The sequence below is a fragment of the Diadema antillarum genome, unplaced genomic scaffold (assembly GCF_040938485.1).
Source record: "Diadema antillarum isolate AM-2024a unplaced genomic scaffold, OU_Dant_1.0 scf00000017, whole genome shotgun sequence".
Lineage (NCBI taxonomy): Eukaryota > Metazoa > Echinodermata > Echinoidea > Diadematoida > Diadematidae > Diadema > Diadema antillarum.
In genome coordinates, this window is record NW_027270906.1 from 1,737,099 (window position 1) to 1,799,600 (window position 62,502).

General features: G+C 36.6%; 1 protein-coding gene across 1 annotated transcript; it reads left to right on the forward strand.

Annotated features, from left to right (window-relative positions):
• Positions 1-16,476: 16,476 nt before the first annotated feature.
• On the forward strand, positions 16,477-53,338 carry LOC139727179 (lipopolysaccharide-induced tumor necrosis factor-alpha factor homolog). Its single transcript, XM_071638143.1, has 5 exons — positions 16,477-16,700; positions 21,602-21,689; positions 23,048-23,199; positions 46,797-47,014; positions 49,806-53,338. Exons 2-5 carry the CDS (start codon positions 21,629-21,631, stop codon positions 49,906-49,908), a joined length of 534 nt encoding a protein of 177 aa, XP_071494244.1. The 5' UTR covers positions 16,477-16,700; positions 21,602-21,628; the 3' UTR covers positions 49,909-53,338.
• Positions 53,339-62,502: the final 9,164 nt, after the last annotated feature.

A 62,502-nucleotide genomic window follows, 5' to 3' on the forward strand; every position in this document is an offset into this window, starting at 1 on the left:
AACTTCTTATATCAGGGCAACGCATAGTGTTTACTTCATCAACCTTGGAATACACCATAAACATACTGTCCTTGGAAGCACTTGAATCGTGGCATGCCAGCCTTCTGTGTGAATACATATATATCGTCGAATTCAAAGCGTCGTTTGATGTGCTTTATATTATCGGCTTCAATATTGACGTCCCAACGCTCTGCGTGGTAACCAACTATACGTCGCCAAATCCATCTGTGACGATGCATAAGGTAAATTTTGCGCTGACTGTTGGATCTTAGCACCCCGGTTTGCTCAACTACCCCAAGTTTCTCGTACGTTTAGTTGGGCCTATCTGTGCCCTGCACGAAAATGCTCGTTTTGACTTGCGTACCATGCTGTAAAACTAAAACACACACACACACACACACACACGCACGCACGCACACACACACACACACACACACACACGCAAAAACCAACACAACAACAAAAGTTTGTACAAAATGTATCTCATTGGGCTGGAGACAATAAAGTTGGCGACCTTGTGGCGACTGAGGTCTCCCTAGTCGCCGAGACGTCTCCGCGACGTTTCCTGGAATGTTTGTTTGTTTGTTGGTTTCATTTTCCATCTAAGAAGATGGCTGGATAGCCCATATTTAGCTGCAATAGCTGGTCTTCCGTGGGGTCCACTTGGATGTAAGGCGGCACCACTTCAACGGGTTAAAGGGTGTGTACAGTTCTGGTCGATGCGAGGATTTAGCTTTTAACGTTTTGCGAGATATTCAGAAACCACTCTATGAGATGTTAAAGAGCATGCAATTCTAAGGGGTATCAAACGTTTATTTGAAGAAAATGGGTTTTGAAATGGCTGAGATATCCAAAAACAAGGTGAAATGAGATCCTAATAAAAGGCGCGGCCTGTCGCCTTTTATTATTAGCACTTTTTTTTTTGGATATCTCAGCCATTTGAAAACCAATTTTCATCAAATAAACGTTGAATCCTTCTTAAAATAATATGCTCATATTTCATAAGAGGTTTCTCATTATCTCACTTAGGAATGTTCAAAACATGAATCCCCACCTCAACCAGTAATGTATAGTCCCTTTAAACGCCCTACTCATTTTGATGGATAAATTATTAAGTGAGATCTTTAACGTGCATGAGTTGTGGCTCTAACACACACACACGGGACCTCCCCATTAATTATGTCCGATCCGAGGGACAGAGTGTTTTGGCTGTTATAAGTGTAGCCCATGCAGTTATAGCTTCTTATCCTTGAATGGAACAATTGATAAAGCGATCAGAACAACTTCTTACATCACGGATTGTTTAAACAAAGAAGTAATGTGTGAACATTATAGTCAAACAGCGACTGGATATTCTGTGATCTTCAAAATGATTTATGTATAATAGCGACTCAATTGACATGTCTCTTTTTTTTTAATCACTATTATGTAGAACTCGTTTGTATGGCCTATACTTATATTTGTTTACGGTACTTTGTATATATCTCTGATTTCACCGTGTAATATTTATATAATATTGGATAAATATTGGACGAGCTATGCACAAATATTGGACGAGTCGAAGACGAGTCCAATATTTTGCTTAGCGAGTCCAATATTTCCTTGTATTAACCGAAAATAGGACATTCAATATCATCATTGTTATCCTACAGAGGATTTCAGCAAAGAATGTTTTCACTTAGGCCTACCCTTTCTTTTGTCTCCGAGTGCTGTATGGTCTCCTACTGAATTTGATCCTGACATGGAGTATGGTACATGTACACTCTTCAGTGCAAGTTAATCCACTTCAGTCTCTGATAAAACAGTGATTCATATATCCAAGGTAGCCGTCATGTTACTGTTAGACTGAGATCTAGCTAATTTAGACCAGAATTAGATGTATTTGTATCCGAGATCTGAGAAATATGTATTTGTTAATCGAGAATAGGACATCCAATATTATCATTATTATCCTATACAGAGGATTTTAGCAAAGAATATTTTCGCTTACCCTTTCTGTCTCCGAGTGCTGTATGGTCTCCTACTGTACTTGATCCTGACATGGGATATGCTACACTCTTCAGTGCAAGTTAATCTACTTCATTCCCTGATAAAACAGTGATCTATGTATCCATCATGGTAGCCGTCATGTTACTGTTAGGCCGAGATCTAGCTAATTTAGACCAGAATTAGATGTTCTTGTATCCGAGATGTGAGACACATTTCACGTCACATCTACCGTAGATCGTGAAAGCACTGTAGTCCTATGGCCTACTGTACTTAGTAACACATAACGTATTAAACATGCATGTAAATGCAAGCCGCGGCGGCCGGCTTCATGTATTTGTATATCGCGCGGGGACTATCTAGCAGTGCAGTAACGCTGAGCTGATCAATCGTCGCCTGCACAAAAAATGCAACTTGTTTTGATCAAACCTAAATTTAATTTCCTGGTATGAAAGTGATATTTTGAAAAATTGTATGCAAAACAATTTCAACTAATTGATATTTAAAATTTGTTAGTGTAAGCACAGAATTTTAGAAGAAACGATATTCTAGTTAATTCGTGATTGACCAATCACAGACGTTTTAGCTTCATATTTCAGGTCATCTCGTGTATATTTCAGCCAATCGTGGTGCAGTTTATAAAAACTTTGGTTAGTAGCCCTCTTGCCGTCCAATATTTTAGATATTATCCTCAGTTTATTCGTTATGCTATGTATATTGGATTTAAATATATTTATGATTATTATCCATACAGAGGATTTTTAGTGCCCAAATACAAGTGTTATTTTTTCGACGCACCTCATAACCTCCGACCCACTTAGAAAGTTTGTTGAATTCCACCAATATTTTTTGCCGAGGCGACCAATATTTAAAATATTGGACGGCAAGAGGGGGATTCCCCAAAGTTTTTATAAACTGCACCGTGATTGGTTGAGATATATACGAGATGACCTGAAATATGGAGTAAAAACGTCTGTGATTGGTCAATCACGAATTAACTAAAATATCGTTTCTTCTAAAATTCTGTGTTTATACAAACAAATTTCATATATCAATTAGTTGAAATTGTCTTTCATACAATTTTTCAAAATATCACTTTCGTAACAAGAAATTAAATTTAGGTTTGATGAAAACAAGTTGCATTTTTTTTTTTGTGCATGGCAGGCGACGATTGATCAGCTCTGCTCAGCGCTACTGCTAGATAGCCCGCGCGCGATATACAACGAATACATGTACGACTGTTAGTAGCCGGCCGCCGCTTGCATTTGCATGCGTGATATATGCATATTACAGTTACTGTACATGTACGTTATGTAAGTACAGTAGGACTACAGTACTAGTGGTAATAGCCTAATTCGATCTTTCACGATCTACGGTAGATGTGACGTGAATTGTTTCTCTGATCTCGGATACAAATACATCTAATTCTGGTCTAAATTAGCTAGATCTCAGTCTAACAGTAACATGACGGCTACCTTGGATATATGAATCACTGTTTTATCAGAGACTGAAGTGGATTAACTTGCACTGAAGAGTGTACATGTACCATACTCCATGTCAGGATCAAATTCAGTAGGAGACCATACAGCACTCGGAGACAAAAGAAAGGGTAGGCCTAAGTGGAAACATTCTTTGCTAAAATCCTCTGTAGGATAACAATGATGATATTGAATGTCCTATTTTCGGTTAATACAAGGAAATATTGGACTCGCTAAGCAAAATATTGGACTCGTCTTCGACTCGTCCAATATTTGTGCAAAGCTCGTCCAATATTTCCTTGTATTAATCTCAAGGCCATCCAATATGATATAAATATTATTCAGGGCCCTACATGGAAGACCACTACTGACTGGTTAGTGGACTACACCCCGACAAAAGATAAGAAATAGATAGATAGCAAAAATGAACTAAAATTGCCGTCAAGGCAGTCGAGGGAAGCGTCCTCTAGTGGGATACACCCTTTGAAAAGGAAATCAAGTCCAAATATAATTTAGTTTGATAAAAAAGTAGAACTTTTCGAGTTCAACGGTAAAAATTTGTCTGAAATGTTTGACTGAAACTTTGAATGAAATTTTAAAGTTTTGATAATTTCTCCAAAACAGATCTTGTTCAGTAAGAATATGCAAATGACTGAGCTAACCATGAAAATTTATACCCTCACAATTTTCCTTAGATTGTGTAAAAAAAAAAAGACCAAAAAAAAACCACGAAAATTCAATGTTTCTGTCATTGAAGTCTGAAACATGACGTTATTCCTGGTTGAATAACTTCAGAATAATGATCACTTAGATGATATGACATGTATGAGGATTTGAGCCTCGGGCATAATACTACAGCGCTTGAATGAAAAACTAGAAATTTCTACATTATATACAAACTATAATGACTGGCTAACTTTGCCAGTTGTATTTTCATATTGACTGTTCGAGAACTGTTCCCCCCCCCAAAAAAAATTAAATAAAAATATATATATATATATGTATATGATATATATATTGTTATAAAGATATAGCGAAACTTAGAAATGTCATGACTTCTTTATTTTTCATTCCATTTCGATCAAATTTATACCGTTGAACTCGCAATATTTTACTCTTTCTTATCAGACTAACTTATATTGTATTTTTGACTGGATGTCCCCTTTAAGGAGGGAAATGTCTGTCAGTTGCCTTTGCTATAATAGGCGTTTTCACATCAGCCCGATGTTTCGAAAAAGCGCGCTATTTTCTGACTTGGGAAATTAAAAAATATCTCGAGCTTGGATTTTTATCGGGCTGATGTGAAAACGCCTAGTGTGGTAAGCCCCCGTTCCACTATGCCGTTCTCGCTACGATTTGACAATTTTCTCAGGTCGGGAAGGATCGGGTAAAACCTGAGCCGATCTGGACACAGTACGATGTTAGAACGCTCTAAGTACGCTGCAGTTACGACTACCAAGTGCTTGCTACGCTCTTACTACGATGATCGGGAATTAGACATTGCGATCTCTGCCGCTGCCGGTACGCTTTAGAACGATGTAGCTACGCTGTTAGTGCGATGTTGCCGATGTTATCCGATCAATGCACGCTGTATCTACGCTCTGAACAATCTATACGATCTTATCACGCTGTTACCCCGTTCAGAGAGCTGAAAAGTGCCCGATGTGCCCCGATGTTCCCCAATTCGACTGTGGGTCAGCAGTCAGTCAACTTATTAGCATGCAGAACCGAAGAAATATACTGTGGACCTCGAAGATTCATTCTTCTTTTTTTACTTTTGATTTTCAAAGTTGTTGTTGCTTCGTTATTCTCACTACTCTTTCTTCATCAGCGAACCCGTGCTTCTGTGGCTCCAGTGCCCTGGTTATGACCCACCAGTTCCCTCTCCTCTCCCCTCCTCCTCCCCCCCCCCCCCCCCTTGTCCACCTCGGACTTACTACCTTCTTCACTACTATATCTTTCTATCCTCTCATCAATTTTTTCCTTACAAGAGAGCCGCCATGTGTTTGTTAATGTGCGTCCGTATGTGTGCATGTATGTGTGTATTACTCTGTCTGTCTTTTTTTTTTGCTACCGCTTAGGGAAATTTGTTGTTGTTTTTTGCAATTATATATTTTTCTCTATGAGGGGACTGCATTCTAATACTACAAGCTCTGCTTTTTAGCAGTCCCCTCCATTTCCTGTATCTCTTTTACAATGTTATTCTGTTCATCGCATTGTGGTACTGGTTTCATGACGTCTGTGTATATGAGCGTTTCTTTGTATTTTTTTAAAATTTGTTTGTTGGAAGTGAAATAAATCAACTTGAACTTGAACTTTAAGAGCCTCCTCAACTCACGGTTCTTTTGCAGCAATGCATTGTATAAACAAAGACGTGCTGATTTTTCAAAGGATTTTTCTTGATGTCCTTGCTTTTATAGGCCGTCTTCCTCCAGTTGTAGATGATTTCATATTCTTCAAAATTCTGCTATGTCCTCTTCCTCCTCTTCTTTTTCTTCATCTCTTCTTCTTCTTCGAAAATTACAGCTAAAATTACTTCCCGTTCTTGTGCCGATGTTACTACGCTCAGAAAGACCTTGTTACGCTCATCCCGCTGCGTTTACGCCGTCATTACGCTCTCCCCGCTGCGTTTACGCTGTCACTACGCTCTCCCCGCTTGCCGTACGATTAAAAATATGTCAATTTTGATCGGGGAGATCGGGAAGAAATTTTGAACCGGTTCAAAATTTCTTCCCGATCTGAAAAGCTGCCCGCTCTAACCCCGACCTCCACACACTGCTGCTACGATGCTTCCGATCCCCGTACGCTTTTTGCCGCTCTCTCCCGATCTGCTAGATCGGGACAGATCGGGGTCCAAATCGTGATAGTGGAACGGGGGCTTTAACCATGGTGTTGTTTTGCATATCAATGCGCAGTTCTTCGTTGATGCTCGTCATTCCGAAGGGTCGTTATGATGAATGAAAACTCATACACATATACACATCCATATGCACACAAGTCGTACACCTGGAGTTTGCTAATCCAAAAAGTAGAATATGGATTTTTTTTTATTCGGATTTTTTTTTTGTGTGTGCATAAAATGTAAATAGTATTCGTAGTAGTAGTAGTAGTTTATCGTTACTACTGGTTGTTATTCAAAAGGCCACATTTTATTGACAGCATTTTAATTTGTTGATTTGTGCGGGGTCTTTTGTCGTCGTCGTCGTCGTTGTTGTTGTTGTTTTCCTCGCTGTTGGTACATCTATGTGTAATAGTCTGGCTGCCAAAGTTAGATTGTGGGGTTTAATCCTGTTTTTATCATCTGTCTTTTTTTTTCTTTTGATGATTTTACAATATTTCGAGGGTGCTGAATCCGAATCTGGATGATGCAACTCTCGCATTCTTGAGGGTTTTTAAATATTTGAGGTACCCGTGGGCGCTGATATCTGGCATTCGTACATATTCCTTTATAAATGTTGAGAACTAAGGTGGGATGATGGTTCGAACGTAGTTTTTGAGGGTGTTGAATCCAAATCAGGATGATGCAGCGTTTGCACCCTTAAAGGTTTTGAGATATTCAAGATGGACGTCAATTATGGGTGGCAAAATTGCCACCTTAATCTGAAATTCCTTTGTGTGCACTTCCTCATAAATGATAAAATAATTTAAAAAAATTATTATTTTCTTAATTCTATTGCCATGGTCTTGAATCCGAATCTGGATGATTCAACTTTTTCATCCTTGAGGACTTTGAGATATTTAAATTGAAATATCTTAAATTTCCCATAACATACTTGTAAAAACACACACACACACACACACACACACACACACACTGTGTGCTCTAGAGTGATGAATGACATTGGACCCAGGGTGAAAAGAATTAATTTGCATTTTTACATTTTAGCTGAGCAAATTTGCAAACTAGCCAAAATGTATTAAAAAACAATCTCCCTGGGGGGTCGCCATGAGTGAACGTGCAGCACAGGCCCTCGCGCGATTGTAGACACACCCATCAAACGAAAAACCTCTTCTCTGCAAACCCTTGAAAAGTGTAAATGCAGTAGACAGAGTCATTTTTTGAAATGAATGCTCCGTTATACATTAGTTACTCCAAATCGCAAATCTCTAAACGCAGGAATGAGTAAACACTATCATAGGCCTACATACATGAAAGAATTTGCTCTCCTCTTTGTATCCCAGCTATTAACTGGACGTTTTCTGAACGTTCTTTAAACGTTCCAAGTCCGTTATTTGAACGTTTTGTCAAAACGTTTATACAGAACGTCTTTTTTGTGGAATTTTTTTGACGTATTTAAACCGTTTCAAATGGATGTTTAAAAAAGGGGTTCATATAAAGTTAAGATTGTGAATAACTGAACAATAACGTAAGTACAATTCTTAACAAAATTGAAAGTTTGAACACAGCATATACTTTGAATTTCAGTGTCTTTTATCGGTTTATCTATTTTTACTAGTTCTCAAATTTTAGAGTTCTGATGTCATTATTCATGAATATGGATGAATATTCACGATAAAGAAAACCAATGACACATGACGTATAGCCGACCAAATAAATCTTTTAAAGGTTTTTTAAAGACGAAATAAAAAGACCTAATAAAAAAACATTTTGTGGACGTTTAATGACGAAGACGAAGCAGACACAATAAAAACGTTTTGTGACGTTCATTGACGTTTTTAAAACGTTTTCCGAAAAAACAACAACATGCTGAGTTCAAAGTTTGACGTTATAATAATGTTCATTTTAAGAACGTCTATTTTGGACGAAGACGTACAGAACCTCTAAAAAAAGATGCTGAGGGAACGTTCTGAAAACGTTATGCATTTGCAGTGATGTTGTCGTGTCCTTTTTGTATATTATGATGTATAATAAAATATTATGAAAGAATTCATAGTACGTGTGTACTTACTATAGTGTTTGTCTTTTCCGGGTACACATCGCTCTATTTGCAGCATCTGTAGGTTGTAACACTGTTGGCATTGTCTGAACTGTGTTCCTTTGTATTTTGAAGTTGTTACCCTTGTATAATTATAATGTTGTTGTTACCTTCTGTACATGAATTGATTGTGGATTATAAAATGTACACAGCACGAGTTAAGTGATAAACGTTTTACAAGATTTGCTTTCCAATGGACTACTTTTTCCCCCAATGTTCATTTTTGTCAAATCTGCTATTCTGTATCATTTTAAGGAAATTGCATGATTATACTTTATTTTGTACTTCACGATTATATAATATGCATTCTTATAAAATCATAAAACGATGTATAATGTATAATGCATTTTCAATTTTGGTTACAGATGGATCGCAATAAATGCCAAACTAAACTGAACTGAACTGAAGTGAATGATGACTTGTACAAATACCCGCTGATGTTGCATTGAAGGAACCTCCTTTATGAGAAAAAAAAACAACAACGAAAAACTTTACAACTAGTACCATGACTAGTAAACGCACACATGATATTGAAACATCCCATTAAAAACTCAAAGACTGTCGAATGCTAATACGTCACGATTACGACGATATCTTCATTTCATAACAGACAAACAAAAAAAACATCAACAAACACGCATCCGGTTGGATGATGAAAATGTATCATCGCCCATTATGTACTGAGTTTGTTTGTATTGCAAAAAAAAAAAAGAAACGTTTAATTTGGCAGCATTAGAAACACAGGTACCTCTATATATCAAATATCAGGCGTATAATTTGATTCTGTAGTCAATGAGAGTATAGGGATGTCTGTTTTCATTCTTCGAGATATCCCCATTCCACAGCATTTCTTTTTCTTTTTTGCATTGGTCACCAGCAAAGTTATTTGCTTTTGCATGCATGGCCACCAACCGAAGTGTATCGGATTGCAATCTGATGAATCCAACTTGTGTTCGTCGACTATCAGGTCAGTGTCAGACATGTCATGCGATGATCCGATGAGGCAATATCGTCCGATGAGGATCACAACAATATTCAAATCATCATTATCTTTAATCATACAATTTTTCATCATGATTATGATAAAAAGCACCATTTACATGCTATAACACCAATCAATATCATATTCCCCGGAGAAATAATTCATTATTACAAAAATGTTGGGTTTATTACAATAAAAAAAAAATATATAAAAATTACAATCAGACTATTGTAAGACCAGTTTGCTTGAAACTAAAACAGGGATTCTGGCAGATAAAAAAAAAAATCTAAATTATGAGACCAATCAGAAATAACTTTAGACATATAATTCTCTAAATTTATTGATATGATTATATCCATGTCCCTCGTACTTCAAACCAGACGTCAGTGGTATAATTTTGTTGCATTTATATATAAGTTTCTTCTTTTGGGTGTTCATTTCATTTGTTTGTTTTTTCATCCATTACATTTAACAACAACAAAAATACATTTAAATCTGCGATATTGTGTGTGTGTGTGTGTGTGTGTGTGTGTTTTGGGTTTTGAACCGGGCGGTCATTATCATTATAACTGGGGCCCGTTGCATAATAGTCACAATCATGGTAACTTTGCCATCCAATGGTAACTTCCATGTAATTCTTGATTTGATTGGCTGTTGAGTATTGTTGCCATGGTAGTTACCATTGGATTGCAAAGTTACCATAATAGTAACTTTTATGCAACGGGCCCCAGATGACACGCAATGTCACTTGGAAATTACAATAGAGAGGGGAGGCAGTATTAGTACACGGTACAATGATTCTGGAGCAAGGAGAAAAGCACACATCGCTGAGGGGGCAATTAAATTTAGATTTTAGATTTTGGAGTACAGGTGTATAAGACATGGGGGGAGGAGTTGATGTGTAATATGTCTAAGGTTTTTCAAAGTATTGTTTCTCTGCTCAGGGACCACAATAAATTCCAAAAATCTATACATGGAGCTGTTGATTTATGTACTACAGGATGCGAAATTATGAAAATCGTCTGGAATGCCCCTTTAAACAAATTACACTTAACAAGGATGATGACAAAGGAGGCTCGCATATTTCAGAAATTAATGTAGCAGTGTAATTCCATTACAATACTGCTTGCTTGCAAGTTCACGTGTATATAATCTATGCATGCCTTCTTTTGTTCTGCTCCCTTGAGCATCAATTCGCATGCATTCTCAGATGGTGACCCTGCCATGTCATCATCCTTGTTCATTGCAATTTGTTATAAATTTTGAAGATATTCTTATTCTTCATCCAAATTGTCATAAATTCTGAAAACTCTGTCCTCAGTAAAAAAAAAAAAAAAAAACCTATTTATAGTTGTTCAAATGTAAAATCTGAAAATCATCCGGAGGTCTTCTTTAAGTGGTCCGCTTACATCAGCTGGACCCCATGGGAGAACCAGCTGAGCAATCGTATTATACTGCTGAGTATTATCCAGCCATCGTTCTTCTCATCAGATGGAATTAAATGCCGCAAACAGAGGCCATTATTGAGAATATCCTACACTATTAATAGTGCGAAGGCAATCTTTACTTAAAAAATTAACCCCCAAAACAACAACATAGAAACAAAGACACAATAAATCAGGCACCAAACATTATACATACACGACATTAAAGGCAAAAGTATTCGCGTAGTACACGTTAAGTTACCATTAAAAGAAGAAAAAAAAAACACAATCCAACCACTAAAGGATGATAACGCTGTTAGGGAGAAAGAATTGATCACTCAAGTTCTATATCTGGTCATGGTTTACTTGCAAAGGCTCAATCACCACAAACATAAGGATTCGGAAAACTACCAATATGATACGATTACCGTTGCCTTGGACTGTGTACAATGATCCTCCTTATACCCATACAGGCAGTGACGCAGATTGGGTCACGAGACATGATGTGATCGAACTGAGTTTTAGTTGAGTTCAGTTTATCTTATATGACAATAACTTATTTCAGCCATCCCTAGGCGCTTAGCGAATTAAAAATCACAAGAAAGAGTACATCTTATTGAAGTCAATATAACAATTATGCAAAACTGATATTTTAGACGCACAACCAATTGGAAAACAACAGAAATGTATATGTACGATAAAAAGATGATGAAAACAAAATTGGACCATGCGACAGAGACGCTAATACAAAACTCCTATAAAATATGATAAATTCGATGTTTTTAATATTGACACCATGCACCTCCCAAATAAACTTGATAATAGCTCTTTGGTAAGTATCATTGCTCTCAATCCTTCTTTTAAATCAGAACTGCACATTTTGCGATTTTCAACGATATAATTCTGTTAACCTGCTCCGATTAAGCACTCTTCGTCATCATTATTTTTTTGATATCTTTAACTTATAGGTTCGGAATTGTATTTTAATGTTTTGATTGTACGTTCTTCCTTACGTCTCTGGAAATAATGGATATTTGTCATAAACTTGAAAAGTAAAGAAGCGATGAAATATTATGAAATTGTACAGTTATGAGCAATCTATAATATCTTGAATTCTATATTCCATTCTATTCCAGTCCATACATCATTTAAACGAAACAAACGTTTGTACAGTGGCTGCATTAATTAGATAATATAGTGTAAGGACCAAGATGAATAGACACAAACATATCTATACGATATTCATTCATTTCGTTTTATTTCATTTCAAACTAAAAGTACAACATGACATTTGCATACAATGCAGCTCTTGTTTTCTTTACAACAACAACAAAAACATAGTTTTATAGGGAATGCATGTTATGCAAACTTTATAAACTAAATTGTATCAAGGAAGAGTTGTCGGAAATGGAGGGAACTGCATGCTGAAAAGGCTTTAGTTTGTAGCATGCAGTTCTCTACAGGATATTAAAGAGCAAATAAAAAAGGACATTACAGATCAAAAAAAAAGTCTTAAGAAGGGGTGTCATCAGGGGAAAATGCAATAAGCTTCATGAAATCAATGTCCACCAATCACACTTTGATCTTGTCATAAGAATTGCTGAAGAAAAAGTGTATGTATATAGGACTTTGCATACATTTTGCACGTGATGACAATGTTGCTTCTATATTGCAACGGCTTGTCCGATTCTCGCACACACATCTTAGATGATCATTTAATGTTCTTGCAGACTGCTTTGATCCAGGGAGAGCGCTAACGTATTATAGTGTATCAGTGGATCTAGCGATGACTGTATGAAAAGCTTTATTGAATCATAATAAATAGCGCGTGAGAATGACGTGCTGTGAGAAGCAAGTCAAAATCTGCTTATGAACAGAGAGTTGAAAACTTTCTGAGCTATATAGCGGCTAATAAAGCAGTGGTGTTGAACCCATCAATGACCCAAACTTACTCGCGAAGCCGTCTAAATGCACAATTTGTTAAAATTCATGATTAATGTCATGATAAAGCCAGAGTTTGAATTTGAAGTCTAAACGATTGCTTGTAGTTTAGATGACTGTCAATACCATGTCGCATGATGGCGTACTTCGAGTTCAACATGTCACCTTCGTGAGTACACTGTGTCTTACTATAGAGATGAGCTCACAGAACTGGCCTTCGTGAGGATTTCACTTTGTCAGACTGAAAATGCTCTGTCGTTGTTGCTCAGTGATATACCAGTTGTTGTTGTGGGTTTTTTTTTTTCGGGGGGGGGGGGGGGTGCATGTGTTGGGAACAGGGATAGTGCTTCTTCTTCGGACATGGAGAAATCCCCTACCCCCATATTGCAAGAATTTCGGAAAATAATCCTTGGAATTGCGACGGTTATTCATATCGATTTCTGTTTCTTTTTAATTATTCTTTGAAAGCACCAAAATGTAGTGTGTGTGTGTGTGTGTGTGTGTGTGGAGGAGGTGGAATGAAGGTCTACTTAATCAAATTACACAAACAAACATACAAACAAAAGCAATGGTGTCTAAACCATGAAACTTGAAACAGAAAGAAACAAACGAAACAGTAATCCAAAATGGACATCCAACTCAGTTTATGGTTGCTGCATAAAGTACGTCTCTAAAAAAGAATGATGACTACAAGGTAAATGAGAAATTCCTGAATTCATAAAATGATAATAATAATATTGATATGATCATTTCTACTTTCATGGTTTTATGATTTTGACCGAAAAAGGTATCATAACTAACGATGATTATAAACAAAGAACAACTATTTTTTTTTTGCAGTTTGTGTCTCCATATTCCCGAAAGGCCTAAATTGTTTAATAGCATTAGGCCTCCTATGATAATAATAATCATGATGATAATGATGATAATAATAATGATAATATTGATAATAATGATAATAATAATAATAATAATAATATTATTATTATTATTATTATCATTATTATTATTATCAGTATCATTATTATTACTATTATTATTGTTATTGTTATTATTATTATCATTATTATTATTATTATTATCATTATTATTATCATCATCATCATTATATCATTGTTATTTTTGGTCAAAGTGCCGGTTTGCGCGTGAGGAAAGTTACGAGTGGGAATCGAACCCACGTTCATGTTAAAACTAAGCATACATCCAAAGTATCCCAATGCGTAAAAATAGCACTGAAAATAGCACTGAAGTTATATTAATGCTAGCCCGACCAGACCATGTGCGAAGCTATTTAGGCCTATACAGCGACTGGGCTGTGCATAGTTATATAAATGCGACAACCTTGCAAGGTTTTACCAGGAAAGTTGAATGTCTTCTTCCTCTTCCCTGCTTTGCTGAGTAGTACATTGTGGGACGTCAATGTCAGTTTAAAACCAAATATACCCTTTATAGTGTATTATGAAAACTCAGTCAACATGATAATGCCTTTACAACGCGCTTGAACTCCACACTCGATACGATGATGATGGTGAATGAGGATGATGATGATGATGATGATGATAATGATGATAGTAATAATGATAATAACGGAGTCCGTTTACTCAATATAACTTGAGAAATGCTGGTAAAAGAGCCCAATTCTATAGATGAAAAGAAGTGTCCAAAAAATGTCGGGTTGCGCGTGAGGAAAGTTACGAGTGGGAATCGAACCCACGTTCACATAAGTGAGCTTAGGCCACAACTAAGCATACATCCATTGTATATCCGAAGTATCCACACTGCGTAGCCGACGGCAAGTGCTTACACTGTAAGCTATATCAATGTAACAAACCGCCAAGGTTTTATCAGGAAAGTGAAAATCTCTTCCTCTGCCCTGGTTTGCCTGTAGAAGTACATTATGGGACGTCAATATTAGGGCCTACCCTTTATTACGGAAAATCAGTCAATATTGATTATGATAATGCCTTTATATAACGCGCTTCCTTTTTCGATACTCGGATGATGACGCCAAGGGGATGATGATATTAAAATGATAATGATGATGATGATAATAATAATAATAATGATAATAATGAGATAGATACTAATTATAATGATGATAATAATGATAATAATAATGATAATAATAATAATAATAATAATAATAATAATTCTTATTATTATCATTGTTATTAATATCATTATTGTTATTACTATTATAACAATAATTTTGGCAGTGGTAATTAGGCTCCTATATTCATTTTTAATTTTCTTCTTAAATCATTATCATCATCATCATCATTATCATTTTCATCATTATGAGATTGTATCATTATAGAATCTAGTATTCATATCACATCATAATATCATTACACGTTGCTGTGGATATTTTTTTTTTACTGCTATTACAAATCTGTATCATCATTCGATTATATTTGGGATATGAATCTCATGTGAAAAGTTGCTAATCAGTAGAACTATCTTTCCCAGGCCAACACGAAAACTCAGCTTAGCAACTGAGTCCATTTACCAAACTGGAGAAATGCTGGTAAAAGAGCCCGCCGAGCTAAAACACAAAGAAGTGTCAAAATGTCGGGTGGCGCGTGAGGAAAGTTACGAGTGGGAATCGAACCCACGTTCACATAAGTGAGCTTAGACCCAAACTAAGCATACATCCATTGTATATCCGAAGTATCCACACTGCGTAGCCGACGGAAAGTACTTCCATTTAGATTATTTCAATGTAACAGCCACAAAGGTTTTACCATCTGCAGAAAATCTTATGTCTCTTCCTCTTCCCTGGTTTGCCCAGGATAGTACATAATTGTATTCGTCAATACTCATCAAAACCAATACCCTTTATTACGAAAACTCGATCAACAGGATTCATCTCTGGTTACATATTTACATACATTTCAGGTATAGTCAATCATGCAAAACGAGAGACATAGGACTACTATTGCAGAAAATATAGGAAGCTAATACTAGTACTAGTATTATTCATCTTGAATAACTTTTGCCTTCATATCAATCGAACACAAGACTGTCAGGAGTGTCAGTCATGTGTCACAATCTATGTCCATATTTTTCCATTACTGTGTTCTTAATATACTACATGTACTGGTAATTTTACACGGTACAAAGTACAAACGAAGAGTGACGTACGTCAACAATGACCCAAATTTCCTAGTTGCGTCAATACTCACTGCAGGCCTAACCGATGTTGATACAAAATGAGTGAAAGAAGGTGTGGCATGGATAAAGTTATTTATAATTCTGACGTAACGGCAATCCTTTGCCGTACACCAAGTCATAGTCACTAATAGTTTACTAGAGAGTGTGTTTCATATAGAGTATAAAACATATTAAATTACCCTAATTGATATTCTTGTAGTCATCATATATGTATTTTAATCAGAATATAGTAATATCTTTTGATAGAAATCGATACTTTTTTTTATATTAATAGAGTTACAAAAATTAAGGCCTTGACCAAAGACCAATTTATAGCTTTATTTCCAGACGTTACGTATTTGCGTTTCCAAATCAAACTGATGGATTACTAGTAGTAAAACGATTTGTCTATCATACATATCTTAAGTTGCCATTAAATGTAAGTGGGATCACTCATAAAATAATTTTTTTTTAAATTTTATTTTCTATTATGAATTCTAATAAAACATAGGTAAATAATTCATACACTTGAGCTAAGCAGAGACCACATTCGACAGATGCATGCTACACGTACTTTGTCAGTCACGCACTAGCAGAGAGAGACAGATACGTAGAAAAGATAAATAACAGATGGTCATTACGGGATTTGACTGTAACGCAAGAACGTCAGAGCAGCGATACACTAGCACTACCCCCTTGACTTCTAGCGTGCTTCGACACTTATTCGTGTGGGCCTATTAAAATCGTGAATAAGAATTGCGACAGAGCCAACGGTTCCTGACCATCAAGCTAATAAACGGTATGTCTGCTCGACTCTTCATTATATAAAAGTTATCAATTTTCTACGCATTTATAGACTGAAAAACCTATCGCTATCTGATCTTTCCACCTCCCAGGTCTGAGTGAGCTGTGCTGTGTTCACTGTGTTACACACACTGCACAGGCACTGTTGTGCTTTGGTATCGGTAGGTAGTAGGCCCCTATTATACCTGGGGCCGCGTATTTTGATGTATAGGTGAGGGCTTGAAAAAAAAAAAAAAAAAGTAAAACATAGTTCTGGTTGGAATGCAGAATTGTCAAATTTCGCTCCAAAATATACATGAATGCCTAAGAAAGGAGTGGAATAACGCTATAATAACAAGGTATTCGTTGGGTAACGATGAAAATGTGAAATATTAACCAAAAAGGTTTGCCGGAGTCGCGATCTCATCACTAAAACTAAAAGTAAATTTTAAAGTACTAAAAAGATGCGTCAGAACGGGGTCAGCACCAGGCTACTACTACTAGTAATGTAACCGCTAGTATGAAACTCAGACTCCGGGACAACTTGGCCTCACTTTGTTATGAATATATACAGATGATTGGGGGGGGGGGGGGGGGGGGGGGAGTAGTATAGTTTAGACGTTGTCCCTCTGGATTGTACAGTGTTGTACTGTGTGGTATGGGAGCCTTTGCCTTCTGGCTAGTCGCATGTTATGGGCCGGAGTTGATACAAGATTACAATGCGTGCATCAAAAATCTCTGTGGCGCGCATACAAAATGAATGTGCGCCTATGAATAAGATATGGCGATCACGAACTGTGTGTAAATTGTCTGAAATAGGGCGGAGTTGTCCCTGAGACCGAGTTAACCTGGATCCTTCTGGAATGAAAGTCGGTAGGCCCTATACAGACTTTTATTTTTGATCGAAAAAATATTCCAAAATGACTCATCATCCCGGCAAATCGCGTCAACCAGGAACAATTGTAAGTTTCTAGGTAAATTTCTAGATTCTTTTGGTAGTTATTGCCAGCAAATATGAAATGGTGCAAGATGGGTTCTCAAACCCTTACCAGAACTATGTTTTCACTTTAATTAACAAAAATCGGACAATCGATGCAAAAGTTATGAGTTTTTAAAGTTTGGTGTTGGAATCGCTGGATGAAGAGACTATTAAAATAGGCTACAGGTTATGATGTCATGTGTGGACAACAAAATAAAGAAAATATAAAGGGAATTTCACAAAAATTCACTTTTCTAGCATCATGTTGTGAAAGAGCACTTGACGAATCGCTTTCAGAAAGCAGGGGGAGTAATAGCTACTCTTAAAGGGACTGTACAGTACTGGTTGAGACCTAAGTTCAGGTTTCTAACATTTTTAGGTGAGATAATAAGAAATCTCATACGAAATATGAAAGAGCATGCAATTCTATGAGGAATTCAACGTTTATTTGATAAAAATTGGTTTTGAAATGGCTAAGATATGGGCAAGTCCAAGATAAGGTCCCCTCAGAATGCAAAATTTCATCTTTGCTCAATATTGACATGTTTGGTATCATTTTGAAGCTTATGAGTTGAAGTTTTGATTTCCATGGAGGAAAAAATGATATTATGTAATTTTATGCAAATTTCAAGGGCTTCATTTGCATAAATGTGAAACACAGCGTTACGTATGGGACATTTATAAAAATTCATATTAATTCAAAGGAAAGCAAATGATATTTTATTAATATGTGGACATAAGAAGTTCATCAAATAGTTTAACTTGGTTTAAAAATTTAGGGATTATGCAAATGATTATGCAAATTAGCTCGTGTCCTATCATGAGATGTCCCATACGTAACAAATTGAGGTCATTTTTTTAGGTTTTTTCTGAAATTGCTGAGGATATTTTAATGCCCTTTTGGAAAGTTCTAATTTATGGTTTAGAGAAATTAAATACCATAGAAAAAAGAAAAAAAAGTAAAAGAGATATTTTTTATTAGGCATTGAAATAATGTTACGTATGGGACAAATGCGTTACGTATGGGACATCCTCATACATATTGCATGTGAATGCATGTAGCTAGCTGGGAAGGTCTCTCAGTACACAAATGGTCAATCATCCTGAAGAAAGCATCCCAACATTGTAGCTACTTTTGGAGTTTTAGACACTTGAAACAATGCATGTACTTGACTGAACAATTTTCAGAAAGGGGTAGGGGAAAATGGCAAAATACACAATGAAAAATCAGCATTAAAGGGATGGTATAGTTTTTGTAGAAATGGGGATTCAGTTTTCAACATTTAATGAGATGATTGGAAACCAATTATGTATGAATTACTAAAGAGCATACACAATCCTAAGACTAGAGGAATTCAAAGTTTATGTGACGGAGATCCAATTTGAAATGGTTGTGATATATAACAAAAAATGTATAAAGTAAAATGATTCCTTTTTATTGCAAGTGATACACAAATTGTCCTTATTCAGTTTCAATAGTAGCCACGACAAAATTCATGGGTATACATACTGAGGTGTGACTCGAATCAATGACCTGACTGCTAGACAGACATCATCTACTCGATCACTGGGGTTCCACGCAGCAAGTATTGCTTATTTATTGAAATTCATATTTCTTGTGTCAAGTCATTTTTTATTGAAACTAAATGGCAAACTGCCCTTCATCAATGGAAGTAAACACTTTAAACTATTCAATTTTTCAGTAGTAACTATCCTGATAAAAATAGGGCATACATACTCAGGTTGGTCATGAAAAATATAGAATATGATTAAATATGATTATGATGGTAAATATGTGGGGAATATTTTTCCCTTGTCAATCTGAAACAGTATTTGAGTAATTTCAACTGATTCTACCTCAATGATTATGCAAAAATTTGTTTATGGGTATTTTGCAAAATTATTTTGCAAAATACCCATATAAACTTAGTTCTCCACACACTAAACGAAAGGGGGACAAAGGGCATGCATACTTGGGTTGGTCATAAAAATATAGAAATATGATTGACTATGATTATGATGGTGAATATTCAGGGAATAATGTTTCCTTGACAATCTGGATCAGTATTTGAGTAGTTTCAACTGATTTTACTACAATAATTATGCAAAATACCCATAAACATGGTTCTTCACACACTAAATGAATGGGGGACAAACTGTCCCATACGTAACTGTCCCATACGTAACACGTCATGTCTGTCTTTAATTAGAACCTGTAATTAGATCTTTTTGCCTAATGACATGAAGCTTACCTGTGATAATCTTGAGTGTTGTGACTTTCATCACAGTGAGTTACAAGTTTTAGAATGAAATACTTTCAGAGAGTTTTGAGGTTGAAAAAAATGTTCAAAAAAACAAAAGTTTTCTGGTCCCATACGTAACGGCACATATTTTCTCTTCTAGCATATAATTGTCAAGGTCATTTTTCTCAATTTTTTACATGTTTATACTTCTCCTAGATATCAATCACCATGAAGAAGTTCAATATGATCAAAGGCCATTAACACTATTTTTCAGGTCATAAAAGTCTCTGAATGTCCCATACGTAACGCGCGCATTATCTTGGACTTGCCCATATCCAAAAAGAGCGATTCTAATAAAGTGTGGGACCCACACTGGAACGATCGCTTTGTTTTACTTTGTTTTTGGATGTTTCAGCAATTCCAAACCCGATTTTCATCAAATAAACTTTGAAATGCTCTTAAAATGGTATGCTCTGTGCTATATCATAAGTGTTTTCTGGTATCTTGCAAAACTTTAAAAGCCCAAATTCTCATCTCAACCAAAACTGTACTATCCCTTTAACAAATGTCAGTGTCAAGTTGATGGAATATGTAATTTTCATGAAAAGTGGATTTTTGTGGAATTCTTATATTTTCTTAATATTGTTGTCCACACACGACATCATAACCTGTAGTAGTCTCCTCATCCAGCGGTTCCAACACCAAAATTTTAAAAATTCATAACTTTTGCATCGATTGTCTGATTTTTCTCAAACTTTCACTGATGTGTTCTACTAATGTTGCTGCTTTTACTCAATCCACATTTCTGTTTGTGATTTGGTTTCCTTTAATTGCACAGTGCAATGAAAAGATTGCTATGGCATTATGGCCTATAGTGTTATGCTCAAGGCAAGGTATTGATTATAATATACGGTGCGTACAATGTAGATCTGCTTGTGATGTAGATGTCTTTATGGCAGACTAGTATGAGCAATTTACTGTATAGTGGTGCAACTGTGGCTATAGGTTTAGGATGTAGGCAGTAGTCATCACAGTCCGGCAATCTTGTCATCAGCATGTGACCATAGAGATGGAGTGTGACTGTGAGCAGAAAGTCATGTGACCCCCCAAAACAAGCAACATGTGACCATGAAGATGGAGTGTGAGCAGAAAGTCATGTGACCCCCCCCCCAAAAAAAAAAAAAACAACAACAACAACAACAACAAACAAACAAGCAACTGACAATTTTTTTTTATTATCATTATTTTTTTTATAGTAGTAGTGGGCACTTTTTTTTCAAAATAAGATGGACATAGCTAAATCATTTATTCATATACATATATATGTTTATATTTATTTATTTATTTATTTATTTATTTATTTATTTATTTCAATTTATATTTCTGGTGATGCATTAGTTTTCTTTTTTTCACAGTTGTCTAGTAACTTTAACCAAAATGCAATTTCTCTTGTGTGAGAATGGCCCTAAAACTGAAACAGAAGTGGGTTTCTGAAGCTCAAAACCAAAGTAAGAATGAGATTTGCTTGGTTGATCTATTTGCCTATAGATAAAATAGGATGTTCAGTTGTATCTGTTACAACTTTAAGATTAACAGTGATATCTATTGGCAGTAATTAAAGGTATTTGTAGATATTGCATTCTCTGAGCTCTCTCGTGAAGTGTCTGAAATTGTTTTCATGTATCTACTGTCCAGACTGATTGCAAAGAAGTCCTGAGACCCATGATGGACGGCAGTAATCCACAGCAACCACCTCCCCCTTATCCTGGGGATGCTGACAAAGGTTAGTCGATCTTCAGCCACAACCAAGTATAGTAATATGTCCCCCAAAAATTACAATGTTACCCTCCGTAACGATAACTTTAAAAATAGTAAATCAATCCATATACAATTTCAGGGTATGAAACTGTAACTCATTACCCACATCTTACAGAAAACCTTATTCGATTTGCTTCAGTGGTTAAAGAGAAATGAGGAATTTTGTCAGAGCATGTCAGGAATATCTTTCCTCCAAGTTCTGTCTATTGTGTTTACACATTAATATGCAGTTCCAAGAGCATCCAAGTGCTAAACTTGGAAGAATCAGACTCATGACATGCTTTACAACTATCCACATTTCTCTGTGACCACTTAACCAAATTGAATGGGGTTTTCTGCAAAATAGAGCTAAGATGTTATATTTTAAGACCCTGAAGTAGCATTTAGACGGTTTAATCATATTGGGTGTTATCAATGCCAAAATCCTATTGTAATTTTTGGGGGGACATACAAAAAATAGTATCACCAAGCAGGAAGACAATGTGACCTCTTGCCAGTCGGGTTGAATTTACAGTACATTGTATCTTACAAGTGGTTTGAATGTCTGTGTGCATGTTGATGGCACTAGAGATTGCCTTTGATCAGTCCAATTACCTAAATTGCCATAACATGATTTGGAATGAGTTGTCATAGTAGAAATTTATCCTTTGATATGTTTTTTGGTCATAATGTTTTAATGGAGATAGCAGAATACCAAGTTCCTGTACGATCACATCTGATTATTCACCCGTTGAGAATGGTTTGATTTTGCTACAATACGCATTTCCCATAGACACCTGCCTGAGTATACTCTGGACTCTTCCTCAACGGGTTAAAAGTGTTATACATCAATTTTTGCAGTCTGAAACAGTATAAGTATTTTTTTTTTTATTGTTGCTTGACAAATTTATCACTTTCATGGATATCCACTGTTTCTGCAGATATACCTGTTGGGTGTGACAATAAAAAGAAAAACATCAGCATCAAGTCCAAGATTTCTCAACAAAATTGAGTGTGGGATTTTTTTTTTTTTCAATAGGATACCAGTGACTTTAATTACAGAAGTGGAGATGATTAAATGTGGATCTCCTGAACTGTGGGCCAGTATTTCTTCTTTAATTGTTTGTAGTTTATTGAATACATACTTTCGACAAGTGTTATCCATTAGTACCTTGGCATCTATTTTCTTGATGTTCAATATGTGTGTATCATGGTGTGCAGAGGTATTTCCATTTAAGTCTGATAGAGCACATAATTCGCAACCATGCACACTTTCAAGATATGTTATGTATTTTGTTTGTTTGTTTGTTTGTTTGTTTTTTGTCTTCTGGAAACATTAAACAGCATACCCACCTGGAGGGGTTCCTTACCCTGGCCAGGGTGCACCCTATCCGCCACAGGGCCAGGCCCCAGCCCCCTACCCAGTTGCCCAACCAGCTGGTTACCCCCCTCAGGGTACTGCAGCCTATGCCCAGCAGCCCGCCAGCTATCAGCAGGTGAGTGATATAACTTACAATTGGTATCCAGCTACTGCATGCAGTTGCAGTGTGGTTCATGTTTACTGAAAAATGTGTATATTCCAGTGTGAATTTATAAGAGAATATAGAGATATTTTTTTTCAAGGTGTCGTGTGATTTAATATAGTCATCTTAAAATTTGACCAGCTTGACAGATAAATGCTTTTATCGTCATCAGAATGGTCCTCATGTGTCTTACACATGGCAGTTCAGAGTTGTACAGAGAACTTACTAGACCTATGCAAAATTGTGGCTTTGGGCAAACTGGTCTTCTAGAAAAGGAAGTGTAACATCCTTTTGGTTCATATCCTAAAACGTCACTTCCTTCAGTCCTAATACTTTTCAATTAGATGCATATATGTAGGTTTTTTGTTTGTTAGGTTGTTTATTTTTTTGTTTTTGTTTTTGTTTTATGAAATGGAATGTTGAAGAGATGTTGAGATTGTAGTTTGCAGGGTTTGTGTACTGTCGGTAAGATCTTGTTCTTGCAAACATGAAATGGGAATGGTGGTTTTGAAAAATTTGTGCTTAGGTATTTCACTCAGCACCCACGTGAAGTGTTACTAGAATATCCACTTTTCAGTTTAAATTTCTTGCTTCAATAGTGTGATAGTCCTTCAAGGGATGTCATCATCATTTGAGCACAGTGACTACTTTGGGGTACTTCTTAAAGGTCTTTCGATGATCACATGATTAGGGTATTTGAACCAGCAGACATAACATTCTTCATACTCATCTTTAGTCTTTAAAAAAAAAAATCGTTGATTTATTGCCCTAGCTTATACCTGTTCTTTTTTTTTTTTTCTTTTTTGATAAGGAGAATTGTTCTGTGAAATGTTGTCCTGAAATATCTCGCAGAATAATTTGCCCATATGCATGCATCATAACCTTAATGCAACAGTACAATACTAGCCACTATCAGTAGTCCTCTAAGCAGTATGGTAACTTAGAGGAAAAGTTATTAAAGTGATGTCATTTCCATGATTGTATAGATTTGCTAAAAATTTGTATATGTAATATACATTTCTTCTTTTTTTCAGAGAAAAGTCTGTAATCCATCATTTATTTATTTTATTATTATTTTTTTTATTTATTTATTTATTTATTATTTTTTTTTTTTTGCATTGAGGCCATTCCATCCAAGTGCACTAGGTCATAATAAGGATTATTGATAATGTATGTTAGACATCTTAGCAATGAAATTATTACATTTTGTTACCTCACTTTAATAAGCGAACAATTTACTAAGGGCCAACCGTATGTGACACGCTGATGAAGTCAGTGGGATTTTGCAAGTAAAATAGCGGGCGATAACTTGGAGTACCTGGCAAATTTGTATCACAAAATTACTCCTGTGGAAACGACTTTTTAATAGATCGCACCAGCTTTGCGAGCAATTTGCCATTGGTTTTGTGCATGAAATGGATGGCGGAGAAGTGCAATGGCTGCACATATGAAGGGAAGTGAACAAGTTAAGTTTTGTATTTTGTTCCGCTGGACTTTTGCTTGAACTTCAATAATCAATTAGTCTTATTTGTTTTTCACCCTGTAAAATGCAATTTAAGATGTAATTACATTAATTGCCAGTATTTTCAAGTTGGCTCTAAATGTGTGAATTTGTTGGTAGTGATGATATGGACTGGCTAGTTTTAGGGGATACAACATCGACTGCCCTCGCAGGAACTGTATTGCCTGAGTCAAAAGACGAAGGCAATACAATCTTACTCCAGGCAGCAAATGGTGAATCCTTTGAAGAACAGTCCATATTATATCATTATCTCATGATGCCAACATGATAATAGTCAGGCAGTATATCGCAATAATCATGCAGCAAATGGTGAATCCTCTGAAGAACAGTCCATATTAATATCATTATCTCGTGATGCCAACATGATAACAGTCAGGCAGTATATCGCAATAATCATTGACAATATAACAATTAAAAGGAATTAATGTTATTAATGAATTTGTGCTCACATTTTCTGGGAATGTGGACTTCAAAATGTTTTTGAAAAATATAATCTTGAAGTAGACATTTTGCTCTCTGTTATTTATATAGCTGATACTTAAAATGTTTCCATCTTCCCTTGCTCCTGCTTGCAGCCACCCCACATTAATTCATGATAGATCCTTTGTAGTTTTGAATGATTTTTATGTATACACTTCAGTTTTTTGCTCTTTTGCAAGTTCCTCCTTTGATTTTGATCTCCCCCCCCCCCCCCATTCATTTTAAGTTGCTAGCAACCATGAAAACACAAATAGTCTCTGCCCATACTAATGCATTTATCAAAAGAGATAGGGTGCACACAATTTGTATGGTGGAAGGATTGAGAGACTACAATCATAGGTAGCAACAGCTTTGAAACCAGACTAGGCAGCCATTGGGTGGTGTTCGATATCGTGCAACAACAATGTACAATGTAGGTCTCCTACATCTGTGAATAGTATGCACCCTGCTGGCCTCCAAGCACTTTGTCATTAGGAATCAATGAGCAAACACACACAAAAAAACAACAACCATAAACCAAAAACCAGTATGATAGGTGTTTTGGATTCGAGTGAAACAGCTTGACTTTGATAAGTGAAACACACTGAATCTATAAAATGTATCTATTAAAGCAGATTTTGTCCAACCCCCCCCCCCCCAAAAAAAAAAGTAGACCATTGGTTTATAGTTGTTGTTTAGGGGGGATGTAAAGGGGTATTGAAAATTTTCATGGTGAATGGTTTATTGTTATAACAAAATCCTCTGGACCGGCAGTTTCCTTTTGTCACAATATCAGAATTTAGTTATAACGAATCAAATGAACAATTAAAAGAAAAAAAATAGAGCGGATAATGTTATACATAGCCTGGATTTTTACTTTCTTGAAACAGGAATTTTGTTATAACGGGATTGCAAGTGCTGTTGTTGCCCTGACCTAATTTTCAATGGGGAATTACACTACAGGTATGAGACCAATATGGACGGGATGGAAACTTGTGGATGATGAAAGCATTGTGTAAAAGGGGAAGGAGATTTGATATCACCTCACATCATTTGCCGGTAGTAGTGTTTGATGTCACGGAAATTATATAAAACCAAGGCATTAGTTTTACGTCTGAGGGGAGAGGGAATGTCAACATGCAAGAAATTTAATACTAGTTGATTCATTGGAAGTAGATGTCATTGGAATAACTAATACACACCTAGTACAGTTCATATTCAAAACATATGATTTTTACATAAATTTCTGGAAGTGATATATAAAATCTTTGCATTCTGGACATCTTACCATATTCTTCACTTGCAGAAAAGAAGGTAGCCATGTGAAAAATCTGTGACCATTTTCAAATGGACTGATAAAATGTTTACGACTGTTGACATACGAGCAAGAATAATCATCGTGACGATGAGTCCCAACCATGTGACTGCAGTTCTTCTTTATCTCAGTCACATTTATACGTATCTCACTTGTTTTTTTCTCTCGTCAAAACTAGTAATCAGAGATATGTTTGTGTAAATTCTATCAAACTGAAAATCTATTCTATTAGTGGCCATTTGTTCTAATTTGATGTGCAGCATCATACTGTAGATCTGCGAGTATCATCATAGTGTCATAAGTCTTGGATGTTGTCACAGGTACAATGTACGTAAAATCATTGACATTGCTCCCAATATGAATTTGCTTCAAAGTCTCTTTTTAAATAGGGTTTTTATAGCATGACAACATGGGACATCCTGTTTTGCCGTTATTTTGAATCAATCATGCTCATGATGATGAATGTCCATTTATTTGCTGTCACCCACAAAGTTTTTTTTTTCCCCCCTCTCGATCATGTTTTTGGTACTTGTGTGTTTGTGTGTGTTTTTAGTGCATGCACACTTTAATTTGCTGCTTCCATCATCAAGAGGAATTTTGTTTCATGTTTAGCTTGCCCATGTTTACCATGATTTAGAATCACATGAAATTTCTACTGATACATCTTTGTTTTTTTGCTTCAAATTGCTTCAATGTCTGAAAAAAAAAATGGGCTGATAGCCCTATCCAATGCAGGTAAGATTTTGTCACGTGGTTTGATGCTCTGTACACATCACACACATTTTAATGAGCATATTAACTCCAACATCATAGGTGGTTTTACTAGCAGTGCACTGTTAAAATGCACTCAGCAGCTCCTACATTAATTACATTTATCATTATGATTTTCTTGTAACTCATGTACTGTACGAGCTGAAATTTTCGCGAATTGCTACATGGAGGACATTATCGCGTGTTGTTAATTTCGCGGTTGCGAGGGTCTAACTGAACTTTGCTATATGCGCGTTGTTCTTTTCGCGGTTCAAAGGCGATTCGCGAAATTCGCGAAAATAAAACCATCGGGAAAATTTCAGCTCGTACAGTATCTGACAGGTTCTGTACCAAATGCTATAACAGTAATGCACATTATATGCAAAGGGGATATACATACATTTCATGTACTGGTACATGTACAGCATGTATCGATATTCCGGTAGCAATTTACAATGCATTTTTTCTTACAAATGTAAGTTTCACTGAAGTACCCATGTGAGAGACTTCTTTGTAGTACAGTTGTATATGATAGCAAATATCAGTCAGCTCGCTAAATTTGCAAGAAGCATTAGAAGCACTGTGATGTACATTATAGTGCCTCAGTGTATAGTAGACCTGCTTGCAGTGTGATGCAAACTCCTGGTACAAGTTCTTGTAATCCCTATTATCTTTAACAGTGGTGGCATGGATCCTACTTCCTACTCATGTCACATGTTAAGAGCAGGATCGAGGAGCTAATAACAGCAGGGCATATTTTTTACTACATATACCTGGTAAACACATCCTGTTCGTAGCCAGATGGATGATACGTATGGTAGCAGCAGTGCAGATGATGTAAAGTGCAGTTTGGATACTCTGCTATAAAGTTTAGGTGATTGAGCAATAAAAAGTTCTGGGTAGAAGAATATCTTAATGTTTTGACAGATGTGTTTGTTTCCACTTTCAAGAAAGTATGATGTATTAAATTGACTCTTTTATATTGCTATTATGTCACATGTCTGCATATCTGGTTTAAAAGTGTATCTTTTATTTATTTATTTTTATCTAAATTATTATTTTTTTATGGAGAAGGATTTTTATGTTATGGAAGGAGACTGTGACATGCTGTGTTATAGTGTTTGAGTGCTATATATTCTTATTATTTTTTTCTCATTGTGGTCTTAACATAACATCTTTGTTATGCCCTTAATACTTTCATCCTACCTGTACATTATGATCATGTTGACATTTGTTTTACTTTTGCATATAATTTTGATATGAATTGTACTTTTTGTTGTGTTTGTTTGTGTGTGTGTGTGCCAGATTAATACATAAAAATGTAGTTTACACAGTCAGTGTTTTAAAAATGTAGATCTTGATTTTTTTTTAGATATTGAGCATGTTCAATAGTACCTGCCATAATGGACTGTGGTGCTTGTGTCAACATGTGCTAGATGGCTGAGAATCTTGAAAGAGTATTTGGGGGGGGGGGGGGGAGGGGAGGGGTCATTGTTCATCGTATTGCATGTACACTTTGTTTCCTTGAGATTTATGTTGTTATACATTTATTATTTTATATGTCTCTAGTCCCATGCAAATTTAGACTGAATGCTACAGTAGTGTGGTGTTAAATCCAACCTGACGTGGCTGATGGCATAGAGTACCTTGCAATGTTTTTACACGTTCCTGCATGCAGCATCAAATTTGTTTTAGTTGGAACCCAACCTTAGGCGTACATGTACAACATGTATATGACCTTGAAATAATATCTTTGTGGTAGCACAACCCACTAATATGCATCAGTACAAGTTAGATCTTGTGAGCATGCAGAAAATACTGTTACCATGTTTGCACAGCATGCTAGAAAACGTTCAACAGTATTATAATATTTACTCATACCATACTGTTATTTTCATATCTTGTAATGAGTATCGTAATTGTCATCAGTATCCTGACATCACAGTTACTTATCTATCAATTAATACTTTTGATAGCCAATTATTATTCTCTACTACTACTACTACTACTACTACTACTACAATGTACTACAAAGTACACTTGTACTACTACTGCTACTACTACTAGTACTACTACTACTACTAAGTACTACTGCTGCTACTACTCCTACTACTAAGTACTACTCCTACTGCTACTACTACTACTACAATGTACTACTACTACTACTACTACTGCTGCTACGTACTACTACTACTACTACCACTACTACTATTACTACTACTACTACTACTACTACTACTTCTACTTCTACTACTACGGCCTGTTCTTACTACTTACTACTTCCACCACCATCACCACCAATACTACAACAACGACTACAATGACCAAGACTAATACCACTACTACTACCACTATATCTACTGCTGCTGCTACTACTGGAAAAAAAAAAGTGGTTTTCACTACCATGACCACTTCTAAAAATCAGCATAATGGTAATGGTAATGCTGCTGATTTTGTTGTTCTAAAGGATGAAGAATTTTTGAGCAAACATAGTGTAAAATCTTGCCACCAAGTATGTGTTAGAAGTTGTTCCCACGTACAGTGTAAAAGGTAACTTGTTATTAAAAATGTTTTCTGTAATAGTTTGAACAGTCCAGTGAAGAAAGATAGCAATTTTTAAAAGAATTTAAAAGAATACAAAACAGGCAACATGATTTCAGGATATCAATGTTCAGTCATTGTTGTTGTTGTTTTTTGTATAGGTGTGTGTGTGTGTTTGTGTTGTTGAAGTTGTTTTGTTTTTTTCCTTAAAAATGGATGTACGGAAATACTGTATCTTACCAATTAGCACACACCAAGATTCTGTACCACTGATGCAACCCCATGAAAATTTGTATGATATTGCAGACTTTACCATTGCAGCAAGAAGGCATCAGCCAACTGGCTGCAATCCTCTGAAGTTGTCGCTGTGGTAGCGTTAGAGCAACTTGCAGAATGATAGAATATCTCACACTTGCCTTATAAAATATAGAAAGAAGCTGCAGTATAAAATTAAATGCTATTTCTGAATACTGTAAAACATGAAATATTCGCGGCATGAAATTTTCGCGAATTGGAGCTGACAGCCTTTTTCGCGGCATGAAATTTTCGCGAATTGCCACTGGCGTTCAATGCATGTACATGTAGTGTAGACAAAAACTTTCGCGTGCATTTTAATTTCGCGAATTTTGGCGCTCGCGAAATTCGCGAAATTAAAATGCACGCGAAAATTTCTCGTTTTACAGTAATCCATGTAGTCACAAACACATTGTTAACAGACAAAAAGTGGATTTTTGTTGTTATTGTTGTTTTTTCTTAACCCTGCTATTGCTATCAGCAACACCACCGCATGAAAATATTGGTACACAAATGTAGGTCTGTGCAATTGCCGATGTTAATTTGATGAGAGTGGACTGGCTCAATTAGTGATGGTGAAACCAACCAATTTGGATGCTGCAGGCAGATTTACTGTTGTGCAAATTGATGTGCATCAGCATACCACAAAGCACATATTGAAGCGAGTCAGACATCTATTCTAATATACGGTGCCCTCTGTCTGTTTACTCGTGCTTTTTAGTGTTTGCACCTTGTCTGTGTAGACTTCATGAATACAGATCTACGTCAGACCTCTCAGGCACCTCACCATAATGATCCATGTTTGTTTTTTTGTTTTTATAGCATTTAATGTGCTGTGTGCACATTATGAAAACAAATCCCAAATCTGGGCAGTTTGTTATTGAGTCTGTATTCAATGGTGGCACAACATTTGCTCCTGCAACAATTGCTCTAATCTTATTTTCTCCAAGGACGTAGGGTAAGAGTTGTAATATTAAGGTTTGAGGTTTAGTTTGATGTGAGGATGAGGATGAGGATTAGGGTTAGGGTTATGTTTGTGGGTATAATTTATGTTGGCTTAGCATGCAGATACTGTAAAAGTGGATATTTTCGCGCGACTAATTTTTCGCGCTTGGCCGGGTGAGAAGAGTTTCGCTCGTTTTGAATTTGGCGGAATCAAGACATCAACTACTGGATCATATGGCATGCAAAAATATTCGCGTGCTTTTTTTTTTTCGCGTTAGGTTCTGGTTGCGCAAAATGTGTGAAAATTTCAACACCGCGAAAATTTCCACTTTTACAGTACTTCATGGGAGCAATTGTCGCAGGAGCAAATGTCACGGAACTGTATTTGATAGGCAAGTGCTTCATTCTTAAAAGGGGAACTACCCCCAAATGTACATGTGGGTTGAGTGAATACAGAGAAGTTTTATTTCGGAATTGACTTGAATTTAATACATTTGAAGAAATTTAGACATTCCCAAGCAGTTCAAAAAATATGAAATTTAGAAGTGTTGGTTTAATCCATGTACATCATCCGTTTGATGAAAAGGATGTAACGTAACAGTACGTATTGTCAACGATACTAAGGAAAGATAAAGAAAATTCAACAAGTTATCATTGAACAACATCCAGTGCACTGCTGTATGTGCTTAAAGCATATCTGTGCATGGGGTAATGAATGGCTGGTGTATATATATTGCAGGCTAATAGACAACGGCCTGTGAAGTCACAAGGATGGGTCTGAATAGGAGCTGCACACTAGATATCAACCCCTCCTGCTGACATAAAACAGGCGTCGATAATAACATTGTGGGTGAAACCATGGGCGAACTAATCAAAATCATTACAAAAGATGTGGACTTGTGCAATATGTGTTATATTCACATTACTCTTTGTACCGATTATTATCTTTGCTTGAATCTCAAGACCCAAGTGGGGAGAAAGGTCGTCTTCCATGCCATAATTTATCAGTGTAGATATGAGAATTATTTCAAGTTAGTGTAATTTCAGATCCAGTACCAACCCAGACTTGTTTGACTATTAACTACTTAATTAGCTGCCATTGGGGTGGGTGGCTATGGCTTAGCCCCAACTTTGAAGTCTGTGTGTTTACACACTAGCGATAAGATATAAAGAATTTATGTTACCTTTAGCCTTAGCAGTAAACTTGACAAAGTGACAGTTAAATGTAGGATCTTCTTTAGCCTTGACTTTAATACAGTGAATTTTTGCAGTTATGTTGCTGGTTAGATGTCTTTGACAGTTATGACGATAAATGACCAGAATTGTCACACTTGCATTGTAAGTCACAATATAGACAAGTTTACCTCATTCAAATTCAATTCATACATTTTCAAAGAAAGACATTTCCAGTCAACCAGGAAGGTAACACAAGGTATTTAGAGTACATTCTAAAGTATGGAAATACATTGAGTATTTTGGAGTTGATGGAATAGCTCATTACCAAATCCTTTCGAGGAGAAATATTAAAAAATTTTATTGCACATTGCATATTTATTGCATCTGCTCCTGTAGTGAAAATCAAGGGGACAAGAATTGCGTTTTTCATGCAGCGCTAAAATGTCCTGTATAATTATTGTTATACTATATTGTTGCTATATAATTGGTAGTCTTGCATTCCTTTCTCTGTATTGGCCCTTCTTGGCTTTACATTGTCTTTTTAGCAGTGTCTTATATATATTCTGCTTTTGGTTTTGGTCAGGGTTGTTACGATTTTACCAATATTTCTTGCTTTATGCTCATATTACACATAGGACTGCTAACCAGCTTACACATTCTCCATAGCATCAAAACACTGATTGCATTGTGAAACTCCCCTGATGCAATAAAGATATTCTGAGCTCATTAGACCTTGCCCTTTGAGCCATGTAGTTCTGATCAAGAAGCATGGTATGAACACTGAAAAGTCACACGAGTGTGGTAATACTGCTCTCCCTTTCTAGTGACAGATACTATTCATGTGAGAAAGTTCCCTCATGTGGTTACAATAGACTGGTTTATCAAACATATTCAAGTTTATGAAATGTTTCTTCCGTCCTGATGCAGCAAGAGCTATAGATTCTGTTAACCTGTACCTCAAAGACACTTTTCAATTTACTTTGAATCAGTTAGCATTTATCAGTTGTTGCTATGTCAGGCAAACCTTTGGCAACCTTTCAGGTTGTCAAGAAGATCCATTGTCAGACAGACATATGCATAAAATTTTAATTTGTGATCCATAGAGAGTTGGTATCTGTGAGTTATTAAAGTTTTTATTGCCAGCACTCCCCAATCCACACATTCAACAACCAACTTTTTGATGTTTGACATTTCTCTTTCCCATTATTTGTACACCAAAAAATTGTAGAATGCAAATGAAAGTTACCTAATTGAAAAAAGGACACCCACTCTTCAATATTATACTGTACTTTGCAATTCTGCACTTGTATGCAATTTAGTAACAGGTTAATGAGTACAAGAATGGGAAGTTTGTAGCAAGAGAAATCATATTCATACAACAGGGAAGGCCCTTTTTTACAATGTCGACATGGGGTTGCCCTTTTAAAGTCATTATACAGACATGGTATTCTAATGTATCGGTCCCCCTCTGATTTGAATACTTTTGAAGTTCTAAGATGCCAAGCTTATCATCTTGTAATTTTACTCAAAGTTTCATTTCGATGCATTTTGTTTCATTACATCTGACGAAAGAAAGAAAGGAAATTCACTTCTTGCAGAGCTATCAAATCTCACGCATTGTGAGAGAGACTCAAGCATTTAAGGTCTGTCTCACGATCTCACGCATGGCACCCATTTTTCTCACGCATCGGGAGTATAGCTTAAAGGATTAAAGTGAGAGTTGCAATTGAAGACATATTTCCCTTTTGTCAAGTTCAAGTTCAAGTTCAAGTTTATTTAACCAATTCATTAAACATTTGACATTTTCAAAATAAGTAAAAAATAGTCACTAAGTATGTACCAGCTTGCACCGTTAAATTGAAAAAGCTCCCTACCTTGGAAGGGCGGACACTCCCCTCCCACACTCTCCCCTATCTCAGTCGCTTCGCTCCCTCGCTCACGCACTTGCGCGCAGGCCGAGATGCTGAGTCATGAAAATCTCACTCATAAAATGTTTTTGAACTTGGCATCTATATCCTTGGTACACAGTAGGGATAGTCTGTGGTTCAAGTCTGATAAAGCCACTTGACATTCAACAGGCCTCTGTGTAGCCAGACTTAAAGGCCCAAATGGGTGAACGTGCATGTTAGGTTTAAATATCATGCATAGAAATCAGCATGCAGCACTCCAGGGGGGCATTTCATGAAGCGATTTGGTTGGATATTTTTCTGATAAACTGTTACAAGCTACTGAAATCCTTGTATCTGATTGGCTGAGAGCGAATTTGTCCGACAACTTTGTCAGACAAAATGCTTCATGAAATGCCCCCCCCCCCTTCAAGAGTCCAATTTTGCAGTGTGTCAATGCCTTCCAACTCTTCCTACCCAGACACAGGCGGCCACAGTGGTGGTCAGCGCCCAGCCTACGACAACAGTGACCACAGTGGTGTCCGCCTATGGTGACATGCCCGTCAACACCAAGTGTCCTAATTGTGGGTCCCAGGTGACCACCCAAGTGACCCATGAGCCTGGCATGGTGGCCTGGTTCCTCTGTCTCTTTATGTGTCTCTTTGGGTACGTCTCAAGAAACGTCCACTTTTCTGCTTCCTTCGGGCTTGTTGCTTAGCAATGGAGAACATCCGACATTGCTTTTGCCTTGTCTACTCAATGTAGTTTTCCATTCTTCACATTTTTTTTTTTTTTGTGGGTGTTTTATGTAATCATGGTAAAGCTTTTGCATTGTTACAAATGTGTACTATATGTCATCTTTCAGAAATGAAATGTGGTTTGCAATGCAATGAAACGCAATGTGAAAGGTAAAGAGAAATCGATGCCGCCATCTCTCATTTTTAATTGTAACTTTTGGTTCACAAAATCAAAACCATGCTGTTTCCTTGAAAAATCTCATGCCGAAATGAAAATTTCATCCATCATTGTTTCAGCAGCTTCTAGATGTATGGTGTAGATGAACTCCTCTTCACAGGATGATAGGTATCCACGAAGTCATTGTGATTGCAGATAGAGCGAGTCTGTAATGCAATGTGAAGGTCTATCCGTATCCAGTATACACTTGCATCGACGTCATTGTCTTGTGTGTGAGTACTGTGACACATACAAAAAAAAAACAGCTACATGTTAAACCACATGTTAGGAGAATGCTGTCAAGCAGAATGCACGTTATAATGATACTGGTGCTGCAGACAAAGGCCATATAAGGCAGTGTTTACATTCCGAACTTCTCCTTGACAACCGTCACTATTATGTTTTGCTTTGTTTTTGCCACAGTGCCTACTCTCTGAAAGATCATGTTTTCAACTGACAGTTAGTCATACTCTCATGTTATTCATTTAAATTATGGGACACCCTACTAGGACTACTGTCTATTCCTCACAAGTGTTTCATTCCTTATAAGCCTTGACAGCGATATTAACCAAAATCAGGCCAGAGCATGGGTGCACAAAAACGCCTCAAGAGGCCAGATACTTTTCCACATGAGTACATTCAAACTGACAGCTCTCTCTCTCTCTCTCTCTCTCTCTCAAAGAAAAAATTTACTCTTCAACGGCAAACAAGTAATGAAACATGGACAACTTTTATTATATTGAAGAGGAAAAAATAGTCTTTATTTACTTTAAGAAATCATTCAGCATTACTTTCAGAAAGCATTCAACAGAATTGTAACAAATGACAACATTGCTGTTTTTTCGACTACTGGATATTGTATCCCATACATTTATGTTGCTTCTGTGGGTGTTTGTGGCGACTGCGGGATGTCGTTTTCAAATATACAGATATACAGTATTTCCTTAAATGTCTCGTGGCACCATTATTTCATATGACTTTTAATAGATTTAATAGGTAATTAATCCCTCTGCCAACATTTCTTCCAATGCTTTATAATGCAGTGATGCAAGGCATCAATTGCTGGAGCCTGTCTGTCTGTCTGTCTGTTTGTCTGTTTGTCTGTCTGTCTGTCTCTCTGTCTCATTTCTTATTGCTTCCACTATGTCCCTTTTCTACTCATTGCCTGGTATGTCATCTTTTGAGTTCTATTCAAACAAAGAAATGGGAGCTTGATTGAAGCCACCCTCTGATATTGCTGGGGTGACAAGACCTTGTATCTCATGTTTTGGTGAAAATCACTTTTTTCGGGATTAATTGCCAGATAATCAGTAAGTGATGTCCAGTCCAAATCCTAGCTGTCTTTGTACCTCCAAAGCCACAATGACATACTGTATCAAAGGAAAGGCAATCCCATCTGTTACAGTGTTTTGGGTGCCATGTTTTTTGGCTCTTCTGAACATTTGACATTTTTGAGATATTATGTACGAGATCTTGTTGCCCTGACAGCGAATTATACAACAAGACTGTGATCAATTAACATACTATAGCCTACTGCCAGCCTGAAATGCGGCTGCTTAGGCGAGGGAGTGGGGAGAAGCCTGCTTGTTATAGAACGAGCAAAAGTGCTGTCTACAACTTGTCCAGAATATCAAGGCTCTTGGGGAAGCTTTGATGAAAAGTTTCCCTTTTTGCCTTTCATCTTGCTTCATATAGCATGGTTTGTCGAACTCATTCTTGTAGGAACCTCCAGGATTTTTTTTTTCCTTGCAAGGAGAGGCTACTGATTTTGCTACGTACAACACATTTCCCATAGACACCTGGCTGGTGGATTATTGAGGACTACCATAGCCAACCCATTTAATGGATAATAGTATTGTAGACATATTTTCTGTCAGGCTGTTCTTGCATAAAAACAATTCATGAAGTTAGGGAAGCAAAAACTGAAAGTGAGAAAGTGCCTTCAACTTGCCAGAGCACCATTTTCTTACGGCAAGAAGATGACAATAGTTAGGCAGTGATCAGAGAAATTTGTGTGATTGTAGTACATGGGCAGCTAAATATGCTCACTCACACCCACATAAAAAAAAAAAATCATCATTTAGGTTAATAAGTAAGGGTTTTGATTGTAAAATGCAGCATATGTGGCAGTGTGTACTCTCGTGATTAATTGGGCATTTGTGTACTTTTCTGTCTTCTGTTCATAATTATCTGCTAGTTATATTATTGCTTGTTTTAAGACAAGCTGTCTTTGTTTGCTTACTTTTTTTGTGGGGGTAAGGATGGGGATGGGGAGATTGGGGCCTACACCCCTTTCACATTAGTAGTTAGTTGGGAGGTTCACTTTCTTAATCATCAGTGAACCCTCCCACAAACACACACAAACACACAAAAAAACTTTCACAAAAGCAATTGAACTTCAGATTAAGTTCTCATGTTTGCTCTTCTTCAGTGGAGGCACATTGTATGGCACAAGCGTGAAATGGCCCACAAGACATTGTATTATGCTGACCTCTTTTATTATTTAGTTAGTTATTTATTTCTACCTGGGAGTGTACCCTCAATGCTTTTTACACTACAGCATCATCTGAGGGTTCACTGGGTTATCCAGGAGTAACCGGAAAGGTTCGAGGGTTACTAGGATTTCTTAAAAGTGACCTTGCATTTTACTTAGGATTTTACCTGCAATGCCTTTCATACTACAGCTTCACTCAATCAGGAGTTCCTTGGGGTAAAATTGCTAAGTGTGAAAAGGGTTTATGGCATATGGCTTCAAACCTGCTTCACCTCCAGTGCAAGATGTTTTTTTTTTTTTTTTATGTGATTACAAAGGAAGGGAAGCAACCCCCAGCCTTTGTCCACAAGACCGTTGCAACTTTGACCTTACCCCACAGACGGACCCCCTATTGGTCACCTCCCCACCCACTACCATGGTGACCGCTGTGGTGCAGACCTATGGCGACATGCCGGCCAAGCACCGTGTGTCCCAACTGTGGCAACCAGGTGACCACTCAAGTTAGCCACGATCCCGAGCACCATGGCCTGGATGTTCTGCCTGCTCATGTGTATCGTTGGGTAGGTGTCCTGCCACGCCCCTCTCAGATCCGGTACCATTCACCAACATCCTGTGCCCACCCCCCCCCCCCCCCCTCCCCCATCATTTTCGCTCGGCCACTCAAGATGCATTCATCTTCCAGCATTTCCATAATCCATTTATTTTCATATTTTGCTTCTCTTTGATTGAAACTATAACCAAACATACATGAGGAAAATGTATTTCTATAAAACTGAGAATATCTCAAGCTATGATGTAAGAGAATTTGGGCTAATTAGTTTAATAATACAATATGCAGTGAGTCAAATATGCTGCAAAGTCAAAGCTAAAATGTCGATGCCCTTACACAGAATGAAATATTCATGGATAATAATTTATAAGAGGCTGCTGTATGATGCATAATTCTGGGGTAAGTGTATGGTAGCAGCATGATTAAGTAGGAGGCCGCTATAGATAAGTGACCACTGAGGAAAGGTTGGCCACTCTCTTGACAGGAGGTAGCCTCTATTTGCAGTTTTTGACTGAAACTCTTTGACACACGCATCAAAGTATTGTGGTAGAGGGTGCAGGGGAAAAGACTAGAGAATGTGGGTTCAAGGTTCTGTCTGGTACACATGCAGCAACCTTGGGCAAGGTTGTGTGCACACTACAAGTACAACTGTACAATTGTGTCAACGTGGAATCCAGACCAAGACATTAACCCATTGAGGTCACGGTTTGATTTTGCTACAACGCCACATTTCCCATAGACACCTGCCCGAGTATACTCGCGACTCGTCCTCAACGGGTTAAAACTGATGCGTATGGGCTGATCCTCTTAGAGCGATAATTGAACGTCCCACTTGGAGATAATAGCTCATTGATAGCTGTCACTGATGAAGCTAGTCTGCATGCAGTAACTAGTCTCCTCCTACTCATTAATGTCATTCATTTTATCCATTATTATCAGTGCCATTTATAGTTATCACACTGTCTTTTTCATTATTTTGATAAACAGAAAAGTTCAACAGGGATGTTTGTGAGGACTCTTCATATTGAGAACTGATGGGAAGGCAGTTAATTGGACCTACATGTAGGCCTACTTATAGATCCCTTCATGATTGAAAGACTAAATTTTATTTTATTTTATTTTATTTTTTTTTTTTTTTATTTAGTTTTTTTTTTTTTTTTTTTGGGGGGGGGAGTATGTATAAAAGTATGCATACTTTTTCTATTCTCTAGATCTTGACCGATTGCATTCACTAGCATATATATACGTCCATGATGTATAGCATGTTCATGATAACGTTTTTGTGATACATCTGATCACCGAATTGTTCATGGTGTTGTTGCCATGTTGTGCTTCATCTGTGCCAGCTCATATGACTGTTAGTATAAGAATGTGTGTGATAAGCACGAAGCAGTCTAGATATCACCTTATTTCCAGGTATTTGTGGATTCATTATCCGGCATCGGAGTGTTTGCATGACCTCTGGGAAATCCCATGACTTTTACGAGCGCCCATTATAGGCCTGTCCATGTCACACACACACACACACCCGAAGTTAATGGTTTTCAAAAATTGATTTTTGCATTGCTTTGCAATATCCCTATAGTCTGTAGTGTGTGCGTAGACACACACACGCACACAGACACACAGACACACACACAAATCTACACACAAATCTCCAACTGCATATAATCCACTTCCTGATCCAAACATCAGTCCGTCCTGATTTAAATTCAAAGTCTGTGAAGTAATTTGCCCCGCACAGTGTGTGTGTGTGTGTGTGTGAACAACATGCGTTAAAAACTCTTTTTTTTTCTTTCTTTCTTTTTTTAAATCCAATGATGTAATTCACTAGGTCTGGCACTTCACATAATTTACAGTAGGTCCATACATTATGAATGTACAGAGTCATGATGTTCTCTGTTGTTCAGACACATGCAGTTCATAATCAGAAATCTAAAAATTTTCACCTAATGATTTTTGTTTCGTGACAGATAAATGTGAGTTTTGTTTTATGGGGTGTTTTTTTTTTTCAGCTCAAAAAATTGATAACTGGTGAAAATGAGACCTATATTCTCTTGTGGCATGTAACATTTGCAACCTGAGAGGTTAATGGGTGTGTACGAAGGAATCCATGCACATACATTTAATGCACATACTAGTATGAGGAAACGTGAATGTCATAATGCAGTGTGTGTGTGGAATAACGAGTGACCTCACGACCATTGTCATGCACTCATAAAGTTGTTGGTAGATGTGATCATATAGTCTTTAAAAGGAGTCTGTTTTATTCTTGCATTTACATTACCCAGGTAATAGCAGCAGTGTTTCGTTGACATGTTAGCACTCATTATATTTCTCCTTTTTTAGCATTCATTATTACAGGGAAAGGGAAACAAGATAGATGCCAATGCTGGCAGCTTTCTATTGATTGTCTGTCATCTCCAGCATATCACTGACACTTGAAGCGGCAATCCACCCCTAAGATAGATAAATATCAAAAGAAAGAGAAAAATATTCCCTATAGAACGATACAAAAATGACAAAATCAGGTAAGAAATAAGGAAGATATGACATTTTGAAATTTCATGGTTTTTTTTTTCAGAAAACTTTTTATTGACATAGGTGGTTAATACTGTTCAAACTGCCTCATTTGACTTACCTCCTAGCTCCTATGTGTGTGACTGTATGCTTTACTACTACGATATATTGGTAGAGTTACATCAGTATTGAATTAAGTCTAATCTGTCCCCCTCATGCCTCCCAGATCCCCTTGCTGTATAAGCTGTTATTTTCGCATACAAATATTTTCGCGAATGAGGAGTCCTCGGACATTTTCGCGAGATGTTGTTTTCCCGAATTGGAATCGCGGCTATTGTATGTGTAGGCCTACTATTACCCTAGCGCATGGCAACATTTTCGCGCGTTGTTAAATTTATGGTTCAACATTGATTCGCAAAATTCGTGAAAATTAAACCCTCACTAAAATAGCAGCTTACACCGTATTATGTACAGTATGCTGATCAGTCTGCAAGTGTGACTGGATGGAAATTACTTTGTGAGTGCAAAAAAAAAAGGGAAACAAAAGCAACAAGATGATCAATTAACCAGAATGTCCTAAAGTAATGGAGAAAAGCATAATAGTTGGGTTACCGCCATTTGTGTTTCTCTTTTGTCACTGGGCAGTGTTAGGTACAGTTAAGTGCCACTTGGCAGTGTGCTATTTTTAATTCTTTGTGAATTCATAGTGTTTCCTTTGTATCTCAGTGCTAGAGTAATTCATACTTGAATGCAAACCGAGAGTAAAGAGTCTCCCACCACTTTATGGGATATACCCATCTTTCTTCATGTCTATTTAAAGTCTAGTCTCGTCTTTATGAAATGTTACAGAGTGTGTCAAAACTCAGTGATTGCATGCCTATCAGAACCAGCTAAGTCTGCCTTAAAGGTCCTTTTTACATGTACCTTTGGGAGGAGTGATTAGAAAAATGTTCAAAATATCACATTTGATACATATGTGTACATGTAGGTCTATTGTATCATGAAACATCCTAACGTATAACATTTTTGCAATAAAGCCTAAAATATAAGGAAATATAAGTATCTTTCCCATCAAACCGTAACTGCAGAGCTTTTAATAGTCTGGAAGCATTTTCATTATAACAATTGTTCACATTTTGTGCATATGAACCATACTTAGCATCAATTATACGGACTCACATGTATTTTTACAGTGGTTGTTTTCTATCCCTAACTCACATTTTATAAATATTTAAAAGCACTAATACTGGGTTTTTGTTTCTTCTGCAAATGTTAAATCATGCCTTGTGTCTCACCATAGACAGTACATGTTATCCTGTTCTCTGCCATATATGGTATGCATGTTATAGCATGTGGATCAGCTAATCACAAGCCTAGGGCTTTCTCCTTCCTTGCTGCTTCCCACCAATTATTGTCTTTGCTTGACTGGTCACACTGCCACATTAATTTAAAATTGTATGATTTACGAACTTTGTGTACTTGTATTCCATCTTGTACTGTCTTCTTGTCTTTATTGTCTGTATCAATTTGTAATGCTAATAAAACTAAACTGGAAAAAATATGACAATTACCCATAGGGTTAACCCATCAAATTAAAAACATAATAACAACAACAACAAACAGCATATGAGTTTGGTGCTCTACCTTTTGATTATGAAATTTTGTGTTCATCATTAATATTTCACTAGATAGGGTAGGGGGGAAAATCTGACTGGAAATAGATAGGGTAGGGGGAAAAATCTGACTCCCACATTCAAACCCTTTTTGTTCAAAAGTGTTTGTTTGTTTGTTTTTTCAGTTGAAGAATTTTCTCATTCTATAACTCAACTTTATATTAGTATATTGGTCACACATTTTAGAAAATACTGCTATTGCTGAATTGGAAATTTTTGTGGTGTTGAAAGTTTCGCACATTTCGTGCAGCCAGAAACTATCACGAAAATAAAAGCAAGCGAATATTTTTGCTTGCCAAAAAACCAATAGTTGAAAGTTGTGTGTGCTTGCAATGCGTAATTAAAAGCACGTGCAACTCTTCCTATCCGGCCAAGCGCGAAATATTAGTAGCACAAAAATATCCACTTTTTTCCCATAGTTTTTAGCACATTGATTTAATGTGTGCAATTCAACCAGTTCTGCCTATTCAGCTCTTGCTTTATATGCAGTGAGATTTGACGCTGCCATTTTGATCATTAACTTCTGCCGCTAATATTGCCCTCCAGACTTGATGGGTTTCATGCATAGCACTCCTGGTACTACTAATGCAGTGGGTTGCCATGATATCTTATTTTATCAATCTTGTTGATCACACACTTCGCGACTGATTGCTAACTGTTGATTGTGCAAAATTGGGCTGACACTGTGACGTGGCAGTATAAAATAAATTTGATTTAAAGAGTGTGTTGTTGTTGTTCCATCCATTTGCAAGTGCCAATGTATAGCCCCCGTTCCACTATGCCGTTCTCGCTACGATTTGACAATTTTCTCAGGTCGGGAAGGATCGGGTAAAACCTGAGCCGATCTGGACATAGTACGATGTTAGAACGCTCTAAGTACGCTGCAGTTACGACTACCAAGTGCTTGCTACGCTCTTACTACGATGATCGGGAATTAGACATTGCGATCTCTGCCGCTGCCGGTACGCTTTAGAACGATGTAGCTACGCTGTTAGTGCGATGTTGCCGATGTTATCCGATCAATGCACGCTGTATCTACACTCTGAACGATCTATACGATCTTATCACGCTGTTACCCCGTTCAGAGAGCTGAAAAGTGCCCGATGTGCCCCGATGTACCCCGATTCGACTGTAGGTCAGCAGTCAGTCAACTTATTAGCATGCAGAACCGAAGAAATATACTGTGGACCTCGAAGATTCATTCTTCTTTTTTTACTTTTGATTTTCAAAGTTGTTGTTGCTTCGTTATTCTCACTACTCTTTCTTCATCAGCGAGCCCGTGCTTCTGTGCCTCCAGTGCCCTGGTTATGACCCACCATTTCCCTCTCCTCTCCCCTCCTCCCCCCCCCCCCCCCCTTGTCCACCTCAGACTTACTACCTTCTTCACTACTATATCTTTCTATCCTCTCATCAATTTTTTCCTTACAAGAGAGCCGCCATGTGTTTGTTAATGTGAGTCCGTATGTGTGCATGTATGTGTGTATTACTCTGTCTGTCTTTTTTTTTTTTTTGCTACCGCTTAGGGAAATTTGTTGTTGTTGTTTTTTGCAATTATATATTTTTCTCTATGAGGGGACTGCATTCTAATACTACAAGCTCTGCTTTTTAGCAGTCCCCTCCATTTCCAGCAATATTTTGTATGCATTTACCACAGTGACGTAACTGTTATCTGTATCTCTGTTGATAATTTGCCTGCATCTCTTTTACAACGTTATTCTGTTCATCGCATTGTAGTACTGATTTCATGACGTCTGTGTATATGAGCGTTTCTTTGTATTTTTTATTATTTGTTTGTTGGAAGTGAAATAAATCAACTTGAACTTGAACTTGAAGAGCCTCCTCAACTCACGGTTCTTTTGCAGCAATGCATTGTATAAACAAAGACGTGCTGATTTTTCAAAGGATTTTTCTTGATGTCCTTGCTTTTATAGTCCGTCTTCCTCCAGTTGTAGATGATTTCATATTCTTCAAAATTCTGTTATGTCCTCTTCCTCCTCTTTCAGCATCACGTGCAGTCTCTCTTTCTTCGCCTTTTGGGTAGCTGCTTCGCTGCTTTCTTCTCTTCTTTTTCTTCATCTCTTCTTCTTCTTCGAAAATTACAGCTAAAATTACTTCCCGTTCTTGTGCCGATGTTACTACGCTCAGAAAGACCTTGTTACGCTCATCCCGCTGCGTTTACGCCGTCATTACGCTCTCCCCGCTGCGTTTACGCTGTCACTACGCTCTCCTCGCTTGCCGTACGATTAAAAATATGTCAATTTTGATCGGGGAGATCGGGAAGAAATTTTGAACCGGTTCAAAATTTCTTCCCGATCTGAAAAACTGCCCGCTCCAACCCCGACCTCCACACGCTGCTGCTACGATGCTTCCGATCCCCGTACGCTTTTGCCGCTCTCTCCCGATCTGCTAGATCGGGACAGATCGGGGTCCAAATCGTGATAGTGGAACGGGGGCTTATGACATGCTTCAAGTATGTGCACATAATTATGTGAGTCCTTCATAGCACAGGAGTACGTCATTTAGTTAGTGTATGTGTGTGTTTGTATTTTATGTATCAGATATGTATGCCTTATAGTACCCATTCACATAATGTGTAAACATGTTTTTCATACCAAGTAATGGTCTGTGCATGGTCAAAGATTCCCCCCCCCCCCCACAGTTGTTGATGCTAGAAGAGCAATTAATGCTTATGTCGAAATATGGCAGGACGTGCTTGAAGCTAATTACAGCAACCAAACAGAACTATAGGCCTACTATGCAGTAAAAAACAGAACTTTCTATTATTTGCAACCATATTCATCCTTGGCAGGGTTTTTATTCACAAGTGCTTTCATTTTCTTCATTTTCTCTTTCTCATTGTTTGCTATTAAAAACAAAACAAAAAAACAAATACCGGTACACACAAATACTTGAAAATGGCATTGCCATCGTGGAAAGTTTTCAAGCATTCTCTCTTTTGATGAATTAGCCAGATTGAACTTCAGACCATGTTAGATAACAATTATTTTCATAGTTTTCATCTACTGTCTCAACTATGGTTGAAAATGAAAGTGCCGTAGTCACTCTTAATTTGTTATTATGACTGACTTTGCAGCTACTTGTTCGTTTCAATTTCTTTGTGAAGATTTTTTTTTTACGTCTGCCAAGGAGGTTTTGTTTTTGTCGTTGGTACTTGGTTTGTTACAAGTCTGTTTGCAAAATAACTCAATACGTTGTGAATGGCTGTGGATGAATGGATTGGGATGAAAAAAAAAAGACTTACAGAGAGCAATTTAATAATGGCACAAGGAACAGATGGTTAAATTTTGGTAGGAATCCAGGAATTTTTATGAATTTGTAAAGGATCTGTTTTTTTTTTTTTTTGTCTTTTGGCAGATAGGCTCAATGAGCTTCGGAGTTCAAGCTGCGCGTATTTGAAGTTTGCATACGCACACTAAGCGCATGCTCTGCTCAAGGCGCAGCGCAACAGGACGCAGATGAGGTAAACACAAGGCCTTTATGCCGCATTCACACGTACCAAAATAGCGGGATTATGATGCAAATCTCAAGATCTGTATCCCGCTAATTCTTGTACGTGTGAATCCCACTGTTTATTGGAAAGTTGGACAATTTTCAGCATGCATGTATGCGTGGAAAGAGCTAATTGGCGGAGGTCTGCGCTCTCCAAGTGCTTTTCTAGTTTTCTTTTATTACTGATGCTGTACAAATGTTATTCGCAACCCACTTGATTTTGTATCATGTAATGCCATTTGAAATTACTGTGAATTGCAGTTAGCATTAAAATTTACTTCCTTTTTATATTATCACTTTAACATTTTAATTTGTTACTGGGGAAAAGAATGATGTATGTAATAGACATGCTGGTACATACACTGAAATGTTCACTTTTTCCCACTATGTTGTATAGATATACTGCTTATTGTTGACCATTATGTGTGCTTTTATTTGCAGTGGCACATTCTTTGTATTCATTGGCATCTCACTAAGATGTATCACACTAAGATGTTGGTCAGTTTTTTGTGGTCACAAATGTTTATGTCTGTATGTGTACATGTGTGCCTTCACACATTTGTTGCGAATTATATTTTCTCATAACCACAGCTGTCATTTTCAGCAGATTCCACATGTCCTCATCCTTTTCTGTGCACAAATTTAAGAACAAGAAAGCAGAGTACAAGCTGTAATAAGCTAATTCAGTTGTTCAGATTAAAGAATGACGGTTGATCTCGTCATTAGCCATTCATTTTCAGTAGAAGACAAGTCTTATAGTCAAGCAGCAAAAAACAATTAAAAAATTTTTTATAAAAAATTTGCCATATTTCCATTCCAAACAAATGAATTGTTCAGGCTGTTTGTGCATAGAATGAGGATGAGTTTAGCAGTTGAGGGCTTCTTAGATACGACCTCACCAAGTCATGCATTGTGTTTCCATTTCATTTCACTCCATATCCATCACCTTTGTGTTGCTCCGCCTCACTCTGATACCAACAGGGTGGATATCCGGCCGGCCCACCTCCCCCTGGCCACCCCGCGGCGACGGTCATCGTGGGGCAGCCGACGACGACCATGGTCACCACCGTAGTCCAGCACTTTGGTGACCTGCCCACCAACACCAAATGCCCCAACTGTCAGAACCAGGTCACCACTGTGGTCTCCCACGAGCCAGGAACCATGGCCTGGCTCATCTGCCTGCTCATGTTTTTCTTTGGGTATGTCATTCGTTGTGATCAAGCAGGGCTCCTGCATGCCTTTGCAGAGTGGAGAAGTTGGAGTCATGCATGTCTTGCAAAGTTGTAAAGATGTGTCCTCTGACATTACAAATATAAAAGGCAACAAGAAAAACATATTACTTGAATATTCTCCCTTTATAAAGCCATTGTCTCTTTGCAGTGTCCAAAAGAGTAGGTCTTTGTTTCACAAATTCTTTTATTGGTATTGGTATCAACATTTCATATCTTACACAGTGCTTTATGTGGTTTGTGGCATGAAAAGAGCACAAAGTGATTTGCTCTTACAAATTTCTTATATTTCGTTTTCTTGAAATGGTAATGGTCTGCAGTGTAGTCTAGCCTTAAAGGGTATCTCTATCTTCTCAAGAACTGTCATGACAAAATAAAGAACTAACAGACATTTCAAACTTTCAAACGACCGTACTTAATATACAAAGTCACGTACTGAGGAATGACAACAAAAGTTGGATCACTACTGCAATGAGACAGAGAATAAAGGGAAGGGGGCAAAAAGTTTTGTGGTGCAACAGAGAATAACAACGGAAAAAAAAAAATCTTGAACTACCGTTTTTTTGTCTGTACAGTGTATGTGACTGCCTACCAAGAGACTAAAATCCCAAGAACAGCAGGGATATCATGTAAACAGGCAATTAATGACATCAGTTTAGCAACACCGCCCCTGCTCTCTCCTAGTGTGTCAAATTTGTATGTGTGCCACTGGTTTCACGTTTGAAGTCTGAAAGGAACAGAAAATATTGTTGTCTTTGTTCAGGATGAGACAACTTGTAATCGTTCCGTCATAACAAAATAGACAGGGCATGTACAGTTGTAGCTCAGTCTGAAATATATTCCTGAGTTCTTATCAACATATTGCCAAGGAAGAAAAAGTTTTTTCAGACCCAAAATAAGTACTTGAACTTATGAATTTTAAAGAGATATTTCTTTTTTTTTTCCTCTCTCTCTTTCTCACAGTGCTAGATGTCATGCAAAATTGAGGAAGTAGTTTATACCGTTTACCATAGGACTTGATGATAATGCCCAATATTTATACAGTGCCTTTTCCAGGATTGATCCATATCGCTATGAACAATAGGTCTAATTTCCATTTGTTTGTTTTGACAGCATTTTATTAAACAGCTCTTCGCACCTGAATGGCCTCAATCCTGGAAGCCTCTTCTTTCCCTCCTATGCATGAGATGTCTTTGTACTGTGGCACTCAAATACAAAGCTAAAGATCAGTCAAAGAGCAAATTAATGTCAACAATAGCAAAATACCCGTTAGGAAGGAGCTTCTTTTTTACAAGGTTGATCACAAGTCCAAAGAAAGATTGTGGTTCTTGACTAGAACATAGAAGTTCTTAGGTGATTTCTTGGCAAGCAGTCATGCATATTTTAACTCAGGGCACCAAAGTTTCAGTGATTATAAAGGCCTTTAAGTATAGAAGAGTACAAAAACGAATTGATATAAAGAGTCAGGACCTGTAAAATTACCTAGTCATAGAAGTTGTGTTATATGTATCTGACCTCTTCCTGGCAAGGTTCCAATCATTTTTTTCTGCTGCCCCATGAGCTTACCAAGTTGGATACCCTCAAAGATAGACAGTATAAGAGCTCGCCCAAGTGAGGAAGTTGTATTGTAGAACGGCAAGAGACAAAAAGTATGAAGGCCTACTAAAATTTTTTGTTTATTTTTATCTTTATTTTGGTGGTGGTAGCACTTTGGTGATTTACTGCATTGTTCAGTAAAAGCACGTCGATATGCTATTGTGCCATGCTGAATTATCATTACACAGAATGGTTGGCTCACTACGGTGTAGTTGTGTGTGCTTCCATTTATTTTGTTGTCATTCCCTGTTACTGCTTAGTACTGTGTGTGATCAACAACATAATTCACTATTCCTGTACATAACTGGTAAGGGATCATGATTAGTTAACATGACATTGTTTTGCTTTACATGAATACATACTATGATATGCTGATTTTCATCCACAGAACCCGTTCATACCAACAGCAATGTTTAAAAATTATCACACAACACCAACCTCTGTTTGTTTGTTTTTCATTTGACATAAAGCAGTACATTGTTCAAATGCTCAGCATACACTGATTCACTTGGAAGTTTTGAAAAATGTCACATCAAATGTCAAATATTGTGTGCTTTCATTAGAGGAATTAGATCAAACTTCCACTTTGTTTTTTGGACAAAATATGCAAAACGGTTGTTTTCCCCAATCAACTGAAAGGTAAGTGTAGAAAAACAGAGATGTGAAAAAATTGTATTGATATATAAGATTTCTAGTGCATATCATGTAATGTAATATAATATTTCAAACATGTTTCTCTCCATTTAACATCAAACTGCATGATGATTGTTCAATAGAGTGAATTTTGTGATTGTTATACCACATGTATGGACTCTTTTAGTATTAGCAATTATTTGAAATTGTTGATAGCAGGTATACATGTTCATATCCTGTCAATTGTTGATTTTAAATAGATATGATGATGCTTGATGGAATGATATTGGGAGATACTTTGAGTTTCTTATTTGTGTATACTTGTGTATGACATGTTACTGCTAATCACATTTAGTGAGGCTATTTATAGTGCATTGATCTAGAGGATTATCCCAAAATGTTGTATCCACACTTCTGAATTACATGAATCCACTGCAGTGATGTTGGTTTTGTTGCAGTTTGTGATGTCTTTTTACAGCAAGAGAAGCATTTGATCTGTCATTTTTTTTTTTTCAAATCTTTTCCTTTGTAGCCTGTGGTTGTGCTGCTTCATTCCATTCTGTGTGGACAGCATGCAGAACGCCAACCACCACTGCCCGGTGTGCAAGTACCGCATCGCCACCTATGCCCGCTAACTGGACACACCCGCATGACTCCAGTGGCAGCAGTGGGGTGATGGAGAACGGGAGGGGGAGGGGAAAGGGAGGGTTTGGAGGGGTACATTTGTACTTTCATCTGCATTCTCTAGGAGCTGAGCTTTTTACTCCACAGAAATTAGTTTCTAGATAAAAGTACGTATTACAAAGCGAGCATGCCTTCAGTGCCCTTGTACTGTAAAAGTGGAAATTTTCGCGCATTTCACGCAACCAGAAACTAACGCGAAAATAAAAGCATGCAAATATTTTTGCTTGCCATATGTTCCTGTGCGTGATGTCTTGATTCCGCGGAATTAAAAACATGCGAAACTCTTCTAACCCGGCCAAGCGTGAAAAATTAGTCGTGAAAATATCCACTCTTACAGTAGGTGATTATTTGAAAGGGAAGGAGGGATGTGCTGCCTTGTGGCACAAACCTTCTAAGTTGAAGTGATTCTTGTCAACTGCTTGTTTGTGGGCACAAAGTGGCTTGCCCCTGGTCTGTCCAAACGATATCCTTAAAATATGGAAGAGACTAATGAACAGTGTGTGTTCAGCAAGTCTTGTGTTTGTGCAACTCTGTTTTATACAATGTCTTTCCAAACAGATGGGCCTTGTATGCCTGTCGTTAAGTATCAAATAGGGCACAATGTTCAAGGGGAAAGTTGCTGATGCGTAGAACTCGGCTGTCATTTGAAGTATGTATGCCACTAACAACTCATCACTGGGTCTTGAGGTGTAATAATATGTTGTTTTTTTTTCTTTTGTTCGTCTTTTTTTTCTTATCGTTTGATTGTTCACTTTATTTTCTTTCTGATTAGAATGGAAGATTTTGTTCTATCGTTTTTAAACAAACCAAATGTAGGGCTCATTACTCTGTTTCTCAAAATCAGATGAATATCATATTTAGTTTGAGTATTGAAGAGTACTGAGTGCATGCATGCATGAGGGTAGACATTTTGCATTCTCATTGTTGTTGACAGATATTGGCATTCTATGATCCAAAAGTTATTACGCGGAAAGATCTGTCTGTGATATCAGGGTTTGACGGCATGAAAGGTTTTTAGTTGTTTCTTTTATTTAATACTTTTCTTCTTTTTTTCTTTCTTTTTATATTGTGTCTGGGATCTGACTGTAAACAGTCATGATCCTGATCTAGGAAACATAAATGAGTGCTGATTTTCATAGAGATTCAATATGCCCTCCTTTTGTTTATGGCTGGCTTATTACAAAAATTGAAAGAAATTATTAAGATGATTTTGTGGTACAGACTAGGTGATAAAGTACAATTGAGTATTACATTTACTTTGTGAAAAGCCTGAATTGACCACATGTAAATGAGGGGATTTGTTATTTAAGTTTTTGAAGTTCTTTGAAGTGTCTGTGTGCAGTTGTGGTCATGTCAGTGATATTCAGAATAAATGGCTTCTCTTTTGTGTCTTTGAATTATGTATTAAAGCACTTTGAAAAGATTTATTAAAGCACTTTGAGAAGATAATTTGGAAACTTTTGATATTCAAGTCATCAGTACTTGCGCCAATTCCCGCATTGTTGTTTGGGCCAATTATTATTGCCAATTACTGTAAGAAAGGGAAAGAAAATGTGTTTTTTATCGTATAAAACAGTTACTTGATTTTCGATGCAATTATTGCTAAAGCATTCAAGAAGCTCTGTCTTTCTTTGATATTGAAGGCATCTTGATATTGTATGAAATGTATTATGCTTTTTCTGGTTTTTTTTAATGTCTGTGTGACATTTTTTCAGTAGTTGTCCACAGAAGATGCTATTTTATATGTGAATTATTAAGATTTTGTTCATTTAATCAACCAGTAGCTCTATTTTCATAAGACTCGAGAGATATTTTATTTTCAGTTGAAAGTAATTATCTTATTTATGACCAGATTTGCTTTTTCCTTTCCACTCAAAACATCTTCCTGCTTATCCACACACACACAAAAGCCAATGATTGTATTCAGAATGAATTGGGAGAAGTACAAATTGTAGAGCAGCTTGTCACAGTGAAATATCCTTTAGAATACTTAGCACCAGACTGTTTAAAAGTGCACATTTTTGTTTTGATGTATCTCTCTACAATTCATAGATATTTTCATGTAGAAAATTTGATTTGTGAAAGGGTATACCAGGTGTATGGTCATGATGTATGAATCTGTCCTGTGTGTTAAATGTATAGTGCTGAGGATACTGTAAGATGGATTGATATTTTGATGAAGTGTCTTTTGCACACACACTTGCATGAACAGTGTGACGTGACTTATGTTAGCATTCACATTGTCTAAACTTGGTCATAACTATCACCACCTTTATTGCATAAAATATCGGTAGGTAATTTGCTGTAGTTGTCGTCTGTGGATGAACTGCAAAGATTGTTCAAAAACACAATCTGTCTTTACTAGCCCCTGTAAAGATTTCCCACCATGTTATAAGAGTGTGAATTGTACTGTAAACATCATGAGAGCCATATAGTGTTGGGGAAATAACTCTTTGGTTTTTGGCAGACATGAATTTGTCAGATGCTGAGCTTTGAATTGATATCTAAATTTTCTTACAATGAAGATATTAAAAAAAAAAGAAGAAAGAATTGAAAGTTAGAAACTGTAAAAGATATATTGCCAATGTTGGCTTTACCTGCATTTTTCTTTATTTTTATGATCTCTGATTTTATACTAATAACTTTATGATGCACCACATACAGTATGGATGCCTTTTAATTTCCAAAGGGGTAAAGATAGAGGGGCTTTTTATGTGAAAATATATCACGATCAACCAGACTAATTGTTTGCTTATTTCCACATGTCTACCACGATGTCGACAGGCCCCCATCAATGGAGATTAGAGGCAGACATTGGTGAATGGGTTTTAGCCCTATGGACCCCAGCATGCATCATGCTGTGAGAACGATTAATATTTATCATCACATTTCATATACAAGCGTATATGACCCATTTTCACCGTGACAACATATGGCTAATTCAAGAGTCTCCAAAGTCACCAGGACTCGTGATAAGGATCATCTGATGTTGAAAACAAACTTTTGTTCCACCTATCAAGGTACATAGTTCATCTTGTCTCACTAAGTTTGGTGTATTACTCCCCCTTAACGGTGGCGACCACTGATTACGGTGAGAAAACAGCAGTCTACATTAACCATGTATGGTTTATGTATCTGATCCAAGAACATCAGTATGATATATCCTGTAAAATTTGGATTAGGTATGTGGTGATTGTTTTAGAAAACTTATGGGGATGAATTTCAAAGGTAAACTTTTTTTTCCCCTCAATTTTGTATTATTATATACATGTACTGTTGTTCGTTTGTTGCTAGAACAAGTGTTAATGGCCGCATTATGCTAGAGTTTGAAAGCAAATTGTTTACCCTCTTTGCATGCCTCTCTATAAAAAAGAAAACAGAAAAAATGTGCTATGTGGCTTATAGCTGCTCTACTCATTCCACCTATACATATGTGTGAATTATCACTTTACCAAGCAAACCTAGTATATGTGTATATTTATACCAAATGCTGTGTACTGTAGATCAGATACTGTATGGTTCCTGGGATGACAAGGCAACTGACATTTATATTCAAAAGCCTTGTAACTCTCAGTTTAGATTTGCAAACTACTTATTTGGGTTTTAAAACACTATTACAGTCATTGGCAATGAGACCCAAAATCAATGTTTCTACATTATTTGATGTCAACATTGATTATTTTGCAAAACTGTTGAAAAAATGAAAGAGTGTTGGGGTTTTTGTTTGGTTTATTTGTTTGTTTGTTTGTTTGGTTTCCTGAAAATTCATGACTTTGGAGATTGGAGGTCTTGTCACCCCAGGTACAATATGCCAACTTGAAGGATTAGTGTTGTGTGTTTTGTTAATATATATATATATATATATATATATATATATATATATATATATATATATATATATAAACATATATAGACCTGCATGTCCTGCAGCTGAAAGCATAGCACATTCATTCTATAGAAAACAATAGAATGCCCAATTTCATGCAGGACTTCATTATGATTTCTTCCTTTTTTTTTTTTTTGCAACATTATGAGAGAAAGAAAATACCAGATATTAAATACATGACTCACTTAAACACCCATATTTGTTTGGATGAAAACTGAATATGGTAGGCTTTAGACTCTATTTTGTTTGCCTCACAACAAGACTAACCGTCTCTCACAACAAGACTAAGATCAAAATAATTTTTCTATTCATAATCTTACACTACGAATGGAAGTTGACCTCCATACAAAGCTGCAATTAAATGGGTTCTCTATCTATATATCTTGGTCACTTGTTCTGTCCATACAAGAAGTTGCCATCTGGTACTTGAAATGTGAACATATTTTGGGTCTGGCTTTAAATTTACTGATTATGAGCAGTACTTAATACATGTATATCTATTTCAACTGTAAAGGAAAGTACCTAATTGATGTATAAAAATTAAAAAAAAAATATTCTTTTTCTACAAATTCTGTGTAAAATTATGACACCCCAATCATTTGTGGAAGCTATGAAAAAGATAACTGAATGTTTAAAATCATAAAACCTAGCTGTTGGGGTGAGCTTGGATAATGATCATATGATGTCAATTTAGTTTGTAGAGGGTTTTTTTTTCCTTTCATATAATTCAGGTAATAGTTCGTGTAGATGAGATTATGATTCCTTTGCTAACACATAAAGTCATCTTTTTTTTTCTTTTATTCAATAATCATGACACATTCTGTATAATTCATGAAGCTTGCTTTTTTTTCTTCATATGTTATGTGAGATTTTTTTTTTTAATGTAAAATAAAGCAAAACAACTCTGATCCAAAAATTTTTTAACACAGTGTTTTCTTTGTAAGTTTAAGCTGCACAGGGCTTTCAGTGCATAAGTCAGATTTGTAGATAAATTGGCTTTCAGATGAGATGAGTTTGATCTGGTGAAGAAGAAAGAAATGTAAAATTTGCAGTGAAAATGTGCATGCCTGTATGTATATCATATAAAGCAGTAAGTACATGTACTGAGTGAACTATGTTGAATCTCCTAAATTTGAGTTGTAGATACTACCACTACTGATGTGTAGGTGTCAACGTGGTAAGCCATATGTAATGACATTAGGAAAGCTTATTATGAAATTAATATTTCCTTTGATCTTGTCAATGTGAATGTATATGACAGATGAAAGAAAGAAAAAATAAACAACTTATGATTTTTAAACTTGTATACTTTTAGACAATAAATATGAATATTCCAATCAACACATTGAATGCTGTTCTTGTTTCATGGTTGTACTTCATGCATGGAATTAAATTCAGAAAGGGCAAAATGTATGAATATATTACATGTACACACACATGCACACACATACTTATATATTTTTTTTCTAGTTTTTTTTTGTGTGAACCATTTTGTGCAATATTTACATAATTGTGACTTCTAGTTGTTGCTGTATGTATTCTGTATTGAATGTCATTGTGTTTTGCACATTGTCTAGTATACTGAGTGATTATCTTACTGTTTGTAACTGTTGTATGCACTCTGCACAAATGTCCAAAAACACATTTTATATACATTTTTACATGGTGTTTGGTTTAAAATACTTTGAAATTTGAACTTGAATATATATATATATATATATATATATATATATATATATATATATATATATATATATAATTATATACAGTGTATGTATATATACAATATATATACATACATGCTGTAGATACATACGAGTATCTTTTTAGGTAGAATGAGCGCTTTATAAGAGTCTCTATCATTATTATTATTATTATTATTATTATTATTATTATTATTATTATCATTATTATTACATACATGGATACATACATAAACCGTACACACATATAAACTTTAATGGGCATATTTTTCATGTAGGAGCAACTTGTGTGTGGTAATTGACTGAGCTACACTGTAGATGCTGAATTCCTTCAGTACAACGATCAAAACTGATAACCTACATGTCATCCAGTTAATTATAGTTTCAAATGGTGTGGTGGTGGTGCCACATGTAGGAGTTGCGACAGCTGTGTGGAGTCAGGGTACGATATAGCTCTATGTTTTTACAGGAGTTTGTGTTTGCTTGCATATTCTGTGATTGGAACTGCCAACAAAATAAAAAGGTGCAAAGTCTGTTTCCCTGGCAACAAAGTACTATTGGTCTCCCAGCTTGTGATTACATGTATTTATTTTCAGCTTTGTTATCTATTAAACGGCACAAGAGTGACGGATAATTCTATCCTGGAGCCATGGTGAATATGTCGTATATAATTATGAAAAATCAATCTGACAACACATGATTAAGTTATATTTTATGCCACACACCCACACACACACACACAACAGTAAGAATGCCAGATTTATCACTTACACATAATTCAAGTCAAGCACTTGAAAATGGTTACATTTTTTCACTTTTTGTTTTGTTTTGTTTTTTTATAAGGAAGGGAGGATCGTAGATGGTTTATGAGCCTGCCAATTAACCAGTAAAGTGCATGATCCAACACTTTTGCTGTATATTGTACATGATGATTTTGTGCAGAACAGAAAAATGCTCATTCATCCAAGGTTATGAAAAGCCTAGCATTGCTTATCCTCTCTGTACCAGAGACATTGGACAGTGTGTAGAACACTGTGGGGTTAGAATTGTCTGTGGCAATCGGCACTCGGAGGGTTTACAAATGCGTGAACTTCTCTGCTAGTCTTGGGACTTACATAGCTTTGTTTTACTCCTGGACGCAGTGAAAACACTGGTGGAAAACACATATGACTGGAAAACAGGCACCTTTAATCTATATCTGCAGATTATGGTTTTATACAAAAGTGATACAGTTACATGATCCAGCATTTAATGGCTTAGATACATAAATATAAGTGATATGTACAGTCAATATACAGTACAAAAGTTTTCACACACAGCACAGCTTCCTGCCAGCAAGATATGATTATCAAAGTACACCGTAGTTCGCTCATGAATTGGTATAACTATGAAATATATGCCAGTGGTGTAGCAGATATTACACTTTTAAATTGTACAATACATGTATACACTATAATACTTTTTTGTTTTTGTTTGTTTGTTTGTTTGTTTTTATAAGTCCACACATCAGTAACTGCGTAGCCATCGGGTACATTTCCAAAATAAATCCTGCCTCTAGGGATTCTGTATGGCACATTATCAGAGAGACATATTATTATTATTTTTTTTTAATGAACAATTTTCACATGCAAACCACATTAGTCACAATCTTTTTGATATTCAAAGTATGCACTATATACATGTGTATATACAGCCCTGTCAACAGTATTAACACTTATGGTATGAATGTACCTGTACATGGTGTGAATACACTCAACACAGCAGTATAAATACATTTCAAATTTTTAACATTTGACCGATACCTTTGATTGACTCTATTAGACAAGTTGTCTTAATTCATTGTAGTACAGTTACGAACTTCAGGTTTTTGTAGTGTATCATATAAAAATGTATGAAATGACAGTCAATAATCTTTTCATCTCATATCTTACATGCTGATCACATACTCTTTGATGAGAATTAAGTCATTGTTGGTAGCTTTAGAAGGCATATGTACAATTTGGGCTCATCCACACAAGATTCTGCACCAACCTCTTATAGTCTCTCATTTGAAACCCATCAAGTCCTGGGATTAATCAAACCACATTTCTGTGATCCAATATGGCTTTGTATATTTTTATTATCATAAATCTACATTGTAACATTCACTGCTAGTATTTTGTAAGGTAAAATGGAAACTTTGTTTCATTGAGCTCTAGCTACTTTGGTCATGTAGGCCCTACTGCATCGTAACATTATTCATTTCAGTTGCTTGATGCAGCAATTATCAAAGAAATCACTGTATCTGATACTGATCTTCATATTAGCAGCACAATTTACATGACTGAAGCAAATATTTCTCAAAGTGACATTTCTTTTTAGTCTTTTTATCTATTTATTTTTATTCATTTATTTTATTTTATTTTTTTATTTCATTTTTATTTATTTTTTTTTATTTTTTTTTTATTTTTTTTATTTTTTATTTTTTATTTTTTTTTGGGGGGGGGGGCTTATATAATTGCATCTGAATGGTTCCAACTAGTCTTTTTTTTTCTTCTTTTTGAAAAGAAGTTTTACATACCAGCAATAAAATCCAGAATCATTGTTCAGTGAGAACAAGGTAATAATTTCTGCAACAAAATAATTTACATCCAGGACTCAATGGGTTAAGAATGGTCATCTGTTGTACATAAAAAGAGCACATACAGACAAACAGTGACATGAGGAACAAACATCAAATTACTAAGGGCAGATATATCATGTTTCCTCAAGGAAGTGGATATATGTATTTATTTCATCCATGCTGCAACAGTTAAATCAAGGATATCCTGAGGAAAAGAGGTTTGCGGTAACACCATGTGTATGAAGGCCTTGAAAGGGACTCTTTTTTGGCGAAAGAAGACCCTACAGAAAGAGGCAAGTGAAGGAAGCGAGGAAACTGACGTACTTTGTACAGAGAAATTAAGGAAGTCAAATAGTGACCTAGTCAAAGGGAAGCAGTGAGCTGAAAATTGAGGTTGTACTTTTGGAGACGAGAGAATAAGAGACAGGGTAGAGGGACAACTGAAAGGAAGAATAGAGAGAGATTTGGGTAAAGGTTTCTATTAAAGGCCCAAAGTCCCGGTAGTGTAGAGGGCGCTGTTGATGATACTGCCGATCACCGTTAGCATTGATCCGAAGATTGCGGAAGTTGAGCTGTCATCAAGAGTAAAGCGTGTAGGTGTTGCTATAAGTAACGCTGCCTTCGTTGTCTTCTCTGCGCATCACGCAGTCTGTAGTAATGCCAGGGTGCGTGCATATGTGCTTCTTATTATGACATCACAAAAGAAGTTTGCTAAAGCTGTCATCCCCCTCAGCCGAATCATGAGCCGAACTGTGATCGGACCACTGACTACAGTGGATCGAACTTCTTCGGACTCGGGGAAATGGGTCACAGTGTAAGCGCTAAAGAGGAGTCGATAGCGTAGGTCTCTGTAGGAAACTTGCGCCGTGCGCCTGCATGCGCATTTGACTAAACCACCGGGACCATGTGCCTTTAAGTGGGCGATGGGAGGAGAAAGATGAACCAGAAGGAGGGAAGAGAAGGGGATCAAAGGATAAGGTTGGAAAATTATGCAGATGAGAAGGAGAAGTGATAAAGATGCATGTGAAAGGATATCCTGTCCATATTCCTGAACAACACAAAGTAAAATGCAGCTTTTTATGAGCAGATATACTTGTTGCAGCAGATTACTTCAATCATACAATCTCTTTCTAGAAATAAGAAAAAGCACATAAATGAGGCATAATATGTACACCAATAGTGAGTGCAATATGCCATTACAGTGTTCTGCATTAAATTAAACAAAGTACAATGTAATTGCATATAATGGTTATTGTACAAAACTGGAATTGCACTGTAAAATGTGAAAAAAAGGCTCAATGTACATGTTACACATAACACTTAGGAATGTCAAGGAAACATATATGTATTTCTCTTTGTAATGAAATGTATTAATTTGTAGACAGAGTCGAATTTGCGATCATAAAAACACTAATCTTTTGAACTTAATTGTGGTAAAAATGAGTAAAAACATGGAAACCCATCAGGATCTGATCCCAAGGCCTCCAGATTAATGGACAAAATAGGCCTACTACTGGAAGGGAGAACCCCTGCACAGTGTTGATCCATGAATTCAGACCCGTCAATTAAATTCCTTTGCTTGTGAATGTGCTCATCGTTCATCGATCCGAAGCTAGACCCTCACAAATCAACTGAGGATATGAATAATACTGGAATCAAATGACACATTGTCTTTGCCATTAAAACTATACTGGCATTTATTCTGATATTCATATTCTCTGATAATGGTGTGAAATTCATAGAATTGATCATGTCACACACATACGTCTCACAGTCGCTGATTACCTTATAAACACTAGTACCCGAAAATGAGTGACATAAAGAATGGTGATGTGATCTTCAGATGGATTAGCTGATAAATACTTTCGAATGGCAGGGAAATGATGTGCCTGGAAGAAGGAGGCTGGAAAACATTGGATAAAAACATAATACTGCAACTTGCATAGTCAATCTCTTTGGTTATTTCATGCAGACATTCATGAAAAAAAAAAGACTGCATAACATTTGAAACTACAGTGTCTATGTACATATTTATGCCTGTACACTTTGCTATCGATCATCACATAGCAATTATGCCCCAACAAGAGGGTGTTCATGTAGAAATCCATAACTAAACTACATGTAAAACATATACAGTAGTGCATTACTGGTATGGTGGGCTTCACTGATTTGAAAAAAAAAATAGCCTTTCACACACACACACACACACACACAATTATGCGTACAGTGTATGTGTATTGTAGTACATTCAATACATTGTATGATATAATGCTAAATTATGTATCATTTACCCTGAGAATGGCGGACATCTTGGTGTAAGGACTGTCTTTAAAATACAATTTCATATTCAGAAGCAAATTCAACATTCCCACCCCCCCCCCCCCCCCCAAGTATCTTAATGTTTGTAAAGTTTGTAGGAACGGGAATCTCTGGTGTATTAACCGTTTTGAGGATGAGCTGCGTGATTTTGTATCCATTTCAGATAAACACCTGCAGGGCCCCGTTGCATAAAACTTACCATTGAATTTCAATGGTAACTACCGTCAAAATTAGGTGTCACAGCCAATCAGCATCAAGGATTATAAAATTTACCGCTAATTTGCAGACTTACCGCTAGAAAGGAGCGGTAAGTCCAGCGGTAAGGGTTTTATGCAACAGGGCCCTGCTGCTTGAGTAAACTTGGGACTCGTTTCAATGGGTTAATGGCAACTTTGTGCTGATGATAACATCTGCTGTATAAAACTTTTCATTACAATACATTTTTAATGGTGACTCACTTGAAATCATGCCAGAGAGTTTATTTATTTATTTTTTTCCTTTCCTGGCGATGACATATTGTATGCAAGCCAGTGAAAACAAAATCTTGCCATCGGCTAATTTGAATAAATCAGCCATGGATGATAAATGTGTAACCCTACCCACTATGATTTTGGAAAAAAGATTGCTCTTCAAAAGTCTTTTGCAAGTTTCACTTAACCAGATTGTTATCTAGTGGTATGTCACAATCCCTTTTAAGCATCTATTTGTACATGTAATGACTGGTATATGATGACCAGTATGAAAGAAAAATGTTTCCTTACCTACAACCTGATAATGCCTTGTACATTTGTCCAATCAGTTAAGATAACATATTAATAGTATGGTGGTCATAAAAGTGGCAACGCATTATTTACCAAATTTGTACAAATTATGTAGCAGACACAAGTCCTGACCAAACAGTAGGATGCTCAAACAGACACTCTTGGAATTGAAGACATCGTAACCATGCCAACAAATGCACTGTATTAAACTATTGTTATCTCTCAAGGCAGCTTATCATATACTTTGTACTTTCAACCTCAACCTTTTCTAAAATTTGAACAAGTCTTCCCTGAAAATGCTGAGGTATTTTGTGTAAAGTCATTATATAGGGTCATCTAAAACACAAACCATCATGTATTTGTCATGTATCAAAAAATGCAAAGTTGAGCAAACCTACTATTGTGTCTATTTGTAATCCACATCAGTTACCACATAACAGATTAAAGCAGAAGGCTTACATTCTGGCTGCAGTTTCAGTAGATTGTAGCCCCAGGGAAAACAAAAACCACAGTTCTGGGAGAAAAGTGATCAAACTGGAGGTAAAATTGGAGTCAAGAAAGGGAGTCAAGAGTAGATGAGAAGGTAAAAAGCCATTTCTGTGTGAGCTGTCTTGCTGATTTGACTGTGATATCTAATGTGATCACAACCATCATACATGTTTCTGGTAGTAGAATCCTGCTGATATCATATTGTCCAAAAAGAGTCATTTTCCCATTGAGCCTGCTCAGCAATACTACACTATGTACATTAAGTATACATGGCAGTATTGCTGTCGCATCAATGACATGGGAAGCAAATTGTTTTTTCCTTATTAGATTTTAAGTATTCAAGGTTTGTACTGGTCCTGTGATCAAGACATGTGCCACAATCATCCAAATAAAATGTTATAAAGTTCTTTTTTTCAACATATAAATGTGACCCTGCACCTCAAAACAAACAAAAAGTCGCCAGACATGAGTTTTTAGTCAAGAGTAGATTCTGAAAGAGCAGACTTTAAGCTTTAAAATGATGTATAACTCATATCAAATGGACTCTCCTAACCTATCTAAATATTGGAAAGAAAGCACAAACTCAGGAAAAGCGTGAACTCAGAAAAGAGGCTCTGAAGTACAGTGTCTATTCAAGCACTTAATCTTTACCAAACCGTGCTGGCTGTGCGATGAATGGGACAAAAAACAGGAAGTAAACCACCAGAGTAACAACAATGAAGGGATTATCAGATTAAACTGAAATTAAGCATGCATCATTAACACATTCTGTCCATAATCAATGC

Excerpts from the sequence above, each read along its gene's own strand:
- LOC139727179 (XM_071638143.1), top strand. The coding sequence starts at position 21,629 with ATGATGGACGGCAGTAATCCACAGCAACCACCTCCCCCTTATCCTGGG. Across the intron at positions 23,200-46,796 it reads AGCCCGCCAGCTATCAGCAG|GGTGGATATCCGGCCGGCCC; the intron begins GTGAGTGATATA and ends TGATACCAACAG. Across the intron at positions 47,015-49,805 it reads CTGCTCATGTTTTTCTTTGG|CCTGTGGTTGTGCTGCTTCA; the intron begins GTATGTCATTCG and ends TTTCCTTTGTAG.